At 41.2% G+C, this 72,089-nt stretch overlaps 3 protein-coding genes across 5 annotated transcripts; 1 reads left to right on the forward strand and 2 right to left on the reverse strand.

The window, feature by feature from the left end:
* Nucleotides 1-6,433: 6,433 nt before the first annotated feature.
* On the reverse strand, nt 6,434-21,981 carry LOC124122919 (cilia- and flagella-associated protein 45-like). Of its 2 annotated transcripts, XM_046486120.2 has the most exons (10): nt 21,842-21,981; nt 20,434-20,729; nt 17,244-17,388; nt 16,827-16,997; nt 15,326-15,673; nt 14,642-14,749; nt 13,504-13,811; nt 12,367-12,591; nt 11,156-11,246; nt 6,434-7,361 (listed from the first exon to the last, which is right to left on the reverse strand). In XM_046486120.2, exons 1-9 carry the CDS (start codon nt 21,842-21,844, stop codon nt 11,165-11,167), a joined length of 1,686 nt encoding a protein of 561 aa, XP_046342076.1. In that variant the 5' UTR covers nt 21,845-21,981; the 3' UTR covers nt 6,434-7,361; nt 11,156-11,164. The 2 variants fall into 2 exon arrangements, with proteins under 2 accessions (XP_046342076.1, XP_046342077.1); XM_046486121.2 differs by lacking the exon at nt 11,156-11,246 and having other exon boundaries at nt 21,842-21,980.
* A 12-nt stretch (nt 21,982-21,993) lies between these two features.
* LOC124122917 (39S ribosomal protein L39, mitochondrial-like) lies at nt 21,994-40,374 on the forward strand. Its single transcript, XM_046486114.2, has 9 exons — nt 21,994-22,123; nt 23,033-23,230; nt 25,080-25,219; nt 29,256-29,355; nt 31,259-31,320; nt 36,128-36,388; nt 36,861-36,935; nt 38,466-38,513; nt 39,578-40,374. Exons 1-9 carry the CDS (start codon nt 22,054-22,056, stop codon nt 39,647-39,649), a joined length of 1,026 nt encoding a protein of 341 aa, XP_046342070.2. The 5' UTR covers nt 21,994-22,053; the 3' UTR covers nt 39,650-40,374.
* Nucleotides 40,375-44,047: 3,673 nt separating this feature from the next.
* On the reverse strand, nt 44,048-57,091 carry LOC124122915. Of its 2 annotated transcripts, none has more exons than XM_046486110.2 (6): nt 57,019-57,091; nt 53,695-53,844; nt 51,962-52,091; nt 51,294-51,643; nt 48,698-48,976; nt 44,048-45,959 (listed from the first exon to the last, which is right to left on the reverse strand). In XM_046486110.2, the coding sequence occupies exons 2-6, from the start codon at nt 53,807-53,809 to the stop codon at nt 45,493-45,495; spliced, it is 1,341 nt and encodes a 446-aa protein (XP_046342066.2). In that variant the 5' UTR covers nt 53,810-53,844; nt 57,019-57,091; the 3' UTR covers nt 44,048-45,492. The 2 variants fall into 2 exon arrangements, with proteins under 2 accessions (XP_046342066.2, XP_046342067.2); XM_046486111.2 differs by having other exon boundaries at nt 53,695-53,847; nt 57,019-57,086.
* Nucleotides 57,092-72,089: the final 14,998 nt, after the last annotated feature.

A 72,089-nucleotide genomic window follows, 5' to 3' on the forward strand; every position in this document is an offset into this window, starting at 1 on the left:
AATCTACTATATTCCTAGGAGACTTTAACGCTCACCATCCTACATGGAGCATAGATGATAAAATAGATAATCATGGCAAATTAATCTCCGAATGGATAGAAACAAACGACCTAGTACTCCTTAATAGCAACCAACCCACGAGGTACGATAAGATAAACCAAAAAATGTCGGCTATCGACCTAACCATATGCACCGCAGATCTAGCCCAAAGTACTCAATGGGAAGTGCACGACGTCCCGCTAGGTAGTGACCACTTCCCCATAAACATAACCATAGGAAATACAAACGTACCAATCCAAACTGAAAACCAAGAACCAAAATTCCATTACAATAAAGCTAACTGGGACCAATTCCAAGATATCTGCAACGAAGCTAACTTAAACGAAATAGAAAATAATGATCCAGAAACCTATTGTAAAAACCTAACAGACTATATAATAAACGCAGCCAAAACCTCCATCCCCTTCAAAACATCTAAGACAGGCAAACCCACGGTACCATGGTGGAATGAGGAAATAGAACAGACTAGACAAACGTAAATCAGCCTTCAATAAAGCAAAACGCGACTACAAATATTTAAACATAGCCCACGAACTAAACCACCAGGTTCAAAAACTAGTCCAAATAGCCAAAAGTAGAGACTGGAAAAAATTCTGCGAAGGTATAAATAACCGTACAGATGCCAGAATGGTCTGGCGCAAAATCCACGCCATCAGAGGCTTAAAACGACATAAAAAAAACCCTAACATTGACAATTCAACCAACCCCGCCCAAAAAGCAAATAATCTCGCCAACCACTTTTCGGCCGTTAGCAGTAACACCAACTTCAGTAAAAAATTCCAAGATAAACTTAAAACAGAAAACAAACCCACAAAAGAACCAAACAATAACAATCTAGAAATAAATCAACCCTACACAATGGAGGAGCTCCTCTACGTAATCCAAAACAGGAAAAAGGGCACAGCCCCAGGATTAGACCTAACTTCTTACCAAATAATTAAAAAACTCCCCCTAAAACTACTCCAGGCACTACTCAAACTATACAATCTCATCTACCTAAACGGACAGGTTCCTACTCCCTGGAAACAGGCCCTAGTCATACCAATCCCTAAACCTAATAAACCAGCTAATCAAGCTAACTCATATAGACCAATATCCCTAACTTCAAACTTATGTAAAGTAATGGAATCAATGGCTAAAAATAGATTACAACATTACTTAACCCAAAATAACATCATAAACCCAGATCAAAGCGGTTTCACTCCTGGCCGCTCAACCCTAGATAACCTCGCCCGACTAGAACAAGATATTAAGACAGGACAACTAAATAAACAATATACCACAGGCATCTTCTTAGACTTCTCTAAAGCTTTCGACATGGTATGGCACGATGGGCTAATACAAAAACTTAAAAAAATAGGACTCAATGGTCAGATAATAAACTAAACAATCGTAAAATAACCGTGGGTATAGACCAAACTCTATCGGACCAATGTCCCCTAGAAAATGGTACTCCACAGGGCAGTATCCTCAGCCCCACCCTCTTCAATATAATGATAAACGATCTATTCGAGGGCCTATGCCCTAAAGTAAACACATCAAAATTCGCGGATGATGGAGCCATCTGGATCCGCACTAAAAGCATGAACATGGTCCAAAATCTACTCCAAAAATCTCTTAATAAAATACAACAATGGGCTGACAAATGGGGCTTCTCCCTTAACTCAGAAAAAACAACAGGAATAGTATTCAAACATAAAAACATGAAACCCGCCTCCCCAATCCTCCAGCTAACCAATCAAACATCAAATTTCAAAAACAAACCAAATTCTTAGGACTAATTTTCAATGAACATCTCACCTGGGATGCTCTCATCCAAAACCTAACAACTAAATGCAGTAAAGACCTAAACACCCTCAGATGCCTAACTGGCTCTAACTGGGGAGCATCCAAAGATACCCTCCTCTCTCTCTACATATCACTAATTAGATCAAAACTAGACTACGGCTGCGCCATATACAACACCCTAAACAACTCTCTATCTAAACAAGTATTTGTCACAGAGTGACGAAATATCCCCCGCCATATACACCATAGTACCAAATATGAAGACAATCCAGCGATTAGTTCTTGAGATATTGTGGCAACACTGTTTTCCAACTCCAAAAACAGATTTGCCTGCTGTGACCTTGAAAATGGGGTCAAGGTCACCAAATCTGACAGGTGTATGCGGTGTCTGTATATACACTATAGTTCCAAATATGAAGACAATCCAGCGATTAGTTCTTGAGATATCGCGGCAACACCGTTTTCTAACTCCAAAAGCAGATTTGCCTGCTGTGACCTTGAAAATGGGGTCAAGGTCACCAAAACCGACTGGTGTCTGCGGTGTCTGTATATACACCATAGTTCCAAATATGAAGACAATCGAGAGGTTTAGTTCTTGAGATATCGCGGCAACACCGTTTTCCAACTCTAAAAGCAGATTTGTCTGCTGTGACCTTGAAAATGGGATCAAGGTCACCAAAACCGACTGGTGTCTGCGGAGTCTGTATATACACCATAGTTCCAAATATGAAGACAATCCAGTGTTTAGTTCTTGAGATATCGCGGCAACACCGTTTTCCAACTCTAAAAGCAGATTTGTCTGCTGTGACCTTGAAAATGGGATCAAGGTCACCAAAACCGACTGGTGTCTGCGGAGTCTGTATATACACCATAGTTCCAAATATGAAGACAATCCAGTGTTTAGTTCTTGAGATATCGCGGCAACACCGTTTTCCAACTCTAAAAGCAGATTTGTCTGCTGTGACCTTGAAAATGGGATCAAGGTCACCAAAACCGACTGGTGTCTGCGGTGTCTGTATATACACCATAGTTCCAAATATGAAGACAATCGAGAGGTTTAGTTCTTGAGATATCGCGGCAACACCGTTTTCCAACTCTAAAAGTAGATTTGCCTGCTGTGACCTTGAAAATGGGATCAAGGTCACCAAAACCGACTGGTGTCTGCGGAGTCTGTATATACACTATAGTTCCAAATATGAAGACAATCCAGTGTTTAGTTCTTGAGATATCGCGGCAACAAACAGGTGGGACGTACGGACGGACGTACGGACGGACGGACGTACGGACGGACGGACGGTCGTGAATACTATATCCCCCGCTTCGCGCTTTCCCGCGGCGGGGGATAAAAACTTGACTCAATACAATATCAGGCTCTCAAACTAATTACACGCACCCAACATGGCACCTCCTACACCTCACTTCAGGCCTTAACAGGAGAAATGCCACTAAGTCTACGCAGGGAACAGCTAAGCTTAAATTTCTGGGCCGCGTCCCAATCAAACCCTCTCATCCAAAACTTAATAAACCAAAACATCAGCCCCAAAAACCAAGCTCTAGCTCGTAAACACCCCTTACTTACCCCAATATCCCAAAGAATAACAAACTACCTAAATGAACACCAAATTAAAAATCTTAAACAAAACTGCAAACAATCAAATATCTTCACCCCTAAACTTAAAATACCCAAAATAGACACAACACTAGCTAGCCAAATAAATAAACAAACCGACCCAAACATAGGTAAAACTACCACACTAGCATACATACACGAAAATTGGCCAAATTGGTGTCACATTTACACAGACGGATCCTCAGATCCGACCTCCAAACACACAGGTTTCGGAGTCCATACCACACAACCAACTAAAACCACACGATCCTTCCGACTCCCAAACAACCAATCAATATTCACGGCAGAACTAATGGGCATGGCCTCAGCCCTCCATAATCAAGAATCCAAAAAACACAAAAATATCCTAATACTTAGCGACTCCCTAAGTGGACTGCAAGCCCTTCAAAACAAAAATACCAAAAACCGACCTAAATTAATAAATCAAATACTTAAAAGCTCCAACGACCTAACTAAGGCAGGCAAACAAATAACCTTCTTGTGGATACCCGCCCACGTAGGAATATACGGTAACGAAAACGCCGATAAAGCAGCTAAACTATCCCTCAAAATCCCAGAAATAAGCTTAAACTTACCCATCTCAAAATCAGAAATTAAAAGTGTAAACAAGCAAAAACTCACAAAAAAATGACAACCTATATCTAAACTCAAATAGCCAAATCAAAAAAGTGCTCAGCAAACCACTAACCAAACCCAAAATTCTCAATCCATCGAAAAAAATCGACAGAGTAATCACTAAACTCCAAACAGGACACACCAACCTAAATAACCACCTCAAAAAATTTAAAAAACACACTACAGGTAACTGCCCACATTGCAAACAACCAGAAACCCCAGAACATGCACTCATCCACTGCACACACTACCTAACACATCGAACCGCATTACAAACCACCCTCAATCTAAACAAGGCTCTAACTCTAGAAGCAATACTAAACCCACAAAATAAACTAGAAAACTTCAAGGCCTTAGGCGTATTCTTAATAAAAATGGAACTAATAAAACGCATCTAAAAACACAATAACCTACCAAATCAAAATCACATAAACAAACAAACATCCACCATACCCAGCTCCCTTAGTTCTCCTCCCCAATCCCATCGGCATCTATTCCAAATCTCAAAATTCCCAAATTCTATATAAGCAACCCCTAAAACCCCCCTCTTGGGTTGCACAGACCACCTTCGCCCCTTTCGGAAACACATTAAATGGCTTGGCCGGGCCCGTGTGCGAAATACGCATCAGTCGGAAAGCGCACGTTAAATCTCCAAAGTAAGTAAGTAAGTAACTCATTCAAATATACAAAACTATCGGACCAAGGGCAACAGGTGGAGATGTGTTGGATCCCCTCTCACATAGATATTCAAGGAAATGAAAAAGCAGACTCACTGGCGAAGCTAGCTCTAGACAAAGCGGATATACAGCCTATTCCCTTTAGTAAACTAGAGATCAAAATCAAAATCAAAGCCTCTATAGACCAAGATGGCAAGCCCAGTGAGACGCAAGTAAGATCGGCAGAAGGCTATACAAAATTCAACCCAAGATCCAACAAAAGCCAAACTCATACTCAAATGAAAGGAAAGTTGAAATTGCTATCTCACGCCTCAGACTCAGTCACAAAAAGCACTATGACAAGGTTTGTCCGTCTTGCAATCAACCTGTATCCATTGCTCAATTGTTACTAGAGTGTCAAGACCACGCCCCAGCCCGGGCTAGGTTAAAACAAGAATTAGTTGGACCCACTATCTGTCATAGATCTCCTAAAGCCTAGAGATGCAATAGCAAAGGCCAAACTAACTCTATTTCTGAGAGATGGACAGCTACAAGAATGCATATAAACATTAAACGGCAGCCAAAATTAAAAATGAAATTATATCAATACAAAAACAGAAATTATGTGAATACCAAATTCGCAATATTTATGTTCACCCTACTCACACACAGGAGTCCAAAAGAGGGACAGGTCTGCCGAAATTGCTAAGACAGAAGGCGACCTCTTAAACACTCAATGCAACAACAACATCCCCATTCAGTCTTGCTTTACAACAGGATAAGGAACCACACCAAGCGTCGTCTCACAGTATTGAAGTTGTTATCCATAAATTGTGTCAACTTAGAGAGAGCGGGGCACGGGTGGCCCAGTCGTCTAAGGCGGCGAGATTCACTGTGCAGAGTTGCGTTACTTGCGCCCCTTGCGTACGCCAGAAACCTATGATTGTGGGTTCGAATCACGGTTCGCCCCGATTACGTTGCTAGGTTTGTCAGCACCATACCCGTGCTCGTGGGTTTCACCGAAGTGGTAAACGTCCAAGACCTGCATCACTTGCGTTCCTTGGGAACGCCAGAAACCTATGATTGTGGGTTCGAATCCCGGTTCGCCCCGATTATGTTTCTAGGTTTGTCAGCACCATACCCGTGCTCGTTGGTTTCACCGAAGTGGTAAACGTCCGAGACCTGCATCACTTGCGTTCCTTGCGCCCCTTGCGTACGCCAGAAACGTATGATTGTGGGTTCGAATCCCGGTTCACCCCGATTATGTTTCTAGGTTTGTCAGCACCATACCCGTGCTCTTGGGTTTCACCGAAGTGGTAAACGTCCAAGACCTGCATCACTTGCGTTCCTTGGGCACGCTAGAAACCTATGATTGTGGGTTCGAATCCCGGTTCGCCCCTATTATGTTTCTAGGTTTGTCAGCACCATACCCGTGCTCGTTGGTTTCACCGAAGTGATATAATTGTAATACTGTTAAAAGCGGCGTTAAAACCAACTCACTCACTCACTAGAGAGTGCCATGATTTGGCTGGCAGCCTCACGAGCTTCTGTCACAAAGCATCCCTGCTGTTGTTGTTGTTGACTGCACATTTGTAGGGTCAATTGTCAGGTCAGGATTTCTCAATGAACCAAAAACTCCATTACCAGCTTGATCAGCCACAAAGAGAGGCAACGAAAACACCGATGTAATGAAGAATTTTATTTCTTAGTGGTTTAACACAAGTCTAAATTTGTGTGTTTTCATCAATCAATACGCAGAGGAAAGTAGATGATATGTACAAGGATGTGATCACAGTAACTTAAAGTGCCATGATTCAACAGAATAATCCTAACGAAAGAGAAAATTTGGATATTTCTGTATTGAATAAATTTACCTAATGTAACGTGAAAATACTACTTGAAAAGCAAACAGCATTGAAAATTTGGATGGATGATGTATGCTACTCAAAAGAAGTTCGAGAACACCAGATTTCTTTCATATGATTATCGCTAACCAGTCATGGCCTGACATTAAGTATAGTCATGAAAAACATTTGGTGCTCTTTAACTTTTTGTAGTAGTATATATATATATATATATGTGTTTGCAGGACAACCATTATGTACAATAATATACTGGAAACAACACTATTTGCACAATAACATATAGAATACTGATGATTGTTTTACATATAACCATGACCTTGAGTTACCAAGGTCATCGAGGTCAGGTTCGCTTCTGCCATGCCAGACAGGACTATCAGATATTTCCAAAAACATTTTGACAAAATCCAGTTTAGACAATATATCCAACCACAAGCAATAGTTTTGTCATATTTTCACTCAAGCCAAATCTTAACCAATCTTTCGTGTTTTCAATAACAGAAAAGATCACATACCAAAATTAGCCTATTAAAATACCAACATTCAACAATAGTATCACAAGTACTTGTAGTACTGTGTTCTCATAAATATTGTGTTTATCATTACACAAATATTTCCAAAAGTATATCACAATTTTCTTTGGACGGAAGAGGTGTTTCCATGGTAACCAAAACTTAGGCCATGATTTTCGCTGGTTGGTTAACCTTTCTCTCGACTTGGGAAAGATACTTCTCGGGGATCCCAGCTTCCCTGTGAACACAAAGAAGAGAACATGTTAATATTATTTATTTCAAATTTCAAAAATATACTCAGCATCGTTATTGAGGGGTCATGCAGATATTTAGAGATAAAAGTATTTAAAAAAACCACTTTCAACTTCTTAGAGTTCAGTGGCGTCTGGAATGAACCATTTTCTACCCACATCAACTGTTACTTGATATGTATTGCACAAGCATGAGTTAAACCATTGCGTCCAGGCGTGTGTATTGGTTAGCTTTTTCCCTCACTTTAACCTTGCACTTTTCATTGTTCTTAATACTGTATTCAATGTAATACGCACCCCGCTCTAATAAGTGCCCACGGCGATATTTGCTAATATATTGGCTAGTGAACAATCCCAATAAGCACCCTTCCGATTGATCAAAAGACTTATTTATTCACGTATAATACGCTCTCGTGTGTTATATGCACCCTTAATTATGGGCAATTAAATTTTGGAAAAATATATCTGTCGTATATAAACATTTCAGGCTGTCAGCATAAACCATGAAATTTACAATCTTTCAACTCTGTTGTTTTCACCAAAATAATATTCTAATAAGCGCCCCTATTTCTAATTTTGAGAGCGCCCGGGGCGCTTATTATGTTGAATACGGTAGTTGGTTTCTTTTTTTCCAGTTTATAAAATCATCCACTCTGTGAGACATGGGCATAAACAACATGTTCTTGAACTTATAATCACATTGTCAACATACTCAGACCTGATAAAGCATGTTGGCAAATGTTCATATCATACATGGCACCCTCCATACCTAGGTGACCCTTTAATAATGATGCTGAGAATTCAATACCAATGAAGTCCAGAAAATTGGAACCTTACAATAAGATATTATTGTAAAAATAAACAATATTTTGTAAACATGAATTAATCCCGAGTGATTTTGATATCTGATGCCTTTCTTGAGATTAAATATCCAGTGTGTGTTCAGCTTGGTGGAAGCTAAATATTTATCACTTTTTAGAATCAATGATATTGATGATATTTTTATGTATATTTCAGCATCTTCGTCTTGACACCTAATGTGTGTTTGTGTTGGTGCATGCAGTGAAAAGAGTGATAAGTTCCATATCTATCAGTGTTCAAAGAGATGAAAGAATATAAAAAACACATAAGATAGTTAACAAATTAAATTAAAAAACTGCATCAGGTAATTATAAACAGCATCCAGTATATGATTATTCACAACAACAATCATGCTGTACACAATCGCCCGGGAACAACTAACATTTTACTAGTCGACTAGCCAAGGATCCTCATAACAATAGGCGCATAAATTTCTCATGGAGAGATTATCAGTGACTAGTTTTTTGCTTTGGTTTGTAGTTTAACGCCTCATTCAGCAATATTCAAGCTATATGACGGCGGTCTGTAAATAATCGAGTCAGGACCAGACAATCCAGTGATTGACATCATGAGCAACGATCCACACAATTGGGATACGATGACATGCATCAACCAAGTCAGCGAGCCTGACCACCCAATCCCGTTAGTTGCCTCTTACGACAAGCAGTCACCTTTAACAGCAAGAAGGTTGCTGAAGACCTATTCTACCCCGGATATCAGTGACTAGTAGGCTGGTTGACTAGTCGGCTAGTCGTTCAGGTGCTAGTGCCTCCATATAGCAGGAGAAACAAAAGAAGGGAGTCTAAGGTCTAGCACACAGCTAATACAGCGTACATACAGAGGACTAATGCTGAAAAACACAAACACATACTTGGCAAATAACTTGTTGTTTCCATAGCTAGTGCTGACATCATCAAAGTGTTTGGTTCACACCATTAAAGGAGGGCACGGGTGGCCCAGTCGTCTAAGGCGCCGCAATTCGCTGTCCAGAGTTGCGTCCCTTGGGCACACCAGAAACCTATGATTGTGGGTTCGAATCCCGGTTCGCCCCGATTATGTTTCTAGGTTTGTCAGCACCATACCCATGCTCGTGGGTTTCACCGAAGTGGTAAACGTCTGAGACCTGCATCTTTCGGGCTTTCCTCCCACATTAAGCTGACACGCCGCAATATAACTGGAATACTGTTAAAAGCGGCGTTAAACCCAACTCACTCACTCACACCATTAAAGGTAGTACCATTGGTAGAGTGAGTGAGTGAGTGAGTGAATCGAGTTTAACCCCACTGTGAAGAGTTTTTCAGTTAGATCACGGCATGCCAGCTTGACAGCCCAAAGTGATGCAGGTCTTAGAACTTTACCACTTTTGTAAAACCCATGAGCATGGGTATGGTGCTGACAAACCTAGAAACATTATCACGGCGAACCGGGATTCGAACCTATTATCAAGGTTTCTGGCACCTCTAAGGGTGCAACGCTTCACTATGAATTGCGGCACCTAAGGCAAGTGGGCCTCCCATGCGTCAATACGCAATCAAACTGGCGGAGCTCCAAGTATTATATATACAGGAAAACAATCTATTCATCTTCCCATCCAGTGGTATTTGCAGGGTTAGAAAGTGGCACTAGTCCTTTAGTCCTTGCCAAACTGCCCAATTGTAAAGGTATCATAAGAACTAGTAGAAAATTGCCATTTTTAAGGGTTTTGCTATATGTTATCATTATAAGGACTAGTGGACGAAAACTGTTAGTTTCTAAAGCTGCTTTGGATGCCAGCAATGTCAAGCACATGGAAACGACAGGTTCTAAACTAGGTCAAGGTCACGGCAAGGGTTACCGTCATCCAGACTCTGTGGCAACAATTCTCTCACTGTCCTAAGCGCATACAGGACAAGGTGGGGTGAGCTAAATCTCTGACATCCTCATAATCATCATCAACAGATGCAAATGCACTTTGAACCCTTGCATTGACCTCTACACACACTCAGTTAGGACATCGGCTATCACAGGCCTACCAACATACAAATCTAAGATGTTTTCATACAGATAGAATTGTGGCATATGTTGAATTCGTACACACACAGGTGGACAATTAGGCTTCCTTTTTGAGGACCTTAAGTTCTTGGCTGGCTTACTTAATAGCGTAGTTCAGCCTATGACAAATACTTGTATCTACTACCTCGAACTTGAATTTTGGCAGCAGTTTCAGTATATTTTATTCCTAGTATATGGACTTATATAAGCTGATCTAACAAGACCAGATGAAATTTTACTAGACACAGGCTTCAGACCAGTGGTTAAACCTCCAGACAGGTGTGCCAACTGGATGTATGTGCTGTTGGTCTGTTCAAATTCAACAAATAATGTTCACAATTCTATATTCAATATCATCTTAGGCATGTTTTTGTTGGTAGACCTAACACATCCTCGTTTATCATGGGTATTATATCTCCAATCCATTATGTTACGTCCCTGGACTCAATAATAGCCACAGTTCAGTGTGTGAGTCTATTTCATATGGCCTCAAGCGAAAATTATAATAAGCTACCCAATTAATTTACTCTCCTGACTGAGAGCATGTCTTCTCAGTAGGTGAGGACCCACGTCAGTTGGGACGTCATTCCAAAACGAAGTTACCCTGGCGATTAGGTCCAGTGAGTGAGTGAGTATGGTTTTACGCCGCTTTTAGCAATATTCCAGCAATATCACGGCAGGGAACACCAGAAATGGGGTCACACATTGTACCCATGTCGGGAATCGAACCCGGGTCTTCGGCGTGACGAGCGAACGCTTTAACCACTAGGCTACCCGACCGCCCCCGATTAGGTCCATGTATGTTTCAAAATAGGATGGAGACATAACACCCTGGATAAAGGAGGATGGCCTGTACAAGACAGAGCTGCACTGTGAAGATGGTTCCCACCGCTGGACGCTACACGGCCACCGACTCTGGGTTCTCCAGCTTCGCCTGGTGGACAACATGGCGCAGGTATTTCTCAGGGATGCCAATATCCCTGTATGCAGGGAGGAGGTTAGTAAAGAAACAAGGTGAAAGGTTAAAGGTCAGCTGTCTATGTAGGTCAAGGTTAATTCTCACGGGAAACATGTTAGTAGGGCAATATCCACTGTGGTAGGATTCATTAGTAAAGAAACAAGGTTAAAGGTCAGCTGTCTATGTAGGTCAAGGCTAATTCTCACGGGAAACATGTTAGTAGGGCAATATCAACTGTGGAAGGATTCATTAGTAAAGAAACAAGGTTAAAGGTTAGAGGTCAGCTGTCTATGTAGGTCAAGGTTAATTCTTATTCACCCGCGTTGATGCAATACATCCTTAATGTGTCACAATAATTGAAAAATGATACTAAATGGGAAACAAAAGTTGTAAAATGTGTTACTATATGTCAAATATTGTAGGAAAAAAAATATATTTGTGAACATTGTTGAACTGAAAGATAGTCCAAACATTTGAAAGATTTTCTGAATTGCCTGCAATTTCTCTGTCAAGTAGGTAAGATTTTCACAAGAAGAAAATGAACACTGGAAATACAATTTTGATGACAGTCAAGAATGTCAAAGATGTATCGCATCAGCAACCATGGGCACATAATACCAGTAACATTGCAGTCTGTAAAGATACTTCAAACGTCTGCAGGCCAGAACATGTTTTGAATTTGCAGTACATTTTAATGATATTATATGGGCTGTTATCAGATGAAGTTGTCAAAATCTGCTGGCATCACAGACTGCATTGTTACAGACACGTAGCAGAGATAGCTCCTTTAAGACTTTCTGTACTGTTTAGTACTGCCTGTTGTAAATTGACAACAATAAGTATTAAAGAAACAGATTTTTGGAGGATCTACAGACTGGATTTAACTGTTGGAAGGAAGTGGGCCCACTTGCACAAAGCGGTCTTGGCACTAAGATGATCATAAGCCCCAAACTTTAACATAGGCCTACATCAGTCTTAGCGCTAAGATCATTTTGTGCAAGTGAGCCCAGGTATGGAAGCATACATGTCGAAAACGGTCTTGCAATTATTCAGTCACATACTAGCTGCAACTTAGTATCCCAACCAGCACAAGCCCTTCCTTAACATCTGAGTTACAAAGACAGACTACTATTGGTACAGACCTGAGTTCTTGGAGCTTCTTCCTCTTCACTTCCTCCAGTCTGTTTCGACGGACACGTGCCTCTTCGTCAAGCTTCACACCTTCCTCAAAGAAGTTGTTTCGTTCTTTGACCTTCTCGTGCTCCTTCTGCCTAATCTGGCGACGCACTTCCTCCGCATGTGTCAGACGCTTCTTGCGCATCACATCGTCCTCTCGTTGTTCCTTCTCCACCAGCTCCTTCTGGGCCCTGGAGAAGAGAACCATACAATGAGACTTTAGCAGGGGTGGAATGTGGAGCCTATTGGAATACGGATCTCTGACATTTGGTGACCAAAGTCTCTGCCAAACACTGTCCTGGCTACATTATCATTAATGCCAACGTAAGCACTCTCTCAAATAATGTCCTATACACATAAGCGACACCTACCTAAGCACTCTCTCAAACACTGTCCTACCTAAGCACTACCTCAAACAATGTCCTATACACATAAGCAACACCTACCTAAGCACTACCTCAAAATCTATCCTACATACATAAGCACAGCCTACCTAAGCACTCTGTCAAACTCTGTCCTACACACATAAGCACAGCCTACCTAAGCACCCTCTCAAACACCGTCCTACATACAACAGCAACACCTACCTAAGCACTCTGTCAAACTCTATCCTACATACATAAGCACAGCCTACCTAAGCACTCTGTCAAACTCTGTCCTACATACAACAGCAACACCTACCTAAGCACTCTCTCAAACTCTATCCTACATACATAAGCACAGCCTACCTAAGCACTACCTAAAACTCTGTTCTATACACATAAGCATCACCTACCTAAGCACTCCCTCAACACTATCCTGTACACATAAGCAACATGTACCTAAGCACTCTCTCAAGCACTATCCTATACACAAAAGCAACACCTACCTAAGCACTCACTCAAACACTGTCCTACATACAAAAGCATCACCTACCTAAGCACTCACTCAAACTCTATCCTATATACATAAGCATCACCTACCAAAGCACTCTCTCAAGCACTCTCCTATACACAAAAGCAACACCTACCTAAGCACTCTCTCAAGCACTCTCCTATACACAAAAGCATCACCTACCTAAGCACTCTCTCAAGCACTCTCCTATACACAAAAGCAACACCTACCTAAGCACTCTCTCAAACTCGGATCTCTCTCTCTGTGCCTGCACTGCAAGGTAGTGCTCCTTCTGTGACATCTGCATACTGCGAGCGCCCTTGAGCATTGCTTCCATCTCCGACTTCTTGTATGCTTCGGCTGCCTCCTTCTTGCGCCACTCCCGCTCGGCTTGCTCCTGAGCACGCTTGGCCCGCAAAGCATCCCGCTCGGCCTGCTCGTCCCTTGCCCGCTCCTGCAAAGCTCGAAGTCTGGCAACCTCCCGCTCCTTCTCAATGCGGATCCTCTCCTGCTCCTTTTCAAATGCAGCTTCTCTCTCCTAAGGAACATATAACAGGGATAGAGTTGGTTTACATGTGTGCCTAGCGCACCCATACACATGCTCAGCTGTGCCCTCTGGAACTTAACTGTGTCAACAAGAACAATACTGTTAATCTGTCTTGAAAACTAGGGCGCGGTCGGGTAGCCTAGTGGTTAAAGCGTTGGCTAGTCACACCGAGGACCCGGGTTCAATTTCCCACATGGGTACAATGTGTGAAGCCCTTTTCTGGTGTCCCCCGCCGTGATATTGCTGGAATATTGCTAAAAGTGGCGTAAAACCAAACTCACTCACTGAAAACTAGGGAATCTCTTGTTAGATCGTCATTGATGTAACTTAGAGTGTATGAACCCTTCCTTTTCATTGAGATTGATAATACCATTTTTACTTTTTGAATCCCTAGGTTTATAGTGTAAGTCACACTGTACACCAAGCATGTTTATTTTCCATGTGTTCGTCGAGTTGTGGAAGTACATTCACAAGCTGGCTTCATACAAAAAACATTGTGAACAAATTTTTTTTTTCATTATTTCTACAGGTGCTCTTTAAGCACCAGTAAAGTATTTTAACTGTGTTATTTTGATTTTAAGCATGCCATTGGCACTTCACTCTAATACAAAGAATTAAAATCCTTGATATATTGATACATATTTTCTGTTTTCAGAGCCGATTTTGAAAGTTTCATGACGACGGGGCAATTTCACCCAATGCACAAATTACAAAGTCCAGATGTACATTGAGCATGCCCAGCAGACTGTTGAAAGCATCAAACTACAAATATTGTGCATCAAACAAGAATGTACAAATGGGATTTGATACTCGGAACTCACAGCTTTCTGTCTCTGGTATTCCAGCACTTTCATTTCTTCCGCTTGCTCTTGCAGTTTCTTGACATCTCGGCGACGGATGATGTCATCGTTAGCTTTGTTGAGCTCCTCCTGTGAAAGACACATGGTACATCACCACAACGCTCACACCGGGGAATTACTTCAGGTTTAAATAATCATTACTCGTAGCAAGTAAATCAAGGAGCACCTGAAGAGGGAAAATAGCTTCTAATCTGCACTACTCCTCCCTGCCACAACCCAACAACTCCCTCACCCTGAGGTCTGAAAGCTCCACCCTCCTCCACCCCTCCTACTCACTCTGATGTCTCTAACCTTCACCCTACCCATTCACTCACCCCGAGGTCAGTCTGCTCCACCCCTCCTACTCACCCCGAGGTCAGTCTGCTCCACCCCTCCTACTCACCCTGAGGACGGTCTGCTCCACCCCTCCTACTCACCCTGAGGACGGTCTACTCCACCCCTCCTACTCACCCTGAGGTCTGTCTACTCAACCCCCTACTCACCCTGAGGTCAGTCTACTCCACCCCTACTCACCCTGAGGTCCGTCTACTCAACCCCCTACTCACCCTGAGGTTGGACTACTCCACCCCTCCTACTCACCCTGAGGTCGGTCTACTCCATTCCTCCGACTCACCCTGAGGTCCGTCTACTCAACCCCCTACTCACCCTGAGGTCGGTCTGCTCTGCCTTCCTCTTGTCCTTCATGTCCTGATCTTCCTCCATCAGCTTCCCGATGTACTTCTGCATCTGGATGTTCTCCTGGTCCTTCCTCTCCAGCTCAAACAGACGCTCCTGCTCGTTCTCCTGGATCTGCTCCATCAGCTTGGCCGCCCCAATCAGCTGGTCGTCCTTCTTCTTTCTTTCAATCTCCTCCTGGATGCGTATGGCGTTCTGTCTATCGACCTCCATCATGATGTCAAGCCTCTTCTCCTCCTCCGTCATCTCCCTCTTCACGTGCCCCTTCTCCAGGATCTGCGCGTCCCGGATAGCATGGCACTTGGCGTTCAAGATAAGCTGGAACCACAGGACATCCCATTATACACACAAAACAACACAGGTGGGTGGGATGAAATGGGGTTTAACGTCATGCTCAAGATTTGTACGCTCGATTTGTACGCTCGATTTATTTCATAGGGGGGAATGAGGTCGTGTGAATGGATTAATCAAAGAATGATATATGTCAGTCATCTCGGTTGAATGACAACCAGCTGCCATTTTGTAATGTTATGTACACCAACATCTTTATTTGCTGATGAGGCAAATGGAATGGAGTGCATGAAAAGGGGTTTTAGGGATGAGGAGTTCTAAAACTTTCAGAGTCCTGCTAGTTGGCTACACGACCTCAGGTTTGGCCGATTAGCGGCATCCTCCATTTTCTTGTAGGTCAGTTAGTTTGGAGAAATGCCAGTAACTTTTTAAAGGAGCCATCCCTGCTGGCTTTTTGTAACATACAAATTTGTTGTTAAATTTACCCCTGCCATTCCATAGTTTAACATGGATACCCAACTTATAGATAGTATACCGACACCGAAAAGACCAGTTTTATCCCATTAATGCCAAGTGCCAGCCGGGATAACAACAAGTACCATCTTTTAATGTCTTTTGGCAGGATGAGGATGGGGATCAAACCACCGACCTTCCGAACTCCGAGATGTACCCTGTCTACTAGACCACAGAGATAGTCATACAATATTCTGCATTAATGATAGGGCTGGGACGGGTAACTCAGGTACCCGGCTCGGGTGGGTCTGAGTAGGACCCAGGTACCCAGGACTACCCGGACCCATGGTTAGTCACGTGATATATTGTTTAATGACAAAAATTATCTAGAACTCTATGGTTACACTACAAGTCACACATGTTCGCATTTCTTTCTGACTATGCACCCATTCCTTCTGACTTTTCATATGGTTGAATAAAACAAATTCCAAATCGGACATTCTGTATCTCTTGAGACCTACAGTGGGTACCCGGGTAGGGTCGGGTAATAGGGGGGTTGGTACCCAGGTAGTAAATTCGCCCCAGCCCTAATTAATGATACTGACCTGCCATTGTGCAAGTGTCCACTCCAAAATCTCACATTAACAATGCCAGACATTACTCTGAGAAAAACAAACAGCCATGACTTAAAGACAAGTAATCAGTCAGCATGACCTCAGCAACTGACCTCATTGAGATGCTTGATCTCATCCTCCTGTTCCTGCCTCATCTCATTGGCCTTGGATAGAAGATGCTCGGCCTTGTCCTTGGCCTCTTCCTCAAGGTCATTTAGCCTCTCATTCTTCTGGCGAGCCAGGTCCATGGCCTTCATGTAATTCTTCCTCTCTTGGGCTGCGTCCTGGAACACAAGACACAGGGAAGGTCACTAAAAGGAAGCTATCAAGCAACACCTAGAGACTGGCAGACCTAAATTAGCATGTGACCTCAACATGTCATATTGGAATTCTGTGTCTGCATAGGACACCAGTGTTAAAACTGCCAGTTAGAAAGTACACGAGTACAATATATTACCATGATAGCAAGCCTCATTGTGGGATTTAATAACTTGGATTGCGCACTTGATGATTTGTCTGAAATGAGTTACCATAGCAGCTTCCTTTGCCATCTTGATTGAATCACTGCGGGCCTCTTTTTCAGATTTGGAAAAAGTGCGAGCTCCTTGCAGTATTCTTTCAAAGTCGCGTCGGGAAAGAATCATGGTTTGGCCAGATGGATCTTCTGTGGGGACGCTGAAGTAGATAAAAAAACATGATGAAGGTGATGAAGACAGTGTTTACCTATTCAGGTGGTCACAAGCATGGAAATGAAAGTCCAAGGTTGGCCAATGGAACCTACTTCGCACCATTGTTTTGAGTTTGGTTTGATTTACACAGCACTAAAGACGTTCCATCCGGCGTTATTGCACAGTTTTTTCATTATTGAAACAAGTTGCAATAGCACCAGTACGCGACTGACCGTGTTTTTATGTCACAGCGTTAGAAACTGGCACTAGTCCTGTAGTCCTTGCCAAACTGCCCAATAGTAAAGGTATCATAAGGACCATTAGAAATTTGCCATTATTAAGGGTTTGGCTATATGTTATCATTATTATGACTAGTGGACTAAAACTGTTAGTTTCTACCGTTGATGTTGTCACAAAGTTTGTTTGTTTGTTACCCTTTCAGCCATGTGACAAAAGCCGGTAAACAATTGTGTCTGGACCAAATAATGCGGATCGATATTTTCAGCAATGACCCGTGCCGTTTGGGTACGATGAAACACAATCAACCAAGTCAGCGAACCTGACCCCCCAATCCATTTGGTTGCCTCCTACAACCAGCTTAGGCTCCTAATACTCCTAATACCCAGTAAAAACCTTTTCCAGCTACAAACTCATTCATAACATTCTTCTAACATGACTAAAAATATAACGGCTAGCTCTCCATGACCACAAGTTTGGATGTAGATTCATGCCGAAAACTTTGATTATTTGTTGATTCAAGCATAAGGGCTCAGTCACACATTCAGGATTCTTACTGACTTCCTTGAAAGGACCATTCCCGATTAATATTTGTCAAAAGTCTGATCAAGATCCTGTGATTCGTGGCGGGAAATTCACAAACAATCAGATAGTGTTCAGGAAGCGTACCGGTTCAGCCTTTTCCAGCCAAATTCATTCCAATTTCCCCCGTTTTCAATCTGAATCTGATCCGATTTGTGTCTTCCTCATGGTAAAAAATGACCGAATCTGTCCCGACAGCGTCCCACTTCTCCCTAATGCGATCTGACAGAGATCAGACAGTGACCGGACAGTGAACCGACAAAGACGGTTTGCATTCGTTAAGATCTGGACGCAATCTGGACTCAATCGACAAGAAACTTTAATGAACAATTCACGCCTGTTCATCACGACAGCATCCCGAACCACAGGACACCATCCAGACAACACAGGACATTGTTACCATTTTGATCCAATACAGCAGAATCTGTCACTACATTGACCACGATTGTAATCCCACTAGACAAAATCGTCTGAGTTTCCCGAAAGTCTGTGGGTCCTGATGGCAGTTTTTTATATTTCAAACACTGTATTAGCAAGAGAAATTATGCGCTATATATATTTATCGATAAGAGAAATAGATCTGGTCACGTCACTTCCAAACTAAAGTTATGGTGGGAAATGGGTCCTGGGTATTTATGATAATAGAGTGGAGGAACAACTATGATAATACACGGTAATTGGGGATGTTGCACCCCATCAGTACCCAACATCAGCGTTAGAAATTGGCACTAGTCCTGTAGTACTTGCCAAACTGGCCAATAGTTAAGGTATCATAAGGACTAGTAGAAATTTGACATTTCTCAGGGTTTTGCCATTTGTTATCATTGTAAGGACTAGTGGACAAACAACGTCAAATTCTATCGCTGAACATACAGGTAATTATCACTTCCTGTTTGAACTTAAACCTAAGCAAGATCCTGACACAAACCTTCATTCAGGAATTAACTTTCACTTTGTGTGAGCTGATTGGCGAATGGTTGGTTGGTTGGTTTGTTGTTTAACGCCGCACTCAGCAATATTCCAGCTATATGATGGCGGTCTGTAAATAATCGAGTCTGGACCAGACAATCCAGTGATTAATATCATGAGCATCGATCCACGCAATTGGGATCGATGACATGCATCAACCAAGTCAGCGAGCCTGACCACCCAATCCCATTAGTCGCCTTTTACGACAAGCATAGTCACCTTTTACAGCAAGCATGGGTTGCTGAAGACCTATTCTACCCTGGAATCATTGGCGTATGGACTTTCACAGTGTGAGGAGAAGCTGTACGAATATCCCAGTATGGAGGTGCATTACTTCGTTTTGTTCACTAGGATGGGTCGTAGTGAGAATATTCATGAATGGGTATGCAGTCAAACTCACTGACTATTCCCTCTGTATGCTGAAACGCTATGTTCAAGACTAAAGGGTCTAAATTCAGAAACAACGCTTCTGTATTTATAATGCAAGGGAATTCCCAAGTAATGTGGAAGTAGTCTGTCACTGTTTGTCATTCCAAGAATACAGTCTTGTTAAAAACATATGAAAGTCAAAATGTGTCGTTCCTACACTAATGAACATCAGTTTTGCGGTCATTTTATGTTGAAATTAATCAAGTATATTACAAACGTAAGTCCAGATATAAAATGAACATTTTTTAAAACCAGACAGTACAATTACATGATTAATTTGCGTACTTCAGTACGGATTTGTTGAGGATGTATTTCCGGTGTTACTCGCTCACAGTAGTGTTGGGTAAAAAACACTAAAACTCTTCAACCCTGTGTATAAGACGACCCCCCTTGAAAGCCTCCTAATTCTAGGTACAAAACACTCGCCTTATACACAGCGATATACGGTACTTTAAACAGAAAGGCACTAGTCACTTTGAAACCAGAACATTCTATGTGACTACTTCCTTGTAGGGAACCCGGTAACGCTTTGGGGAGTTTTATTACTTTTCAATTTTCACCACGAGACAAGATAAAACTTCTACAATAAGGAGAATAACTTCCTCCCTCCAAATGAATCTTCATTTATTGAATCTGAATATATTTAACAAATCGGCAGGATTGTTTTTAGAAACTGGAAACCTTTGTTTAGAAACATTTCCACTTATGATCGAAAGAAGAATTAGAAATGTGTCGTTCCTACATTTATGAACATCAGTTTTGCGGTCATGCAACCAGACTCTCGTCCAGTGGAAAAGCTATAACGTTTAATTTCACATTAAATAAAGATTCTTACATGAGGTTTCGGATGAGATCCTTAGTGATGACCTGTACTGTTTCTCGGTTACTGGATTTTCCTTTTCTACGTTTGTCGCTTCTCTGTTTGGCCAGCGTTTCCAGGGAAACATCCTGCGTCCTCTCGCCAGTCCACATGTCCTTCAGCATCTCGTTCCTCTTGGCCACCCGGTTGGGCTGACCAAACAGCGACTCATCGATCTGAGAGGTGTTACTGATCACCCGATACTGGCGTGTCTTGGCTCTCTTTGATGCGGAGGAGGTTGAACTATTGGAGGCTGAGATAGCGCTGCCAGGCTGGAAAACATCAACATGTAAACTGGGTTAAATATACCGACATGATTACACAGCGACAAAAGTAATCTTGTTTCAGACACAGACATTTTTTTATTTCTAAACAATATCCTACACCATCATCTTTTCATATTTATTTCCCACTGCAGCGCAAGAAAAAATTACATTTTAATTAAAGAATGATTCTTCAATAACTTTATCGTTTATTTATATAAAAATATGTTCAGCTTAATTTTTGTAAATGGTATTAACCTCTCAAATGAACCCAAAACATTTGTTTACATCTTTTTACTTCATTTTGCCTCCCGACAAATCGGCAAAGAAATCAAGAAAATACAAGTGCAGTGATAACATGCTATGATGTGGGAATTATTACCCCAATTCATACAGTGTTCACAAGAAAACATCAGACAATACAGGCAAATTTTACAGTACACAGAATTCTCTGCTACTAGTAGACGGCAATTTTTTGATTTTTTTTTAATCTCAGAAACAGAGAGGGTAAATCGCCACCACAGTCTGAATAGGATTCATGAAGGTGGCGTTCTCGGCCGTGATGTTGGGTCATGTCTTGACCATATGACCCCATCGCGGTTCTCGGCTACCTGGGAGGCTTTTTTCATGCCTGGTTCTCCGAAACTCCAATCTGAAATTCTGTCAGTCCTAAGACTCTATTGGAATTGGAATATTATGCATATTATGCTTTATGGATTCCGTATCTACTGGTTTGAGCACATACGTTTGGGGTTTGTGGTCATTTTTACTTTTTTTTGTGGCCGTTAGGACTTTGAGTCCTTTCTGATAGGAGGCCGTTTTGACTACAACACTTTGCGGGGAAATATAGTTGGTTCAAATGGATTAGAAACAGTGTGATATGTAATACTGATCGATTATAGCAAAAAAGAGTAATATTTGCGGTTAAGCGTAATATTAACGACAGTATTGCAGGGTCTAAATGATAAATTCAGATCAGAATAGCAAGTGAAACTTCACACATGCCGCTGAAAATGTCCAACCTAACAGTAACACAAGACTCATCAACATGAATAAATGTAAAACTCTTCAGTAAACCATCGTAAAATTAGATGTCATAGTATATATGAACATACACTTACCATGATTGTTCAATGTATAAGTATGATTCCGCCCCTAAAACCGTGTTTACACCCCGTTCTTTTTTCCAAATGTTCTCAGATTTACCATTCGTTGTCCTGCAAGTTATTTACATTGAACGTAACCATGGACACTGGGCATGCGCCAAGCTGCATTTCCGGCTAGGGACAAGAGTAGACAACTCTCATCTGACAGCCCAGTTCCGGCAACAAAAATGGCAACTAACACGTGCAGAACAGCTCCCTTGCTTCTACGGAATGCCTACCTAAGGAAACGATGGTCTAGTAAGCATTTACACGCACTTACCAAGATGCTTTTCGATTGCGTTTTTTGGCTTTATGATATGATTATCTGCAAATTTGGTATAGATTTGTATCAACAATAGTCACCGGTTAATTTGTCAGTCAAAACCAATTCCGTAGCTTCACAGCCTTCAGCATGTTTTAGCGTTGAACAATCAATACCCTTTGCCAATGTTCCAAGTTGTTTGAAGCAGACTATGACATCATGTACTCCGTGAAATCATACGTATTTCCACACACCCTTTATACGAGTGACAGCCATGGATTTCAAAACAAATGTCGAATTTTTTTTTTCTTCCCAAATATCCAATGACGAATACTTTCTAAAACAAATATCGAAGCTTGAATTCGAAGTTGGATGCATGTTAATTTGTGTGACTGACAGATTGTAAAGAAACAATCTGCATGAAGATACATTCATCAAGTTGATGAACATAGAGCATGTCTCAAATCATGAAATGCGTCCTGTGTCAAACATGTAACCTGAAGCATGCTAAACAAATGCTAAAGTTCCTGAGTGACAGTCACAGTCATCAGATTGAGCAGATGTGTCAGTGTATCCATTTGAGCCTTACTGACTACTTAGACACATTGACATATAACAACTTCTTTATTTACTGTATAGGTGACATTTCGGTATAGATCCTTATACCGTTGTCAAGCAAGACTTGCTTTACAACAGTATTAACTTCTTTACCGAAACGTCATCTTAACAGTAAATAAAGAAGTTGTTATCTATAAATTGTGTCTACTTTGTATTTGAAAATTGAAATTTTTCATCGATATTGGTTCCCAAGCAGCTCAAATTGTAATTGTTCTGTTCTTTTACACAATAAGCGGTTTATCAGGAGCCATGCTGAAGTCCCTCATCAGTTGTTTTCTTTGTTTCAGGATCCTTTTGTGCCCAGACAAAGTTATCAAATGTTGAAATCCGGAAAAAGAGAAATGCAATATTTGATGAAGAAAGGAAGAGACAACTGTCTCTCATCAGGCGGATTGAGAAGATTCAGGTGGAGCATGTTGGACCCCCAGAGGACTGCTCCCTCGTCATGAACCGCGGCCTCTCCACACCCTTCAACTGTGCCATGCGTACGTCACTGAGGACTTTATTCCTTGGTTTACAGATTAATTTGTTATAAATTCTGATCGGAATCTGGAGAAAATGTATATGAAAATATGTATATTTTTGTTTAAAAGTTCTGAATATGTTGTCATGTGTGTGAGGTATGGGGCTTCATTAATTGGCCATTTTGGTAGCAATATGTTGTTTATTACCGTAAGCTTCACAATATACCGATTAATAATGAATAGAGGGTATTTGAAGGGCTAGACACTTACATTAAAGGGAGACAATTTCAGGGGAAGTAACTCTGGTATGACACTAGTTCCATAAAAGTCTTATGTTCACTGCAGTGAAATATCAATTGTTAGTTCACTGCAATGAAAATATCACTTTCACACTGTTGTATATAATAAAGTGAATTTTTCTGTATGTAGATCAAGATAACATGCGGACCAGTAACTAATTAATTTATTGTTATATGAACTGGCTGATACATTTAATGTCTAAAAGTGAATGTTCTGCTACTGATTGTCCATCTTAACCATATTTATATTAATACCGTATTCAACGTAATAAGCGATATTTGCTAATATTTTGGCTAGTGAACAATCCCAATTAGCACCCTTTCCGATTGATCAATGTGCACAAGACTTATTTATTCGCGTATAATATGAAAACTCGTGTGTTATATGCAACCTTAATTATGGGCAATTAAATTCTGGAAAAATATATCTGTCGTACGTAAACATTTCAGGCTGTCACCACGAAATTTACGATCTTTCAACTCTGTTTTTTTTCCACCAAAATAATATTTTAATAAGAGCCCCCTATTTCTAATTTTGACAGCACCCTGGGCGCTTATTACGTCGAATACGGTTGTAGGCTACCACTTGTGAGGATAAGTCACTTTAGTTCTTTTATGAGTGCTTCATTTAATTCTCTACTTTCTTTGGTTTGTCCTGGTTAATCATCCGGGTTTTAGTCAGTGCATGGACAAGCACATGGATGTAAACAGAATATGACATGAACTTGTGTAGGGTGTAAAGGGCCCATAAAATTTGTAAGTATTAACAAAATATATAAAAAACAACATGTAAATCATAACTAGCAATGCTATAACAAATGTAAATGGTGTAAAAGGGTAAATTGCATGTTGAAAAGGTTGAAGTGTGAATCACAGATGTTTCGTTCAAAATCCGGAAAATAATGTTGGTAATAACGTGTACTAACTACCTTAGTTACAAGTTGTAATATTTCACATTTGTTTTTATTATAGCTTGTACCTGTCAACAATAGGCCTTACAATTAAAGGGCCAGTAAAAGAGTTTAATTTAGGAATGTCAGGAAAGACATAATACATAATATCAGTCACAATCAATCAAGACTTAATCAAGAATATATGCATCAATCTATGCAGAAGTTTAAAATAAACCATTCAAGACAGTGTACAGAATTGTTTGTCAATGGCCAAAGTGTATCACCTACAACGGTATATGTAAACATGTCTAGGGCAGTAAATGAATAATTTAAGATCGATAATCATAAATTTGTATCGCTACAGCATTGTCATTAAACCTTTACAGTAACATCAATTCCCAAGACATCCAAATTGTGATATAAGGATGTCTGCCTGTTTCACCTGTTGTAACCATGGTAACCATTTGCTTCCAAGTAGTGGAAGGTGCATGCTAAGAAGAATTAGTCATTGAAAGTTTTTATTTTTACCCCACTCCTCATTTTTAGGGTTTTCTGAACTTGTAAAACAAATATATAAAAGGTCTCGCCTTCAGTGTTTTGTGTGAAACTTATGTTTATATGAAAACATTTTGTGCATGTTAAACCTTCGCATGTTTGAAGAATTTTGTTAATATACAGATATACAAGAACTACTGATGACCCGTTCAGCCCTGGCGCTGGTCAACAGTCAGCCCTGGGATATGCATCGACCTCTTGAGGAGGACTGTGAGATCCAATTTCTCCACTTCCGCGACGAAGACCCCCGGACCCTCAACAATGTGAGTTATGATTATTGTTATTATTACTCCTTAATATAGGACTGAGAGATATCCCGGGACACCGATGCATCGCGATTCACTCAATACGATACGGTGCGCGATTTGTGAGGTGCTGTATCTTGAATTTTCACGATACATTTTTTAAAATAAACTCTCATCACAGATACGTTTTAAATGTGTTTTAAATTAATTTCAAATTCGACCGAGTCATAAAAAGTAGGGAAAATATAATTTTCGCTACACACACGTACGTCTTTGAAAATACAGCGGCTATGCTAACTTTGTATATCAGCTGCAGTTCATGATTTCTGATTGACTGAGCGGTCTCTAACTCAAACATGTCGGAAAAAGCAGACGCTCATCCTTTGCTGGAGACTCACAAATCAGTAGTTTGGGAACATTTCGGTTCTAGTAACATTTGAAGATGGAATCAAACACGTGTGCAAAGATCAAACGTGCTGTCGCATGTGTCACGCAAGGTTGAAATACACGGGCAGCACGACAAACATGACAACACACATACGCCGCCATCACCCAATTATATACATTACTACAGTCATGTCCCGCTTATACAGACTTCAGATATCCGGAAACCTCGGTTCGGACGATTTTCATTCGAAACGAAATAATTACTCTATAAATTTACCCGTATATTCAGTTCCCGGAACCGGACGGTCATTTTCATACACAAAACACTGAAATGCACACAAAATTGTCTCACTTACCCGGACAATACACTTCCGCTGGTGGTAATCCTTTGATTCGTGAGAAGTCAATTAACCGAGTGACACTGAGTTACGTTTGAGACGAGCTTGTTTATTGTACATGTAATCCCATTTAATAAATATTGCGTCTGTGGAGGTCAGAGACAGATTTTTTTAAACGTGTATGTCTTGAATAAAGATTGAGTGGATGTATCTGTTTGCTCTGTCATCTGTCATGAGTTGCATAATTGAAGGGAAGTAACTCTTCCAGAAATTTGTTTATACGGACGAATTGTGAAATGACGCAAGTGTCCGTATAAACGAGGCACGACACAACTCACAAATATGTAAGACTGTTACTTTTGTGTTTGCTAACCATTACATGGAAATGGCAGATGATTCTTTAAGTTAAAATACTCATTACAGTATATATTTTATGACTCATGAGCATTCATTCACTTTCATTTATTTAATTCATTTTAATAAACTAAGTTTAATTCATTTATCTTGTCTTCTCTTGTCACTATGTGTATCGTAGCGTATCGAGATACGTATCGAATCGTGATGTAAGTATCGAGATACGTATCATATCGTGATCAAGGTTTATCGTTGCAGCCCTACCTTAAAACATCTACTGCTAACCTGCAAAGTAATACACATTAATATGAAAACATATACCGTATTCGACGTAATAAGCGCCCTGGGCGCTCTCAAAATTAGAAATAGGGGGCTCTTATTAGAATGTTATTTTGGTGAAAAAAACAGAGTTGAAACATAAATTTCGTGGTTTATGCTGACAGCCTGAAATGTTTATGTACGACAGATATATTTTTCCCGAATTTGATTCCCCAAAATTAAGGGTGTATATAACACACGAGTGCGTATTATACGTGAATAAATAAGTCTTTTGTACATTGATCAATCGGAAGGGGTGCTAATTGGGATTGTTCACTAGCCATTAGTAGCCAATATATTAGCAAATATCGCCGTGGGCGCTTATTAGAGCGGGGCGCTTATAAAGTCGAATACGGTAATATGAAAAGATATACATCATCTGTCACTGGGCACTCCATAAAAGACCGTCCTCATCACTACCTCTCTAAACTCACTAGGGGCGGTCGGGTAGCCTAGCAGTTAAAGCATTCGCTCGACACGCCGAAGACCCAGGTTCGATTCCCAACATTGGTACAATGCGTGAAGCCTATTTCTGGTGTCCCCTGCCGTGATGTTGCTGGAATATTGCTAAAAGTGGCGTAAAACCATACTCACTCACTCTAAGCTCACTAACGCGATGAAACTGGAGAACTGTTCCATGCGGCGTTAAACTCACTCACTCACTATACTTCACATACCGTATTCGACATATTAAGCGCCCCGCTCTAATAAGTGCCCATGGTCGACATTTGCTAATATATTGGCCAGTGAACAGTCCTAATTAGCAGCCCTTCCGATTGATCAATGTACACAAGACTTATTTATTCACGTATAATACGCACTCATGTGATATATGCACACTTAATTATCAGCAATTAATTTCTGGAAAAATATATCTGTCGTACATAAACATTTCAGGCTGTCAGCATAAACCACAAAATTTATCTTTTAACTCTGTTTTTTTCCCCACTTAAATAATATTCTAATAAGACCCCCCTATTTCTAATTTTGACAGCGCCCTGGGCGCTTTTTACGTCGAATACAGTCCTTGAAATGGAGTTACATGATGATTTCTCAGCTTTATATGGAAACTGGCGTTACCCTTATATTGAAGCAGCTCACTATCAAACGTAGCTGCACAGATAATTTAAATATAGAGAGCAGCTATGTCAATGGGCAAAATGCAGTTTTTACACAAACCCCATCAGACCACTAACACACCACCCTGCCACACCCCACCCCTCCCCCCATCGTCAAGGTCCGGGTAGAGAATAGGTCTTCAGCTACCCATGCTTGTCGTAAGAGGCAATCGTCATCGGGTGGTCAGGTTCCCTGACATGGTTGATGCTTGAAATCGTATCCCAAATGCATCCCCTGTTGCAATTGACGCTCATAATGTCAATCACTGGATTGTCTGGTCCAGACTCGATTATTTACAGACCGATTTCATCCAGCTGGAATATTGCTGAGTGCGGCATTAAACAACAGACACACAACTGGAGCGGCGATGTTGGCGCGTGCTGCATCAAAATTATGTTACAGTATTGTTTAGGCAGTCAATTCCCAAAGCTCTCAGTGTGCTAAGATTGTCTTCAAGGGTTATAGCGAAAACACACCTACAAGGCTTGTATTCTCTGTGTGACAAACAAACACTGATCGCCACTGTTCACAGTGATAGTGTGAGAAATAGAGGTTGTTACCATGGTTACGGTTAATACGAGATAAGATAAAGTTAGAATCTTGTTTTAACTCACATTTATCTTTTGTCATGCAGTTAGTGATAAAATACCGGTATATCTCTGCAAACGGAAAATCAATATTTCAAGAGAAATAACACTGTCACTTTCCATATAACACTTTTGGTCTGTCACCATGGTAACAAGATACGTACATATACTCATGCCCTCAATAAAAGCGACAGACTTTGTCACATGATGAGCCAGGACAGATTAATGAAATTACAGTTAGTGGTTAGCATCTTCGTCAATCTTCTGTGTTAACATTCTTACAGAATGGATTAAACATCATTTCGTTAGAAACTGCTGGACCAATAAAGCTGCAAAAACTTCAGGCTTGTTCCTGCCAATGATGACACCCCAGATTGTTCAAATCCGATTTTCAATATGGCCACTACAGCATTTGTCTTCAGTATTCATTCAGAAAGTATTTAAATGTTGTGAACATCAGAGCTGACATCAACTTTTGTTTAGTGGCTATCTTTGTTGACATTTTAAACGGTTGATTACACGATCAGGTGAGCTACAGTGCTGTAGTAAATGTATTATACATATAGGACACAAGATAGGTGAGGATGGCGAGGGAGCCTTGTGGTTTATGCATCCATTCACCATCCAGGTCCAGGTTCGATTCCCAATATGCATACAATGTGTGAAGCCCCATTGGGCCCCCCCCCCACACCCCCATCCCCTTGGTGATATTGCTGGAATATGGCTAAAATCAACATAAAACCATACTCAGAATAGCATGTAATAGTTTGCTTCTGATAAAACCCTGGAGACTGGTTATTGACATATTTGTGTCTTGTTCTTATTACAGTTGTCTCCCTTTGTTGTACCAGGATCTGATGATTGTGGTTTGAATACCAGATCTGCCCTGATTATGATATCCATGCTCCCAGCTGCTAAACTCTCTTACTCTTTCACCCACTCTGTCTGCAGGCGTTCTGGCGTACCTGTTCCTTCGTCCTGGGTCATGTGATGGAAACTGCGTTCAAAGACGATGTAACGGTGGATTTGGTCAGCTTTCCCAAACCATCCGGTAAGTTGTGTCAGCTGTTGTGGCAGCTTTAGAACAAAATGACAGTCTATAAAAGCCATCACCTTCCCGAGACAAGGGAGTCAACTGACTGTGAAAGTCCAGTTTCTACCCTTACCGAACTAGGCTGGAATTATGGAGTTATATTTTGAATGGACTGACGTCTATGCATAGTCAAAATCAAACTCGCGTAACGAAATTGACAACTGGTTTGTAAACAACATGGATTCAAACCTGCAGATTTTCGTCGAGTGTAGGACTGCAAAGCATGTGTACCGTCAACTGGTTGTTGACAGATATTTTCTAAATCTCTTCATCTTTTTAATCAAGGTACTGCACAAGTCCTGTTTTATTACAATATAGATCTTGATCATCGATCAGATCGTCTTGACAGGGTGCCGCCATTTTGTTCGAAGCAAATGCATGTGATGTGAGAGGTGGAATCTGATTGGTCCATAGGAGAGACATAGAAGGGACATAACTCATAGTAGCCACTGGTGGCGCTACGATGGAGCCCAGGAATTCCAGCCTAGTTCGGCAAGGGTGGAAACTGGACTTTTGAGTCTGTTAACTCCCTTCTCGGGAAGATGATCAACCATTGAAAAACTTCTTTTTAGTAAGTGGACAATGACTCAGTTTTGATGGTTGTGAAAGCTGCACTCACGTTTTGTAATGAAAAGACAAGAAACACTGTGAAATATGTGCTCTTGTTACAGTCTGCGACTTAAGCCACTAGTCCAAAGCCTGGGTCTAGTAAAATTCTGTTTTGGGCTAGTCAGTTCAGTCAGTAATGTCCACATAACACCAAGTTCTACATAAGATGATGCTGAGAGCCAGGTTCAGATAGTCTCCAAAGTGTATGTCTCCGGCTGTTGTTATTTTACCTGACATGTTACGAGAACAACCAACGATGTAATCACACTTGTCAATGTAGACTATTCTTTGCCGTTAATATGAAATGAAAAAATATTAATTGCAATTTTTTCTATCTGTAAAAGCTCTATACTCACTCACTGGTCAGGGGCGGTTGTCTTAGGTTCCATGTGGAGAGTTCTGTCCCTTAGGTATGACAGGAACTTATGATCAAGGGTTTGAATCCCTGATCTGCCCTGATTGTGTTTCTAGGTTTGTCAGAACCATACCTTGTTTGTTTGTTGGTTGTTTAACTCCACACTCAGCAATATTCCAGCTATATGACGCCGGTCTGTAAATAATCAAGTCTGGACCTGACAATCCAGTGATTGACATCATGAGCATCGATCAACGCAACTAGAATACGATGACAAGTCAGCGAGTCTGACCACCGATCCCGTTAGTCACCTCTTACGACAAGCATAGTCGCCTTTTACGGCAAGCATGGGTTGCTGAAGACCTGTTCTAACCCGGATCTTCACGGGTTTACCACCATGCCTGTGTGGGAGGGTTTCACTGAAGTGGTAACGTGTAAGACCTGTATAACTTCAGGAGTTCCTCCCACGTCAAGCTGACATCCAGTCCTGTTATTGTAATAGTGTTCAATAGAACGTCATGAATTATAAGAGACTGGATGGCATTGAAAGTGATGAGGTTCATGATGATTGTTTGTCATGGTTTTGGTGATTGACAATATTGTCATGTGTGTCATGTTTGTAGAGATTGTCATGTTTGTCAATATTGTCATGTGTGTCATGTTTGTAAAGATTGTCAATATTGCCATGTTTGTAAAGATTGTCATGTTTGTAAACATTGTCAATATTGCAATGTTTGTAAAGATTGTCAATATTGCCATGTTTGTAAAGATTGTCATGTTTGTAAGATTGTCAATATTGTCATGTGTGTCAATATAGTCACATGTGTCCGAGTCAATATTATCGTCATTGTCATGTGTGTCAATATTATCATAATTGTCATGTTTCTCATGATTCAGTGTCAAGTGGGAGCTTCGTACATGACGTCAATCTCAGCTTGCATAACTGGAAACCCACCACAGTAAGTTGTTGTTGACCCACCATAGTAAGTTGTTGTTGACCCACCACAGTAAGTTGTTGTTGACCCACCACAGTAAGTTGTTGTTGATCCACCATAGTAAGTTGTTGTTGACCTACCACAGTAAGTTGTTGTTGACCTACCACAGTAAGTTGTTGTTGATCCACCACAGTAAGTTGTTGTTGACCTACCACAGTAAGTTGTTGTTGACCTACCACAGTAAGTTGTTGTTGACCCACCACAGTAAGTTGTTGTTGACCTACCACAGTAAGTTGTTGTTGACCTACCACAGTAAGTTGTTGTTGATCCACCACAGTAAGTTGTTGTTGACCCACCACAGTAAGTTGTTGTTGACCCACCACAGTAAGTTGTTGTTGACCTACCACAGTAAGTTGTTGTTGACCCACCACAGTAAGTTGTTGTTGACCTACCACAGTAAGTTGTTGTTGACCCACCACAGTAAGTTGTTGTTGACCTACCACAGTAAGTTGTTGACCCACCACAGTAAGTTGTTGTTGACCTACCACAGTAAGTTGTTGTTGACCCACCACAGTAAGTTGTTGTTGACCTACCACAGTAAGTTGTTGTTGATCCACCACAGTAAGTTGTTGTTGACCTACCACAGTAAGTTGTTGTTGACCCACCACAGTAAGTTGTTGTTGACCTACCACAGTAAGTTGTTGTTGACCAACCACAGTAAGTTGTTGTTGATCAACCACAGTAAGTTGTTGTTGACCCACCACAGTAAGTTGTTGTTGACCCACCACAGTAAGTTGTTGTTGACCTACCACAGTAAGTTGTTGTTGACCTACCACAGTAAGTTGTTGTTGACCCACCACAGTAAGTTGTTGTTGACCCACCACAGTAAGTTGTTGTTGACCCACCACAGTAAGTTGTTGTTGACCCACCACAGTAAGTTGTTGTTGACCCACCACAGTAAGTTGTTGTTGACCCACCACAGTAAGTTGTTGTTGACCTACCACAGTAAGTTGTTGTTGACCCACCACAGTAAGTTGTTGTTGACCTACCACAGTAAGTTGTTGTTGACCCACCACAGTAAGTTGTTGACCTACCACAGTAAGTTGTTGTTGACCCACCACAGTAAGTTGTTGTTGACCCACCACAGTAAGTTGTTGTTGACCCACCATAGTAAGTTGTTGTTGACCCACCACAGTAAGTTGTTGTTGACCCACCACAGTAAATTGTTGTTGACCTACCTAAGTAAGTTGTTGTTGACCTACCACAGTAAGTTGTTGTTGACCTACCACAGTAAATTGTTGTTGACCCACCACAGTAAGTTGTTGTTGACCTACCACAGTAAGTTGTTGTTGACCTACCACAGTAAGGTGTTGTTGACCTACCACAGTAAGTTGTTGTTGACCTACCACAGTAAGTTGTTGTTGACCTTCCACAGTAAATTGTTGTTGACCCTCACAGTAAGTTGTTGTTGACCTACCACAGTAAGTTGTTGTTGACCTACCACAGTAAGTTGTTGTTGACCTACCACAGTAAGTTGTTGTTGACCCACCACAGTAAGTTGTTGACCTACCACAGTAAGTTGTTGTTAAGTACCACAGTAAGTTGTTGTTGACCCACCACAGTAAGTTGTTGTTGACCCACCATAGTAAGTTGTTGTTGACCCACCACAGTAAGTTGTTGTTGACCTACCACAGTAAGTTGTTGACCCACCACAGTAAGTTGTTGTTAACCCACCACAGTAAGTTGTTGTTGACCCACCACAGTAAGTTGTTGACCTACCACAGTAAGTTGTTGTTGACCTACCACAGTAAGTTGTTGTTGACCCACCACAGTAAGTTGTTGTTGACCCACCATAGTAAGTTGTTGTTGACCCACCACAGTAAGTTGTTGTTGACCTACCACAGTAAGTTGTTGTTGACCTACCACAGTAAGTTGTTGTTGACCTACCACAGTAAGTTGTTGTTGACCTACCACAGTAAGTTGTTGTTGACCTACCACAGTAAGTTGTTGTTGACCTACCACAGTAAGTTGTTGTTGACCTACCACAGTAAGTTGTTGTTGACCCACCACAGTAAGTTGTTGTTGATCCACCATAGTAAGTTGTTGTTGACCCACCACAGTAAGTTGTTGTTGACCCACCATAGTAAGTTGTTGTTGACCCACCATAGTAAGTTGTTGTTGATCCACCATAGTAAGTTGTTGTTGATCCACCATAGTAAGTTGTTGTTGACCTACCATAGTAAGTTGTTGTTGACCCACCATAGAAAGTTGTTGTTGACCCACCACAGTAAGGTGTTGTTGACCTACCACAGTAAGTTGTTGTTGACCCACCACAGTAAGTTGTTGTTGACCCACCACAGTAAGTTGTTGTTGACCTACCACAGTAAGTTATTGTTGACCTACCACAGTAAGTTGTTGTTGACCTACCACAGTAAGTTGTTGTTGACCTACCACAGTAAGTTGTTGTTGACCCACCACAGTAAGTTGTTGTTGATCCACCATAGTAAGTTGTTGTTGACCCACCATAGTAAGTTGTTGTTGACCCACCACAGTAAGTTGTTGTTGACCCACCATAGTAAGTTGTTGTTGACCCACCATAGTAAGTTGTTGTTGATCCACCATAGTAAGTTGTTGTTGACCTACCATAGTAAGTTGTTGTTGACCCACCATAGTAAGTTGTTGTTGACCCACCACAGTAAGTTGTTGTTGATCCACCACAGTAAGTTGTTGTTGACCCACCATAGAAAGTTGTTGTTGACCCACCACAGTAAGGTGTTGTTGACCTACCACAGTAAGGTGTTGTTGACCTACCACAGTAAGTTGTTGTTGACCTACCACAGTAAGTTGTTGTTGACCTACCACAGTAAGTTGTTGTTGACCCACCACAGTAAGTTGTTGTTGACCCACCACAGTAAGTTGTTGTTGACCCACCACAGTAAGTTGTTGTTGACCCACCACAGTAAGTTGTTGTTGACCTACCACAGTAAGTTGTTGTTGACCTACCACAGTAAGTTGTTGTTGACCCACCACAGTAAGTTGTTGTTGACCCACCACAGTAAGTTGTTGTTGACCTACCACAGTAAGTTGTTGTTGACCTACCATAGTAAGTTGTTGTTGACCTACCACAGTAAGTTGTTGTTGACCCACCACAGTAAGTTGTTGACCTACCACAGTAAGTTGTTGTTGACCTACCACAGTAAGTTGTTGTTGACCCACCAAAGTAAGTTGTTGTTGATCCACCATAGTAAATTGTTGTTGACCCACCATAGTAAATTGTTGTTGACCTACCACAGTAAGTTGTTGTTGACCCACCATAGTAAGTTGTTGTTGATCCACCATAGTAAATTGTTGTTGACCCACCATAGTAAATTGTTGTTGACCTACCACAGTAAGTTGTTGTTGACCCACCATAGTAAATTGTTGTTGACCCACCATAGTAAATTGTTGTTGACCTACCACAGTAAGTTGTTGTTGATCCACCATAGTAAATTGTTGTTGACCCACCAAAGTAAGTTGTTGTTGCGAAACCCATCCCTGTAAGCTGCTGTTAAAATACCCAATGCATAAAGTTGTTTCGGAACCTATGATAGTCAATTGTTGTTGATCCACCAAAGTAAGTTGTTGTTTTGGAACCCATCCCTGTAAGCTGCTTTTAAAATACCCAATGCATAAAGTTGTTGTTTCGGAACCCACCATAGTAAATTGTTGTTGATCCACCACAGTATGTTGTTGTTAAGAAACAGTAACTTGTTAGGTCAACTGCAGCATGAATTCCAGTTGAAGAAAGAATGTACATGACAGGAGCTGAATCGGGAGAAACCATCCCCTGTATCTCCAGGTCACATTTCAGTAAACCTACACAATCCCCTGGATCCATTCCCATGGTTCTCGCAGTCTCAAGTTACCCGCCCTTGATTGTCATCAGCCAATTAAATTTGTTACGCTACTTAGACTAACGGGCCAATCAGAATGCAAGTTACAAACCATCTCAATGTTGGGCTGGCAATATCAACAACATGGCGGCCTGACAATTCAACAGGAATTAAACACTGAAAAACTGACGGCCACGCACACAAAAGAAAACCCTCAAAGATCTTTGGGATGGAAAGGATGTCTTCATGTCCTCCCTAACACATTTTTCCTCTTTTCCTTTTCTCAGCGTTTGATTGGTCGAAACAGTGTTGATGAAAATCAAGGGCGGGTAATTTGTAGGGCTGGGACGATACACCAACTGCGCGATCCGATACGTATTACAATACTTGCATGTGCTCTTATCTGTGGTGCGTAAGCAATCATTTCATAGACAGGATGGCCAAATACCAGGCACACTGATGATAACAGTTGGCCGTGACAAGTATGAAGATATTTACGGTTTCACTACTCGTTTTCACTAGTTATTTGTGTTTGGTGTAACATTTATTGAAGAATACAGTTAAGGAAAGAATCGATACTTTTTACTTTATGTGAGATTGTGATTGATACTTGTTTTGAGAAGTAAAGAATCGCGATCCACCAATGCATCGGTGTATCATCCCACTACTAGTAATTTGATATCGTGAGAATCACAGATATGGATTCAGAGGTCAATGTACGCTTTCCGAGTCCTGGAGATATGGTGGATGGGAAAGGAGCGTTTTGGTTTTGTAGAAACATTTTTGTTAAACAAATCTTGTTGCATATGTGTTACAATGAAGGAAAATGCACAAATTTAGAACTGATAAGTTAAGTATGGAATTGTACATTTGGGGGTAGCCCCTTCAGCGTGACAAATGTTATTGCTGTTCTGGTAAATTTATTTGTGGATATCCCATCATCTCTCTATATGTTTCAGGTCGAACTGAACTGTCTCAGCCGAATCGCGTACAAACTTCGACTAGATGACCTCAAGTTTGAACGTCTCGAGGTTGACGCCTCGGTGGCTGAGAGGCTGTTTGAGGACAATCTATTCAAGAAAAGTCAAGTACCACAAATTGCAGCCAAATCCAACACAGGGTCGAAGGTCACCTTGTACAAGATGGGCGAACACATTGACATGTCCCGGGGACCACTTATAGCCAGTACCAGCCAGATCGGGCGGTTCAATGTCACAGCGGTGAGTTCAATGTCACAGCAGTGAGTTCAATGTCACAGCGGTGAGTTCAATGTCACAGCAGTATTCAGTAAGCAATAAGTTCAATGTCACAGCAGTAAGTTCAATGTCACAGCTGTGAGTTCAATGTCACAATGTCCGGTTCCATTAGATGTTGAGCATTCCTAGGAAAGAGAGAGAAAAACTTTGTGAATCTGTATAATTGTTGTGATGTTATTTCAGATTCGGGGGGGGCACAGGTAGACCAGTGGTCTTAAGGCGCTGCGATTCGCTGTGCAGAGTTGCGGCCCTTGGGCCACCAGAAACCTAAGATTGTGGGTTCAAATCCCGGTTCGCCCCGATTATGTTTCTAGGTTTGTCAGCACCACACCTGTGCCCGTGGATGTCTCTTCTGGCTTTCCTCCCACATTAAGCTGACACGCCATGATATAACTGGAATACTGTTAAACCCAACTCACTCACTCACTCATTTCAGATTCACCCGGTAGAGTGTCCAGAGCACGGACAGCTCCAGCGTGTCCAGGGCGTGGCACTCCCCACCCAGGTCAAGGTAACCCAAATTCTGCCTCTTCCATCATTTCAAAAAAGGTCAGGGTGTCGGGTAGCCTAGTGGCTAAAGCATTCACCCTTCACGCCGAAGACTCAGGTTCAATTCCCGACATGGGTACAATGTGCGAAGCCCATTTCTGTTGTTCCCCGCCGTGAAATTGCTGGAATATTGCGTGACGTAAAACAATATTCACTCACTCGAACTAAATGTCCATGGTACGCAAACTGTGAAAAGAATGTTTTATCACAATTTTACATTTATTGATGATAGTGGGGCACGGGTGGCCCAGTTGTCTTAGGTGCCGCAATTACCCGTGCTCGTGGGTTTCACCGAAGTGGTAAACGTCTGAGACCTGCATCACTTTGGGCTTTCCTCCCACATTAAGCTGACACGCCGTGATATAACTGGAATAATGTTAAAAGTGGTGTGAAACCCAACTCACTCACTCATTGAATCTATATATACTTTTCTAGGACACTAGATCATTACACGTCATGATAATTTGGCTTTTAAAACACCAGTATTTTTTTTCAAGAGTGCAGCTAATCTGGGATAAATGTAACAAATTTTCAGATTTTGGCCTGTTCGTTTTTTTCATAATTTCCAAATCGCTCCATTATAATCATCCAGCATCAACGCAGTGGAAGGCTGCAATTTATACAATACATTTTTCCCAGGTCTTGTGATGCCATTCTGCCTTAGTTACATCTATAACTATTGAAGATATTAATCTTAAGACATGACTTAATGGTCATAAAGGTCTGCAATCTCATAAAATCAGATCTTAGTCGTCACTACCATTAAACAAAGGTCTTAGGACATCCCATTACGGGTGTCATCAGAACGACCTTTCGCAAACTGAGCCGACCAATATAATGACTAACAAGAAGTCGACATTAACCAATCAGAAAGCAGCTTCCTCGAGCTTTACTGCACTAGCTTCGAACTCGCGACTTCCGTTTCAAAAATTTGTTGACAAAGTTCTCGATTACAAATTTGAAAACTGAACAAAAGAACATTCTGGAATGTCTAATATATTGGCCGAGATTGTATGCCAGTGCTTTCTACGGGCTATGCAAAGTCTCTTCCGTTTCAAATGTTTATCCCATTGAAGCGAGAGATAGACAATGATTTTCACGGAATGAATCTTACTGGGCCTAATTGTCGTTTGGAATACCCTGTACAATGTATTAACCTCTTCGAGGTTGCACGATTAAAAAAACACATTGTGACTGTCACTTTCTTGATCTGGACCCCGTTCCACAAAGCGATCTTAGCACTAAAGTGATCGTAAGTCCCATACTTTAACATAGGTATAGATCATCGTAGTGCTAAGATCGCTTTGAGGAACAGGGCCCTGGTAACCAACGCTCTGATTGGTCGTATGAAAGGTTGTTCTGATGTGACTAACGATGGGATATCTCCTAATCTTTGTTTCACAGTAGTGAGAACTGATTGAGATTGTACTGTCTGGAGCTTCTAGGAGGAAAAGGATCCACCATTTTCGTTGATTATATTCTGTTCTTACAGATGCACCACTGGGCTTATGAGTTTGTAGTGAAACGAGCAGCACGACTGGTGAGTGTTTTGGTACCTTGTACTTTTGAGTTTTCTCCCTTTGTCATACCAGGACCCGCTGGTCCTTGGTTTCAATAACTACAAGTATGATTGTTGATCTGTGATTTGAAAACATGCACGACTTTTTGGATTTTCCCACATTAAGCTGATATGCCATTATAACTGGTGAGACCTGTGGCGATCCAGGTCAGCCATGCTTGCCATTACTGGCAACAGTATTTGTCGTAAGAGGCGACTAACATGATCGGGTGGTCAGGCTCGCTGACTTGGTTGATGTATGTCATTGTATCCCAGTTGCGTGGATCGATGCTCATATTACCAATCACAAGATTGTCTGATCCCGAAACGGTTGTTTACATGTTAGGTATATTGCTGGTTTGTTTGTTTGTTTGTTTTATTGACACTGCACACAGCAATATTCCAGCTTTATGGGGTGGTCGGGTAGCCTAGTGGTTAAAGTGTTCACTCGTCACGCCGAGGACCCAGGTTCGATTCCCAACATGGGTACAATGTGTGAAGCCCATTTCTGGTGTCCCCCGCCGTGATATTGCTGGAATATTGCTAAAAGCGGCGTAAAACCACACTCACTCACTCCAGCTATATGACGGCGGTCTGTAAATAATTGAATCTGGACCAGACAATCCAGTGATTGACATCATGAGCATCGATCCAAACAATTGGGATACGATGACATGCATCAACCAAGTCAGTGAGCATGACAAGATCCGGGGTAGAATAGGTCTTCAGCAACCCATGCTTGCCTTATGCTTGCCATAAAAGGTTACTATGCTTGTCGTAAAAGGCGACTAACGGGATCGGGTGGTCGGGCTCGCTGACTTGGTTGATGCATGTCATCGTATCCCAATTGCGTGGATTGATGCTCATGATGTAAATCACTGGATTGTCTGGTCCAGACTCGATTATTTACAGACTGCCGTCATATAGCTGGAATATTGCTGAGTGCGACGTAAAACAACCAACCAACCAACCAGCCAGTGAGTCTGACCCCTCGATCCCGTTTTGAATGAATTGATTCTAATTTATGATTTGTTTCGTATTTTCAGAACGATGCTCCCTTGCTTTCCTCATATTCCCAGCAGGAACAAGACATAAGGGAAGATACAGCCGACGTGTAGATGATGTTATGGATGAATCCTGTATGATGGATGCAACTAGGGCTGTGATTGGCTGCAGCCATAAAAATGATGCTACATTGAATTGGACTTCTTGATGGAGATGATTGTGACTGTGTGTTGTAGAATGCTGAGATGATAGTGTCACGATATACCGACCTCAAGTATTGATACATCGCAACCAGAGACCTAAAATCCTGGGTTCGAATCCCAGTTTGACGTCACCATGTTTCTAGGTTTGTCGGCACCGTCTAAGACCTGCATCACCAGGTCCTGCTTCCTCATCAAGCAGACACGTTGTGATGGAACTGAAATACTGGAACTCACTCAACCATACAGCTGAAATGAAAGAGCAGAGATGATCCAAATGCAGAGATGCCAACTGTCTTGGTTGGTATTGTGGACCAAATTCAGTAAAATATATCACAGATTTAGCTTCTGATGGGGAGGGTGACAGATTTTGAGGTTTTGCTTAAATATAATGCTGATTATGTTATTTTAAAATAATTAATTTTCGCGATGCCAGTTGGTCCAGATATTCCAACCATGGTTGTTGGCACCTCTGCACATGAGCCCAGGATATTGATGTAGACTTGATACAAAGCTACAAGGTATATATATAGCGACATTGTACCGAGTATTGTGACAGACACGTCATAGATGTTTGTAAATACATGGACCTTGCAAGAAGGAACATCGTGGTAATAAATGTTTGTGTTTGTTGCACAGTCGTTGTCTGAAGTGTTCATTTTCAACATGGTGGTCTCAGTAAGTACCTACAGGGGGTGATGGGAGCACTGACTGGATAGCCTGTCTCAGGCTTACTACCACACCTTGTTTCTTTGTCTGATGCATGTTCCGAGGCGTGTTTAATGCATGTTTCCAGGCTTGTTTAATGCATGTTCCAAGGCGTGTTTAATGCATGTTCCAAGGCTTGTTTAATGCATGTTCCCAGGCTTATCTAATGCATGTTCCGAGGCTTGTCTAATGCATGTTCCCAGGCTTGTTTAATGCATGTTCCAAGGCTTGTTTAATGCATGTTCCCAGGCTTATCTAATGCATGTTCCGAGGCTTGTCTAATGCATGTTCCCAGGCTTGTTTAATGCATGTTCCCAGGCTTGTTTAATGCATGTTCCCAGGCGTGTTTAATGCATGTTCCCAGGCTTGTTTAATGCATGTTCCCAGGCTTGTCTAATGCATGTTCCCAGGCGTGTTTAATGCATGTTTCCAGGCTTGTTTAATGCATGTTCCCAGGCTTTTTTAATGCATGTTCCCAGGCTTATTTAATGCATGTTCCCAGGCGTGTTTAATGCATGTTCCCAGGCTTGTTTAATGCATGTTCCCAGGCTTGTTTAATGCATGTTCCCAGGCTTGTCTAATGCATGTTCCCAGGCTTGTCTAATGCATGTTCCCAGGCGTGTTTAATGCATGTTCCCAGGCTTGTTTAATGCATGTTCCCAGGCTTGTTTAATGCATGTTCCCAGGCTTGTTTAATGCATGTACCCAGGCAGGTTTAATGCATGTTCCCAGGCAGGTTTAATGCATGTTCCCAGGCTTGTCTAATGCATGTTCCCAGGCTTGTTTAATGCATGTTCCCAGGCTTGTTTAATGCATGTTCCCAGGCTTGTTTAATGCATGTTCCCAGGCTTGTTTAATGCATGTTCCCAGACGTGTTTAATGCATGTTCCCAGGCTTGTTTAATGCATGTTCCCAGGCTTGTTTAATGCATGTTCCATAGGCTTGTTTAATGCATGTTCCCAGGCGTGTTTAATGCATGTTCCCAGGCTTGTTTAATGCATGTTCCCAGGCTTGTTTAATGCATGTTCCCAGGCTTGTTTAATGCATGTTCCCAGGCTTGTTTAATGCATGTTCCCAGGCTTGTCTAATGCATGTTCCCAGGCTTTGTTTAATGCATGTTCCCAGGCTTGTTTAATGCATGTTCCCAGGCTTGTTTAATGCATGTTCCCAGGCTTGTTTAATGCATGTTCCCAGGCTTGTTTAATGCATGTTCCCAGGCGTGTTTAATGCATGTTCCCAGGCTTGTTTAATGCATGTTCCCAGGCTTGTTTAATGCATGTTCCCAGGCTTGTTTAATGCATGTTCCCAGGCTTGTCTAATGCATGTTCCCAGGCTTTGTTTAATGCATGTTCCCAGGCGTGTTTAATGCATGTTCCCAGGCTTGTTTAATGCATGTTCCCAGGCATGTTTAATGCATGTTCCCAGGCGTGTTTAATGCATGTTCCCAGGCTTGTTTAATGCATGTTCCCAGGCTTGTTTAATGCATGTTCCCAGGCTTGTCTAATGCATGTTCCCAGGCTTGTCTAATGCATGTTCCGAGGCGTGTTTAATGCATGTTCCCAGGCTTGTTTAATGCATGTTCCCAGGCTTGTTTAATGCATGTTCCCAGGCTTGTCTAATGCATGTTCCCAGGCTTGTCTAATGCATGCTCCCAGGCTTGTTTAATGCATGCTCCCAGGCGTGTTTAATGCATGTTCCCAGGCTTGTTTAATGCATGTTCCCAGGCTTGTCTAATGCATGTTCCCAGGCGTGTTTAATGCATGTTCCCAGGCTTGTTTAATGCATGTTCCCAGGCTTGTTTAATGCATGTTCCCAGGCGTGTTTAATGCATGTTCCCAGGCTTGTTTAATGCATGTTCCCAGGCTTGTTTAATGCATGTTCCCAGGCTTGTTTAATGACTTTGTTTTAGTAGTATATACAGTTACATGCCTTTAGAGGTAATGAGGGGGCGGTCGGGTAGCCTAGTGGTTAAAGCGTTCAATCGGATTCGATTCCCAACATGGGTACAATGTGTGAAGCGAAAAAAAAAACGAACGCTGTTCTTTGACCTTTGACTATCTTATCAAAACCTATTCAGAAAACAGGGTTTTGGTTTGGTTTGTTGTTGAACGCCTTTTACGGCAAGCATGGGTTGCTGAAGACCTATTCTACCCCGGATCTTCACAGGGACACATTCTAAATAAGGTATATACTAAGCTTAATGATATGTGCTGTAATAGTTCTTGAGAAAGTGCAAGCATTAACTTTGTCGGGATATTTTCCTCTATCTCGTGGCCGTGACCTTTGACATTCTGGTAGGTGACAAAGGCATTCCTAGGGCAGAGTGGAGGAGTGAGTGAGGGAGTGAGTTGGGTTTAATGCCGCTTTTAACAGTATTCCAGTTATAACACGGCGTGTCAGCTCAATGTGGGAGGAAAGCCCGAAGTGATGCAGGTCTCAGACGTTTACCACTTCGGTGAAAACCCACGGGTATGGTGCTGACAAATCTAGAAACATAATCGGGGCTAACCGGGATTCGAACCCACAATCATATGTTTCTGGCATTCCCAAGGGACGCAACTCTGCACAGCGAATCGCGGCGCCTATGACGACTGGGCCACCCGTGCCCCCCAAAATGGAGGAAGTATGTGGAAGAAGAATATCTTATGTCTATCCTCCTGCAGTAGGTTTAAGAAAATCACTGTTGGTGGCAGTCAAAGCCGTCCCAGTCGCTAGTCAGTGTGAAGAAAACTGAGTGAGTGAGTACGGTTTTACGCCACTTTTAGCAATATTCCAGCACTTTCATGGGGGGGGGGGGGACACCAGAAATGGGCTTCACACATTGTACTCATGTCGGGAATCGAACCCGGGTCTTCGGCATGACGAGCGAACACTTTAACCACTAGGCTAACCGACCGCCCCTGAAGAATACTGAACTTGTGTGAAGTATTTGCACTCCAGGCAAGCGGGAAACGATGACATGCATCAACCAAGTCAGCAAGCCTGACCACCAATCCCGTAAGTTGCCTCTAACGACATGCATGGGTTGTTGAAGACCTATTCTGACCTGGGTCTTCTTCATGGGGCAACTCAAGAAAAAATAAATGGTTTGTGGTCGGACCTGGGATTATTATGGGAGCTTGAATCAACACATGGTGTTTATGTTTTTATTGATTTCTCCCATAACAGGGCTTGATCTTCAATCGCCAGCAGTGGTTTATTTTTTTTCACTCAATCTGATTTGCTGGCTGAGAGTGGAGAGTTGTGTCATCGTGTTTTGATTGGCTGGCTAAAAATAATTGACAGCACTATTTTCGGATCGGGATACCCGAGGTCGTCTAGTACAGGAAATCCCTAGCTGGCAAAACATTACCGTAGTGACGATGTTTACATCTCTGAAAGTTGGTGACCGAGAGAAAGTTTGTGGGGGAAGAAGGGGTGTGATATGTGGAGATATATCAGAGAATTTCGGCTTCCCAATGTACCAGATTCAGTTGCAGAATGAGAAGACAGTAACGCCTCGTTCTAATCGAGACAGATTAATCACTCATGTGTAGACTTTTCGGTAACAACCGAACACAGTGGTTAATCCTCTATCTGCAATAAATAAATAACTACAATAAATAAGCAAAAAAATTTATTTTATTGTCGGGACTGTCACCTGGAGAACATTTCATTTCACAACATTATTGTAGCTCACCTGGACCATCTCCCCAAGGCAAGCCTGTCCACTAGCCTATATCAAAGCCTAGTTTTCTATCCTTGCCACATCAAGGCCACTTTTCTTGGCGTGACGATGGCGCCACCCCGTGTAGATCATAAGTTGTGCCCCTTATAAGGAACACATGATATCCAATCAGATCGCTGTTCTTATCTCGTATAGCTTCACAAAGATGGTGACCTCGTCGATCAGATAACGAAAACATTCACAATTTTTTCCCTGACACAAAAACAAGCAATCGTTGGAGGGGTTCAAAAGATGAAAAAGACAGGAAGTGGTCTTTCATATGTGGATGTTGACTTTGTGAAACGTTCTCTGATAGTCCAATCATATGAAGCACAGGAAAGTGGGCTTGATTTGGCAAGGGTGGAACAAGACTTTGATGAAAAGGCTAGCGGACGCTCTTGCCTCGGGGAGATGGACTAGGTTTTGTGGTCAACAGTTCCAGATGTTAACACAGACAACCACCCAACAAAATGTCGGCAAAGGTTTTGTGCAGAAATACTAAAGTATTAACAGGTAGGATACAAGTATCTAAGTTTCCCCAATGTTTTAAAAATTTCCAGGGGCGGTCGGGTAGCCTCGTGGTTAAAGCGTTCGCTCGTCACGCCGAAGACCCGGGTTCGGTTCCAACATGGGTACACCATGTGAAGCCCATTTCTGGTGTCCCCTGCCGTGATATTGCTGGAATATTGCTAAAAGCAGTGTAAAAAACATACTCACTAACTCACTCACTCCAAATTTGCAAGAATGAATGTAATATTTTATTTCATTGTTGCAATGCACAACAGTTGCTCACATTTCACCAAAATATCAAATGGTCGGTTCCAAGAGCACATACCAAATACTCAAATATTACATTAAGAATAAAAAGGTTCGAGTAATAGCTTTTTGAAGTTTCTTCTTTCAGTATGGTCGCTGTGCAGAGGTCAAATCAAGGTCAAAATTTAAGATATCGCAAAAACTGAACACACATGTTCATCGTTACATTCATTTTTTGGGGGAAAACAATTGTCATGACAACCATATTGAAAATCAGATCTAAACCTCTTCCGTGGTTTCTTGAAGGTATATGGACGACGGAGGAGGGACACGGATGCAGGAGGGACACAGGTACACCATTTTATGACCACTTGACCTTCAAACCGATTAGCTAAATATGAAATTTATTGAAAATTGTCCAAGAGTAATGCCTACAGTCATGGCAATTCACAGAATCAGACAAAAAAATTAAAATTTACTTTAACTAAACACGAACCTATGTAGAATATTTCAACATTAATCAGAAAATGGTTGTGGAATCTCAAGATATCCGTCCTGCAAACATTTCTACATCCATGACCGGCAACTATGTATCGATCTGTATTTGCTGAAGTTGTTCATAGCCATACTTGACGCCAAATCGGATCCCGACGAAGGCGAGAGCAGTGAGAAACATGAAGAACCCACTGTAATTGCTCCCGAGGTTGTCGCAGATGTCCCGCATCGTGGCTGCCTCGATGCTCTGGTCGTGCGTCTTCATGTAGTTACACGCTCCTTGTAACTTGCCCATGTCCACGGGCGGCCTCATCAGGAACATCAGGATGACGGCCAGAAGGACAGCCTCGATGGCCACCATGATGTAGAAGGCCTGATCGTGGGACACGCCCAGCTCGTCCAGGATGCTGCCTCCACCTCTTTCTGGTGATCTGTTTGCTCTTCCTCTCGCCCATCTTCCTGCTCTGCTGTGTGTTCTGGTCGATGGTTTCGACTGATCGTTAGCGGAAGGTGTCTGACGTCGACGCAAAATTTCACTCTCAGCTTTATTTTCATGAGCTGTAGAGAAGGAAGGTTAAGCATTAAAATCAATTTTCATAGAAGAAAAATTCAACACAAAGCTAAAGGAATGACATTGATATATATTAATTCACATAGAAACACAAGCTACACAAAGAACTGGGAAGGGTGCATTTCTTTCTGACCATGATAGGGGCGGTCGGGTAGCCTAGTGGTTAAAGCGTTCGCTCGTCACGCCGAAGACCCGGGTTCGAATCCCGACATGGGTACAATGTGTGAAGCCCATTTCTGGTGTCCCCCGCCGTGATATTGCTGGAATATTGCTAAAAGCAGCGTAAAACCACACTCACTCACTCACTCTGACCATGATATTTACTATTATATTGACCCCTCCATGGTCTAGTGGTAGAGTGTCCGCCTGGAGAGCGGAAGGTTGGGGGTTTGATCTCTGGCTGTGTCCTAGCAAAAGATGGTACTTTTTGTTACTTTGCCTGGCACTCAGCATTAAGGGGCTAAAACGAGGACTGGTCTGCTCGGAGTCAGTATTCTGTGTCTGAGTGGGGTTTTCATGTTTCTCAGTATTGGTACACTTCGATCATATGATGTTTGTTAGTTTGTTTGTTGTTTAACGCCGCACTCGGCAATATTCCAGCTACATGACGACGTCTGTAAATAATCGAGTCTGGACAAGACAATCCAGTGATTGATATCATGAGCATCGATCCACGCAATTGGGATCAATGACATGTATCAACCAAGTCCGCAAGTCTGACCACCTGATCCAGTTAGTTGCCTCTTACAACAAGCATGGGTTGCTGAAGACCTATTGTACTTCTGATCTTCACGGGTCTGCGCCATGGTATCTCAGTGGGCTAGGACTATAAAATCAGCATTGCTTGTGGGACGATACACCAACTATGCGATACGTATCATGATACCATGCTCTTGATCCGACACGTATCATGATACCATGCTCGTGATCCGAGACGTATAATGACACCATGCTTGTTTACCGATACGTATCATGATACTATGCTCATGATCCAATACGTATCATGATACCATGCTCGTGATCTGACACGTATCATGATACCATGCTCGTGATCCAATACGTATCATGATACCATGCTCGTGATCCGATACATATCATGATACCATGCTCGTGATCCGATACGTATCATGATACCATGCTCGTGATCTGACATGTATCATGATACCATGCTCGTGATCCAATACGTATCCAGATACCATGCTCGTGATCCGATACGTATCATGATACCATGCTTGTGATCCGATACGTATCATGATACCATGCTCGTGATCCGATACGTATCATGATACCATGCTCGTGATCCGACATGTATCATGATACCATGCTCATGATCCGACATGTATCATGATACCATGCTCGTGATCCGACACGTATCATGATACCATGCTCGTGATCCGATACGTATCAGGATACGATGCTCGTGATCCGATACGTATCAGGATACCATGCTCAGGATCCGACACGTATCATGATACAGTGATCCCTCGATATACTGCTGTCATCGGGGTCCAAGAAACTGACCCAGCGGTGTAGGAAAGAGCGTTGTACAGATATTCCTTGCTGAGGTTTACATTACGTAATGATGGTAGTGAATGGAACAGTGGCGCAATTATTTCACAGTGGCATGGGACATGTAGATCTATGTAACACTGATCGTGGACGATGATTCAAACTGCATGCGTAAAAAAATAACAATACTTTGTGTAAATTAATCAAAGTAGTCTGTATTATTTTACGACTGGATGTTATACATGTAGAATCTAAATAAGTGTTGTTATATTTTAAGTTTTTCGGAAGAAAATTGGTCCGATCGCCGACCTTCTCACTTTATCGATCGATGACAGTACATTACTAATGTGCGACCAAGGCTGTGATTGGTTAATAAATAATGATTTGTCAAAGTTATGAAAAACCCGGACACAGCCGGCTCCCTGTATGCACTTTATGTACAGTTGTCGTAACTACACGGTTATTTGAGCGATTTATGAAAATGGTAAAGATTAATGAACTAAGATTTATTTTATACCCTCGTAATTACGCTATTTAAACAATGAAGTTCCAATGTTTTATCATGGTATCATGATACCATGCTCGTGATCCGATACGTATCATGATACCATGCTCATGATCCGATATGTATCATGATACCATGCTCGTGATCCGATACGTATCATGATACCATGCTCATGATCCGATATGTATCATGATACATAGCTCGTGATCCGATATGTACCATGATACCATGCTCATGATCCAATACGTATCATGATACATAGCTCGTGATCCGATATGTACCATGATACCATGCTCAGGATCTGACACGTATCATGATACATAGCTCGTGATCCGATATGTACCATGATACCATGCTCAGGATCCGACACGTATCATGATACATAGCTCGTGATCCGATATGTACCATGATACCATGCTCGTGATCGGATTCATATCATAGACAAGATGGCCAAATTGGCAGCGTCAAGTATGATGCAGTGGATGAAAATATTTATATTTGAAAATATATTTATATTTTCACCACAGATTTTGACAACTAATTAGTGTTTGGTGTAACACTTATTAAAGTAAACAGATAAGCATCGATATTTTTTACTTAGTGTGCAACTGTAATCGATACTTGTATCAAGAAGTAAAAACATCTCTCGATCCTCCAATTCGTCGGTGTATTGTCCCATTGCTAGCATGCACCATGGTTTAGATGTCTTACCAGCATAGGACTCCCGTTCATTGATGACATCGAAGACTGGGTCGGAGACCTGGGTCATGAACTTCAAGGCTGGAAGGTCAAGTTCAGGCAGGACTGTGTCGGTACGTTGGCCGTGGTCCACATCGTCGCAGTAGTTGCGGCACCGCAGCAGTCGGTGGAGCGACCCAGCAAGCCCCAGTGCATCGATGAACTGTTTTTCTCGTTTGTCGTAATCCTCCTTGGTGAGCACCCCACTTCCCACCTTGTCCTGCTTCGTGAGAACACCGTACACAGGGATTGCTGAAACAGTAACACCGTACACAGGGATTGCTGAAACAGTAACACTGTACACAGGGATTGCTGAAACAGTAACATCGAACACAGGGATTGCTGAAACAGTAACACAGTACACTGGGATTGCTTAAACAGTAACATTGAACACGGGGATTGCTGAAACAGTAACACCTAACACAGGGATTGCTGAAACAGTAACACCATACACAGGGATTGCTGAAACAGTAACACCGTACACAGGGATTGCTGAAACAGTAACACCATACACAGGGATTGCTGAAACAGTAACACAGAACACAGGGATTGCTGAAACAGTAACACCGTACACCGGGATTGCTGAAACAGTAACACCATACACAGGAATTGCTGGAACAGTAATACTGAACACTGGGATTGCTGAAACAGTAACACAGTACACTGGGATTGCTTAAACAGTAACATCGAACACAGGGATTGCTGAAACAGTAACACCATACACAGGGATTGCTGAAACAGTAACAACGAACACAGGGATTGCTGAAACAGTAACACCGTACACCGGGATTGCTGAAACAGTAACACCATACACAGGAATTGCTGGAACAGTAATACTGAACGCTGGGATTGCTGAAACAGTAACACCGAACACAGGGATTGCTGAAACAGTAACACAGTACACAGGGATTGCTGAAACAGTAACACCGTACACCGGGATTGCTGAAACAGTAACACTGTACACAGGGATTGCTGAAACAGTAACACCGTACACAGGGATTGCTGAAACAGTAACACCGAACACAGGGATGCTGAAACAGTAACACTACACAGGAATTGCTGAAACAGTAACACCGAACACAGGGATTGCTGAAACAGTAACACCGAACACAGGGATTGCTGAAACAGTAACACAGTACACAGGGATTGCTGAAACAGTCACACCGTACACAGGAATTGCTAAAACAGTAACACAGTACACAGGGATTGCTGAAACAGTAACACCGTACACAGGGATTGCGGAAACAGTAACACCGTACACCGGGATTGCTGAAACAGTAACAACGTACACCGGGATTGCTGAAACAGTAACACCGTACACCGGGATTGCTGAAACAGTAACACTGTACACAGGGATTGCTGAAACAGTAACACAGTACACAGGGATTGCTGAAACAGTAACACCGTACACAGGGATTGCGGAAACAGTCACACCGTACACAGGAATTGCTAAAACAGTAACACCGAACACAGGGATTGCTAAAACTTTAACCCATTGCCAAGCCTGACTGAGGTCTTCAACAAAGTTTCTCAAATTCTCACTTTGGAATGAGATATGTCATAATGTTCTCGCTACAACTGTTATTCTACCATGACTTTTGAAATGACCTGATTCTGATTCAGTGGTCAATCAGAGGTATCAAACGACAATAACCACATGATTCTGATTCAATGGTCAATCAGAGGTATCAAATCACAGTAACCACTTCTGATTCAATGGTCAATCAGAGGTATCAAACGACAATAACCACATGATTCTGATTCAATGGTCAATCAGAGGTATCAAACGACAATAACCACATGATTCTGATTCAATGGTCAATCAGAGGTATCAAATCACAATAACCACTTCTGATTCAATGGTCAATCAGAGGTATCAAACGACAATAACCACATGATTCTGATTCACTGGCCAATCAGACTGCAGTACTTAATGTAACCTGATAACTGTAAATACAAGATTTGATTCCACTAAATAACATTAAGGAGAGGTAGTAAAAAGACCACTTTTGATCAAACTAGAAATGAGAAATGATTGTTCGACCAGATTGACTACAAGGACTTTAGTTTAAATTCCCCGATAATCCCTGGTACAGTACAGGAAAATGTGCTAGGCAGAGATTCTGTGACATGTTGCTTTGATTATTTAAAGTTAGTATTTTCATATACCGCATACGACGTAATAAGCGCCCCACCCCAATAAGCGCCCACGACGATATTTGTTAATATATTGGCTAATGAACAGTCCCAATTAGCACCCCTTCCGATTGATCAATCTACACAAGACTTATTTATTTGTGTATAATACGCACTCGTCATGCACCCTTATTTATAGGAAATTAAATTCTGGAAAAATATATCAGTCGTATATAAACATTTCAGGCTGTCAGCATAAACCAAGAAATTTATCTTTCAACTCTGTTTTCTTTTCATTAAAATACCATTCAAATACGAGCCCCCTATTTCTAATATTGAGAGCGCCCTGGGCGCTTATTACGTCGAATACGGTATATGACAGGTTAAGACATTGTCCTGTTTTCAGCAAGGCAAGGACCTTGTGTTGACCTACTTCTCTTTCTGCTGTCAATGACCCCCGAGGGTCGGGCAGCTCGCAGGACACAGCCGATCAGGTTCTGCGGGACCTCCTGTGTCGCCGACGACACAAAAATAATTCGATCAACCTTCAGCTTTTCATCATTTTCGGCATATTTCTGTCGCAGGTCTTCTATTCCGTGTTTCTTGTAGAATTCATCTGCCTCTGCGAGAGATTCCTCTTCTGGGAGACGGCCATAGAAGACAATACGGAGCAACTCAACATACCGCTCTCTCTCTTCATCTGTTAGCCCCGCGATGTCGATCAGTGTGGGGAGGTTCACGTTGCTGTACTTGGCATTTAAGCCATGACAGCACTTTGGAAAACTGGAATAAAGACTTGAGATAGTTTGTCGGGGTCAAAGGTTTCAATTTTCATCATTTAATTTTATCTTTCATACAGTGGGTAGGTCTGTCAGCAGAATAAGTCAACAGACAATACTGGTATCTGTTTATCATTACAGACAGATATACAATAAAAGACCGGAATAAGTACAACTTTGGTAAACTTCAAACATTCCCAGCAGTCTTCATGCCTGAGGCTTGGAGTTTTCCCCGAATATAAAACAGTAAGATTTGGCCAAAATGTCCAATAGTTGACTTAGTTTCATTTTGTCACATCACAGAACAGAAGCAGATTCCTACCTCTTGGTGAACACTGTGATCTGACTAGCATCTCCATGGCAACCAGAATATGCATATTCTCTCCATGTGTCATCAGAAAATGAGGCAGCGATCGTGTTCACCAGCGATGATTTCCCCACTCCCGGGGGCCCTACAAACACAAATGATACAACCTGGAAACCTGTTGCTGAGTGCGGCGTTGAACAACACACAAACAAACAAACAAATGTTAGGCTTCTAAGCATTTCCAATAGTGGCCTGTGCCACATCAAAACATTTCCAATAGTGGCCTGTGGCACATCAAAACATTTCCAAGAGTGGCCTGTGGCACATTGAATCATTTCCAATAGTGGCCTGTGGCACATCAAAACATTTCCAATAGTGGCCTGTGGCACATCAAAACATTTCCAATAGTGGCCTGTGGCACATCAAAACATTTCAATAGTGGCCTGTGGCACATCTAAATATTTCCAATAGTGGCCTGTGGCACATCAAAACATTTCCAATAGTGGCCTGTGGCACATCTTAATATTTCCAATTGTGTCCTGTGGCACATCAAAACATTTCCAATTGTGGCCTGTGGCACATCAAAACATTTCCAATAGTGGCCTGTGGCACATCAAAACATTTCCAATTGTGGCCTGTGGCACATCAAAACATTTCCAATTGTGGCCTGTGGCACATCAAAACATTTCCAATAGTGGCCTGTGGCACATCAAAACATTTCCAATTGTGGCCTGTGGCACATCAAAACATTTCCAATAGTGGCCTGTGGCACATCTAAATATTTCCAATTGTGGCCTGTGGCACATCAAAACATTACCAATTGTGGCCTGTGGCACATCAAAACATTTCCAATAGTGGCCTGTGGCACATCAAAACATTTCTAATTGTGGCCTGTGACACATCAAAACATTTCCAATAGTGGCCTGTGGCACATCTAAATATTTCCAATTATGGCCTGTGGCACATCAAAACATTTCCAATTGTGGCCTGTGGCACATCAAAACATTTCCAATTGTGGCCTGTGGCACATCAAAACATTTCCAATAGTGGCCTGTGGCACATCAAAACATTTCCAATAGTGCCCTTTGGCACATCAAAACATTTCCAATTGTGGCCTGTGGCACATCAAAACATTTCCAATAGTGGCCTGTGGCACATCAAAACATTTCCAATTGTGGCCTGTGGCACATCAAAACATTTCCAATAGTGGCCTGTGGCACATCAAAACATTTCCAATAGTGGCCTGTGGCACATCAAAACATTTCCAATAGTGGCCTGTGGCACATCTAAATATTTCCAATTATGGCCAGTGGCACATCAAAACATTTCCAATTGTGGCCTGTGGCACATCAAAACATTTCCAATAGTGGCCTGTGGCACATCAAAACATTTCCAATTGTGGCCTGTGGCACATCAAAACATTTCCAATAGTGGCCTGTGGCACATCAAAACATTTCCAATAGTGGCCTGTGGCACATCAAAACATTTCCAATAGTGGCCTGTGGCACATCTAAATATTTCCAATTATGGCCAGTGGCACATCAAAACATTTCCAATTGTGGCCTGTGGCACATCAAAACATTTCCAATAGTGGCCTGTGGCACATCAAAACATTTCCAATAGTGGCCTGTGGCACATCTAAACATTTCCAATAGTGGCCTGTGGCACATTTCTCTGAGTGGCACACCTAAACATCGCAAAACACATGATGTCATTTACATTGTGATGGCCTTCACATTCAGTCTTACCAATAATGGCGACATTCAAGGGGCGTGTCTTGTTGTGATCTTGGCAGTTCCGTATTATTCTCTGCTGGTATTTCTGCTTCTCCTGTGCTAGTCTCACATCCGACACCATGTCCATCTCAAGTTCCAGGTCAGCCAGGGATTTTCTGCAGCCTGCTAACAACACTCAGGCTTTGAAATTGATGGTACCTTTCATCACAGTAGGGGCGGTCGGGTAGCCTTGTGGTTAAAGCGTTTGCACATCACGCCGAAGGCCTGGGTTTGATTCCCGACATGGGTACAATGTGTGAAGCCCATTTCTGGTGTCCCCCGCCGTGATATTGCTGGAATTTTGCTAAAAGCGGCGTAAAACCATACTCACTCACTTCAGGGCATGGTAAAAACTAATGTCACTATTAAAAAACATTACCTGGCTTGAAGGGCACTTTCACATCATATTTTTTACCAACAGTGTTTTGTGACAATGCTTAAGTGATGTATTCACCCCGATTATTTTTCGAGGTTTGTCAGCACCATACCCCTGCTCGTGGGTTTCACCGAAGTGGTAAACGTCTAAGACCTGCATCACTTCGGGCTTTCCTCCCACATTAAGCTGACACGCCGCGATATAACTGGAATACTGTTAAAAGTGGCGTTAAACCAAACTCACTCACTTACTCACTTGAGTGATGTATGGACAGTACAGCACATAATCTTGAAGTACCCACAGTTTGATGATGTCAAGCACAAGAAAGCGTGACAAACTACACATAACACAGCGATTCGGCGATCGAGTCAGAATTAACCATCGGGAATCTGGATAAACTACAGGGATAATTGCTATCATTTTCAAAAGAACAGTCTAAAATACTGAAAATCAGTGTCTAACTGTGACATAACTAAGGCATTTTATAAGTTTTGGCAAGTTTGGAGATATAAATTTTGAAACAATTTTGCGAGGGCACGAGGCCTAGCCAAGCGGGATCAGTAGCCATATCTGTGCTTGTAGACCTCTGCGGCTTGAAACCTTCTCCACAAATTAAAATAGTTGGATTTGGCCGAAATATGTTTGAATTATTACCTTGTTTCGTTTTGTCCCTGTGTGTACATCTGACTACACTTCTTACATTATGACAGGACAGACCTACTGTCAACAAGGTCTGACCGTGGCCGTAACGTCTCATAGACTAGGGTTAGAGTAGCTTCCCTTGGACAAAGGGCAGTTACTCTAGCGGAAAGACCGATGGATTGCCACGAAAGGCAATTAAAAACAATTGTTGTTTTGCGTATATGTTGCTTCGCCACTGTATAAGAAACATATTTCAGTTGGAACTATATTGGCTACTGTCACTGTCCGACTGACACATCACTTACCCTGTGACGTAATAAATAATAATGTGCGCATTCCAGGAAAACTCGCAATGTTTCGGTAATGTTTGTGAGAGAGGGAAAGCGATTTTCAAGCACAGAATTAAAGAATGACATTATATGATAAAGAGGTTATCACGCTTGTGTGTTTGGGGATGGTAAATATCCTGTATTAGGAATAAACACTATGCATTTAGCTCGCCAAGGCTCGCTAAATACAATGTTTATTCCTAATGCAGGATATTTACCATCCTCAAACACACTCGCGCGATAACCTCTATATCTGGTCATTCATACACTGAAGTTGAATTAAGTTACATCTTTATTCAACCATATGAAAAATCAGAAGGAATGGGTGCATAGTCAGAAAGAAATGTGAACATTAGTGACTTGTAGTGTAACCATTATTTTTGTCATTAAACATAATATCATGTGACTAAACACTAACCCGAGTTACCCGTCCCAGTCCTAAACCTGACATAAATGTCAGGTTGCATTTTTCAATAAAAGGTTGCATCTGTGCATATTATGTTTTGCTAAATCGTGATATCAAAATATGAAGCCAAAAATAAAAAGTGAAACACCTAATGTTCAATTTGATTAATAAACATAAGTAATATCTTTTATATTTAAAAAAATAATTAATTATTAGATTTTAAAAAATATAATGAGGCCAACCTGTGTTTTCCACTTTCTTAACTTCCTGGCTTGCACCATATACATAGTGCAATACAAGCCCCCTATACAAAGACATAATATTATTCATAACTATATCTACAGGATAAACATGAATAGGAAAATCCTAATTCCATATTGGGAATTTTTACTGACTTTTGCAGCAGAATATTAGTGAACTGTTAAGTACGTTCTATTCATGATATTTTCCACTTCACACTCCACCAATAATTTACACACACACACACACACACACACACACACACACACACACTGTCATGTTTGGTCTTCATGAGTATGATTGAATTACCGGTATTATCATATCCACCATGATACTTTATTTTATTGATGAAAATGTCCTTTAATTTATAACTCATTTGATTGTGTCATAATACTAAACCTAGCTGTAGGATAATTAAAACTTTGTAAAATGGTTGTGGGCTCTATAATATAAGGGTAACGCTATTTTTCAGGGCATTATCATTTGCAGAAGCGCAAGGTCTTCCATTAACTGCCCGAAGAAGGAGGGCAGTTGAAAAGACCGAGGGCTTCTGCAAATGATAATGCCCAAAAAAATAGCGTTACCGTTATTATAGCTAAAATGGATGGAATTTTTTATCAAATAAAAAGAAACAACAATATCGGGTTTGAAACATTTACTGCAATCAACACGAATGTCACTGACCCACTTTCACAAATATGGAAAAGTCATAGAACAAACCAGATGACGTCACTATTGAAAGTAACGTCACCTATCCTATCCTATGACGTCACCTAACAACGGGCGTGATAATGGCCCGTCGTCAAACAATATGAGGGCATTATCAAGTTACAGTGGCCCGCTCATTTCTGATAACATGCAGGCAGTTTAATGATAATTCTACCCATTTTAGCTATAAGCAATAATAAATTCCAAGACTGGGATGAATGGCACTGATCGTACCTTCACCCACCCAACCACCCCACCCCCACACTAAACATACAGGGACAGACCCGAGTCTGCATACTCCACCCAACCCCCACCCCACCCCCAAATTCAGGGACAGACCCGTACCTCTGTGTCTCTTAATATTAAAGATATATTGTCACACTGACCACTTTCTATGGCATTGTGGATTTATACATGAAAGAATGTCAATATGGTTGACTAAGTTTATGAAGCGAAAGTAGGATTTATGTGCTGTTCCTCAAACATGCAAAGGAGGTTTGAAAACAGATGCACGCATGCTATAGTTTGGATAAGTCGAATGTCAAACTAACGTTAAGCAATAAATACACGTTTTTGACAGAATGCCAGTTGTTTACCTTGTGTTTACTTCCTTTTCCGTTGGAGACGTAAACGACACACGCCTCGGATGTCTTTAATACTATTTTTAACTTTTCAATATCCTTCCGCCTGCCAACTCAAATTCATCTGTGGGACAGACTGTACGTTGGCTTTATGGTGACAGGGTATATTATTTAGGCTTTGTAGGTTTATCGATATATTTCAGTTTGTTTGTGATGAGAACGAGGTAAAGTGTTCAACATACATGTGCACTATGTTTTAGGGCGCATTCATAATAATATAGTTTGTGTCTAAGGGGAATCCCCATGACGTAATCACGTTGTTGATAACATAACTCGGCCTTTTCCGTAACCGACCGACATGTGTCGGAATGTCACGAGTGACAGGAACGGCTTATAACACGACGTAGGCCAACAGCATGTTTACACGGCGAGGTCTCGATCAAGATTTGAAAGTGAAACGAAAGTTATATAGTGGTGAGGTGAATTTGGGTTTAAGTCATGTGTGTGTGTGTGTGTGTGTGTGTGTGTGTGTGTGTGTGTGTGTTGTTTTTTTTTACAGACCAGTGATTGGTTGATTGTTTTACGCCGCACTCAGCAATACTCCAGCTATATGAAGTCGGTCTGTAAATAACCGAGTCTGGACCAGACAATCCAGTGATGGATATCGTGAGCATCGATCCACGCAATTGGAATCGATGACATGCTTTAACCAAGTCAGCGAGCCTGACCACCCGATCCCGTTAGTCGCCTCTTACAACAAGCATAGTCGCCTTTTACAACAAGCATAGTCGCCTTTTACAACAAGCATAGTCGCCTTTTACGGCAAGCACGGGTGAAGACCTATTCTACCCCGATCTTCACGGGTCAACAGACCACTGCTTAAAGCTGGAATATTGTTTATTGCAATATAAAACAATAAATCTTACTATCACATTCAAAGTAATCGCCTCTTCCATTTAGATTTCGGGGTAGAATATATATATAGGTCTTCAGAAACCCATACTTGCCGTAAAAGGTGACTATGCTTGTCGTAAAAGGCGACTAACGGGATCGGGTGGTCAGGCTCGCTGACTTGGTTGATACATGTCATCGATCCCAATTGCGTGGATCGATGCTCATGCTGTCAATCACTGGATTGTCTGGTCCAGACTCGATTATTTACAGACCGCCGTCATATAGCTGGAACATTGCTGAGTGCGGCGAAACAACAAACCAGCCTCTTCCATGAAGCAATAATGAGTCAATTGAATATCCAGTCTTTCTATTTCACTGACGTCACACTTTCCTCGGATTTAAAGCTCCCACGACTATCTTTTGATATCAAATATATCAACACGAGTTGATTAAAGTCGAAAAACTCTTTTTCCACTTTATGCAACATCATACTTCCAACTTTTTCAGTCTGTAGTCAGTAATAAGCAGTGTCTTAAAAAGTGCTGCTTCAGTAGCAGAGCCATTTGTGATGTCATTTGATGTCATCATGTAACAATGACGTCACAATGGTCTGAAAAGCATTGTGATGCAATTTCATTGCAGAGATATGTACAATGTAGATATCGCTTGATCTCACCCAAGCGATATCTCCTGCCTGTGGGAGCCAGTTTTGGATAAATATACATTATAGCTAAAATGGATAGAATCGTCATTAAACCACCCGCATGTTATCAGAAATGAGAGGGCCACTGTAACTTGATAATGCCCTCAGATTGCTTGACGACGGGCCTTTATCATCCGTTGTAAGTCGACGTCATATTGATGTTCAATAGTGACGTCATCTGGTTTGTTCTATGACATTTCCAGTCGCAGAAAATGGTTTTGAAGAAAGAAAGAAATCAATTGAATGCAATTCTATTAGAAAGACAAACAAATAAGTCAGTCCGGCCATTTAGAGTGCTATCTTCCAAAGATTGTGTGTTAAGGTCACAGCTGTATAGAAGAAACAAAATGTTGTTAACTGAGTGTAAACAATCGTTAGAATTCATGGGTAGATATGAGATGGAGGCATTGTCTGTTCAAGTTAAAAAGTCGGATGGCAGTCAGATATCTTTGTCTTTAAAAGATAGTACTCCAAAGGAAGATGGTCTCATTGTTGATTTGGATGGGTTAATATTTGTAAAGGATTCTGAGAATATTTCTGACAAGGCCTATCATGAGTTGTCTATGATTGTACCCACTTTACCAAGATCACACACAGTAACAAAGAGAATGAAAGAGCACAATGCCAACATAAACATAGTCAGTACCCCCAATGATGTGTTAGGAGTACAGCAGCCGGAAGGATGGACTTACAAGTCGTATCTCTCAATTTATCACATCAGGGAAAGGTAGCTTAATCTTGGATACCGAAAATGTCAATGTGAAACTCACAGGTGATGGCACTGATCTTGGTAGGCGCAAGAAACTTGTCAACTTTGGCTTCACTATACTAGATGAAGAGCAGTGTGTCTCAGTGAAGGGTAATTACTTGCAATGTTTTCAGCAAATAAAAGTTATGAAAATGTACAAAAGGCTCTTGAAGATGTAATCACCGAGACCAAGGCATTAGAGTACATTTATGTACAAGAGTGAGTGAGTATGGTTTTACGCCGCTTTTAGCAATATTCCAGCAATATCACGGCGGGGGACACCAGAAATTGGCTTCACACATTGTACCCATGTCGGGAATCGAACCCAGGTCTTCGGCGTGACGAGCGAACGCTTTAACCACTAGGCTACCCGACCGCCCCCTTATGTACAAGATGTTAGGATTCACGTCACATACTACTTGGGTGGAGATCTGAAGTTTTTGAATATGGTCTCTGGTATAGCCTCTTGTGCTTCAAGATTCTCCTGTGTTTGGTCTAAATGCCTGCTGCAGACAGGTATGATATGAAAAAAGGGCTGGTCAGTTACTGATGTAAGTCAGGGGACAAGGACTGTGGAAGAAAGTTCATCTGTGGTTAACAGGAAGGGTAAGAGGTACAACTGTGTTAAACCTCCGTTGTTTGACTTCGTGCCACTTGTAAGAATAGTGCCGGATATATTGCACTTGCGTCTGAAGCTGTCGGATCAGCTTGTCAAACATTTGATCTCATACCTCAGAGTTCTTGATAATATTGACAGGTGTACAAGCAGGTATGAAAAAGAGAAGTGTAAAAATGTTTTCAAGTTTGAAACATTTGTTCGCAGCTGTGGAATTGACTTCCGCTTTAGAAATGACAAGGAGTCTGGTAGATTTCTCTTCAGAGGTTTCACAGGACCTGAACACAAAAGAATTTCTGAAAGAATTAATCTTTCCGAGTTTATTCCAAATCACCAAAAACGTTACAAGATCATTCATTTGTGGGGTGAATTATCCAATATATGCACTGTCCTTGGTAAAGAAAGGTTTGAACCTTCTGAGTATATCACCCTTGACAAAAGATTCAAGGGTTGGGTACAAAGTTTTGGACAGGTGTATCAGAGTAAGGACATCACACCTTATATGCACGTTCTGGCTTTTCATGCTATAGTGAGATGATCAGGCTACATGGTAGTTTATGTAAATTCTCTCAACAAGGATTTGAAAAATTAAAGGATAATGCAACGTCATGGTTTTTCCGGTCTACGTCCCATAGAGGTCAGGAGGCCTTGAGGCAAGTCATGCTAAAGCAGAATAGGCTCGAAATGTTGGAGAATTCTAAAAGAATTCCCAGGGAGAATAGTTGTAGGCTGTGTCATGGACAAGGGCACAACACGAGGTCATGTGAAACAAGCAATCCGCTGTAGTTCTGAAATCAGTCTTCCCATAAAGAGATAAAGTTATTGAATACAGTTCAAATATAGTAATAGTAAGATGTGACAGGCTCAACTCCATCGGACATTAATATGGCAGAAGTGGGGAAATTGATAGGTCAATGTTCCAGGTGTACCGACAGCATCATTTGTCCTTTTATTGCTGCTAATATATCAGTTACTGTTGACAATGATTGACAGTCGTTTCTGTTCAGTTCATAATGTAAATATGTTTTTTGTCCTACCCTCTCAAGTAGCAGGGATATAAGTTTTGTTTGAGTGAGTGTGTGAGTTAGGTTTAACGCCGCTTTTACAATACTATAGTTATATCACGGCGTGTCAGCTTAATTTGGGAGGAAAGCCCGAAGTGATGCAGGTCTCAGACGTTTACCACTTCTGTGAAACCCACGAGCACGGGTATGGTGCTGACAAACCTGGAAACATAATCGGGGCGAACCGGGATTCGAACCCACAATCATAGGTTTCTGGCGTGCCCAAGGGGCGCAACTCTGCACAGCGCCTAAGACGACTGGGCCACTCATTTATGACAGGTATATACTCAATTATTTGCCCCAATGTGTGAGGTGAGGTGAGGTGAAATTGGGTTTAACGTCGCGTCCAAGATTATTGCACTTATCTAGCATCGTGCATATACGTGTGTGTTTGTGTGGCTGCTTGTACTAGCCCGGACTGATGCCGATTTATAGTGCTAGCTCACTGAGATACCATGCCGCAGTTTAACATGAATACCCCACTCAGACACAGTATACTGACTCCGAGCCGACCAGTCCTTGTTTTAGCCACTTAATGCCGAGCGCCAGACAGCGTAAGAACAAGTACCATCTTTTAACGTCTTTTGGTATGATGCGACCGGGGATCGAACCCCGGACCTTCCGCTCTCCGGGCGGACGCTCCACCACTAGACCACGGAGGCGGTCCCAATGTGTGAGGGGGATATGTGATTGTTATCTTTCTCTTGCTAGTGTGGGGTGGTCGGGTAGCCTAGTGGTTAAAGCGTTCGCTCGTCACGCCGAACACCCGGGTTCGAATCCCGGCATGGGTACAATGTGTGAAGCCCATTTCTGGTGTCCCCCGCCGTGATATTGCTGGAATATTGCTAAAAGCGGCGTAAAACCAAACTCACTCACTCACTCATTCTTGCTAGTGTACTGTTTGGAAACATTTTTCATCAGTGATGAGGATACACAAATTGATCTTATTGTACCAAAGTATGTCACATGACACACTATGACCTGAATGAAGGGAACATGTTTAAACCTGATTACTTTACTTATTCAAAGCAGGTTAATAATTTGCGGTTAGTTTAAATGCCGTGAAAGGAGTCTCAAGATGCAGAATAGTGTTTTGTTAGATTTGAGTTTTATGAAACTCTGCATTTATTTAACCGTTTTTGTTTGTGTCAAACGGGGCATAGCTGCAAAGACGTTCCAGTAGTAATGGACACTGAATATTGAACCATGCAGTTGATAACACCTTAAATAATAGAGGTCTATATAAATGCCAACAAGTATGATTATATTGTTGTGATCCTTTCTGTGAGTAACCCTAATTCTAACAGTAATATGTAGTTTTTTTAACATGTTGTGAATAAACAACACTCATATCACATACTATATTTTTTGGTGAGATGGGCTGAGTGAGTGAGTGAGTATGGTTTTACGCCGCTTTTAGCAATATTCCAGCAATATCACGTCGGGGGACACCAGAAATGGGCTTCACACATTGTACCCATGTCGCGAATCCAACCCGGGTCTTCGGCGTGACGAGCTACGCTTTAGCCACTAGGCTACCCGACCGCCCCTGAGATGGGCGGAAGCTCTCCGAGTGGTGGGACCTTCAAATACTTATTAACCGAAACTGGTGATTTTAAGACATTGTCAGTGTTTGGGTAACAAGTCCCAGTTTTGTGTTGGTAAAATACTGCTTTATTTTCTGTTGTTTTTGCACATTTGAAAAATAAATGAGTTGTGAACAGTGTTCCTTTATCTGTTCACCCTTGTAGTTTATTCCTCAGATAGACATCTAAGTATCCTCAAAGATACCGGCGCTAGCACAATGCGTGTGTATACACAGAAAATGTGCTGGTTTTGTTTAAACCAGTCACACCACTTGTTTCTGAGGCTTAACAGTCGTTATGTAAGATGGTTCCGTTAGTATATCCTCATTACAACGACGTTAACCTCACACCCCTCCTTATCAAAATAGACTCGTCCAGTAAGGAAGGCGACAGGTACATGGCTGATGTTTTGACTTGTCGCTCTTTTCAACTGCACTCCTTCGTCGGGCAGTTAAAGGAAGACCGAGGGCTTCTGCAATTGATAATGCCCTGAAAATAGCGTTACCTTCATAATAGTACGGGTTTTTTTTCTCAAAATAATAGCAGTTATTTGTTATAACATTTATAAATATAATACACTATTAGTGTTCAAGACGTCATTTAACTCTACCTATGTACGTGGATGGATTTACTACCTGCCCGTGAAGAGATCACCCGTTAATAAGCATACATCAGTATTACATATTGTGTAATACCAAAGCGCGTGCTTATGTTTTGGTTTGGTTTGATTTGTTGTTTTACGCCGCACTCAGCAATATTCCAGCTATATGACGGCGGTCTGTAAATTATCGAGTCTGGACCAGACAATCCAGTGATTGACATCATGAACATCGATCCACGCAATTGGGAAACGATGACACGCATGAACCAAGTCAGCGAGTCTGACCACCCGATCCCGTCACTTGCCTATTATGACAAGCATAGTCGCCTTTCACGGCAAGCATGGGTTACTGAAAACCTATTTTATCATCCAAAACTGGTATGGCTCCCACAGGAGATATCGCTTGGGTGAGATCAAGCGATATCTACACTGTAGATATCGCTGCAATGAAATTACATCACAATGTTTTGCAGACCATTGTGACGTCAGTGGTTACCATGACGTCACAATCAAATGACATCACTAATGGCTCTGCTGCTGAAGCTGTTGGCAGTACTTTTTACACTTAAAGGGGAAGTGTACACGCAAAAATTACTTTCTTTCTTTTTCTAAACAAAACGCAATTTTAGAATTAATTAGTATCTGTGTTTGAAAATATACACTCATTTTTTTCACAGTGAAAGTAGGAAGCTCACAATAGTGTGAAAATGATATGCCGTTATGAGGCCTTCGTTTTTCGAGCTAAACAGGCCTGAGTTATCCCCCTTAGATTATGACGTAATTGGTGCCAATTCAACTGGGTCCCTGTCTATTCTCAACGCAAAAGATATCAAGTACCAGTTTGCGGTAAAACAACATGGCCTACGACACACTCCGGCGCAGTAGTGACTCAGCATAACACTATGCTGGCTGGCATCTGAGACGCTAGAATCACACACCTGTACCTACACCACGTGAAGCGGCTCTAACAAAGCATGATGACGTCATAATGTTTATCAATTGGCACCAATGACGTCATATTGCAAGGGGCATAAGCCATGGTGTTTTTGTTGTGGAAATAGAACACTTGGTAAATGTGAAAAATATAAATCGTTTTAATGCGAAAAATATGTTAATTAATTGTGATATTTTTATATTTTTGTCTATGACACTTCTAGGTTAACACTTTTAATGTGGAAAAAGTACAAGAAAAATAGGTTAATTTCCGTGTGAACTTGCCCTTTAAGACACTGCTTATTGCTGTCTACAAACTGAAAAAGTTGGAAGAATGATGTTGGATGATAAATAAAATCTCACCCTCGGCAAGCCTCGGAATTTTTCCACTTTTATCAACTCGTGTTGATATATTTGATATCAAAAGACACTCGGGTGAGATTCTCTATCTATACCCCGGATCTTCACGGGTCGCGGCGCCTAAGACGCCTGGGTCAACCCTGACCCCCGTCGTTTTCGGATCTTCTTGAGGACCAATATTAGGCTTCTGTCGACCTGCCTTCCTTGGTGTACTGATGAATCCGAGGACCTTAAAATATTCTAATATTTCCCCCCCGAAAACCTGGGAAAAGGATTTTCCAAAAGTTTTAACGCTATTAGTAAATATTACAAAGGATGTTTCTATATAAAATTTGTCGTGTGTCGTGTATATATCCTTTTCAAAGTTGGAAATTTTATATTTTGAAGCATTCCGAGAAAAATATCCCGTCTATAACAAATTCCAGGAGAATTCCAATCTGATTTAGCCATGTTGAATTTATGATCTGCATCAACAATCGGTCACCAAACATACCCTGTTATTTATACACCCATACGCAAAAATAATCACCATGCACAGATGTTGCGATCGTGTGAACATTTTGCATAAAACTCTTGTGAAGACTTTCACTCCGGCAACAAACATGTAAATGACGTCAACAGTATTCATACATATACATATCCTACACCAAAACATTTTTGCATGTGGCATTGCTACCCCATAACTGTCATACACCTGGAGTTGTTTCGCCCCCATTCACCCTACCACTCTCAACGCCCCGTGGGTTTCCGGGTTCGAATAGGTCCCCAGTTACCTATAATGGTCGTACAGTCGACTTAGTGGATCGGGTGGTCAGACTCGAACTCCGACGGCGTGATCACAACTTCGATCACTGGATTGTCTGGTTCAGACTCGATTTTGTCAAGGCAATCCAAACAATCAGTCAGCAATCAATAAAGTCTCAACGGAAGGCCAACATCACCTAACAATATATCTGTAAACGTCTTTTAGCCTTTACGTATCTATAATAGATAAAAGCGACAAAACCCTTTCGATATTCATAAGAATTCTCTGCTAAAAGCAGACGTACGATTCCGACTATATCATGATCATGTGTTCATAAATCACTATAAAATATTACTGATACCCGGTGTTCGTGAAAAGGTGATAGAACCCTGCCCCACCCGTAGCACCCGTAACAAACACACGCAAAGGCAAGTTAATTGTTCACACGGGAACGGACATCCATATGAAGCAATATTCCCACGCGATGAACGTTTACTGCATGAAGACAGTGACTTTGATCGATCATTCCAGCACTGGTGTCGCAAGGATTTACCGAAGCCTGTGTAATTGGGAGTCCTGGGGACTCGGTCATGAATTTTGGGGGCCCCGGGAAAATATTCGGGGACCAGCTTAGTGACCACTGTACCAACAGCGAAAAAAATGTACAAATTATGTCTGGGGCCTTTTCCTTCTTTCGTAAACGGATTTTCTTGTTTGAAACGGAATTTAATGACTGAATCAAGAAATCTGACATGGAATGTCCGAACATTGATGCAGAAATATCATACAAATCAAACTTATAGTTTCAATTTAATCATCCAAGCATCCATATGCCTGAGGCGTCCTATGGATATTATTCATTTATAATTGTTATGCGTACAGGGCGCAATATTTTGCCCCCGGTAAAACCCTGGTGTCTCTACAAATTTGGATACCTGAATTCTGATCCGATTCTAAACATCGTTGCCATGTAAACCATACAGAACATGACATTATTTACAATTACTTAATTACGATTTTTTATTACATTTTTTTTACTGCATCAACATGACCTCAGAGTTTGTGCTTATAATACCAGTATGGGTTTCTCTGGAATATGTATGTTGTTTTGTTGATTTGAAACTTCTGTTGATTTAGGTTTGGCATGTTCGTGGTAATATTGTTTATAAATAGTTTTATTATATATTCCAGAAAAATCAGGTGAGCTACACAGCTTTGTGCATGTCGCAGTATATTTGCATATATCATTATAATTAATTGATTATTCTACCATGAATTTGGAATTTACTCGATTCTGATTGGTCAATCAGAGGCTATTAAATCACAATAAACCCCCTCTGATTGAAACAGCTGGTTTGACGGCCGCTTCACCGCGGAAGCTAATATTCGTAGAATGGTACTATTTTCAGTCATTGTCAGTAGGCGTATTTAAATAATTATATCTGCAATTACAGGTTACAAAATGCACAGATGCGGTTAATACAATATACAAAGGATGTGTGGCAATACATTTTGTGCAGAAAAACACGACAGAAATCAACAAAGGGAATGTATTTACGTTTTGGAGACAACAGAGAGCTTGGAATTTTGGCGCTTTTCTATATATGACTGTGACGTCATATCTTTTGCGTCACAATGAGCGGCATGACGTCATAATGGTGACGTGCGATGTAGAGCGAAAGCCTTGCAAAGCTTGCTTTGTTTTCTTTACGGATGCCCACCTCACGTTTGCTTACCAAGTTGCCGTGCTCATATGCTTCCAATGCCTGTCATATGTTCGATTGGAGTATTACGGTATAAACAAACTGCTTGAGGATATACAGCACCATATTTTATTTTCGGTGATTCCGTAATTCAGATCGATAACGCACTCAAAACACTGAACTCAACCCATGACGCTTCACTCAGTATATTTGCTAACACCAAAGAGTTCGCATTTTATTTAGTCATGGTAGAATGGAGATAAACATACTGTGTTTTCATAAACATACGCTGCGCGTTCGGTTCCAAATTCAATTTAGCGGGGTTTAATCTACAGGTAACCTAGCTCTACATTGAAAACACAGTATGTTTATCTCCTAATTAATCCTAGCTCATTTCTGTAACACCTTTCTGTTTCCCCTTTTCGACATATCTTCTGAGTGAGTTCGGTTTTACGCCGCTTTTAGCAATGTGATGAATACCGCTAAAAATTACCATTTCTTATTACAAAATCATTTCCGAAATTTGGAACAAAATCAAAGCCATATTACGGAGAGGGGCGTCAAAATCGGCTCTACATGGTGTACCCATGTTGTGAATTGGTGTAACGAGTCAACGCTTTAACCTCACTAGACAAACCCAATCGCCAATGGCTTTGTCGGTTAAGATTATTAATATAAACAAATGTCAATTCAGGTTAGAAGTGTTGTATATTTCACGCAGGTGCAGGTGACCCTTTGTGTTACGGAAATTCGCGAGTGGTGACGAATGATGCAGGTGTTCGCCAGACTAGTCACGTGATGTTATGGTTACGAGTTTAGCCAATCGGGGAACACTTCCGGTGCACGAGTTTTTCCTGCGCGTAATCCAGACTCTTTGAATCGAAGCAGACGACGCTTACTCTATCAAATGCACCGGTGCATGTTAAATTAATTTCAACAAGCTGTTTAGAATTCATTTAAAATTGAGATTACAATGGGCTTAGACCCCTATTTCTCATGTTTATATTATTCACGCGCTACTTGAATTATGAAGACTTTTCACGAAGAAACATTTTTCAGCGTGATTTCCTGCCGTGCCGTATGTTTTCACTCTGGAGAGGACGTTGAAACAAAGCGACATGGTAAGTGCAGCAATATGTAATTAAACAATCTGTTAGTGAACATATAATTATGCATGGGCGGATACAGCTTTTTTAAAAAGGGGGGGGGGGGGGGGGGGTGCACATTTAAGATCTATTTATTGTCTTTGGTGGTAATTTATACAGAAATAAAGATTTTTTTCGAAATAAAAAAAAAAGGGGGGGGGGGGGGGGGGGTAGGTGCGCGTCGCCCCTCTGTATCCGCCCATGTTATGTAAACGAATAATCGCTGTGGCTGTAACGATTCGCATATGATATGATGTTATATTCGATACAAAACAGGGCACCAGGCCAGGAATAGCGTTTCTCTGTCACTGTCTCTGTGTCTCTGTCTGTGAATGAAGCATATTATTTACTGTAAGAATACACCATGTACCTAAAACATATTCTAACTTCTGTTTATGTTTTTACATCTATGTCGTTGGTGTTTTCTACTTAACCAACTACACAGTTATAATTATATTTCAACCGCATTACGACGGAAAGGCCAAGGATGGTTTTCACAAATTGTAACCAATTTGGGTACAAGACCCGGATTTTCGTCACAGGAGCGAACGTTTTAATATGGTTTCTCCATACAACACCAGTGAGGTAAACAAGAGAAAACAGTTTCGTTGCCGTCATAACGGCTTCCTCAACACAATTTTGCAATGTTAATATATCATTTCTAAATTCAGCCCGTACGAACAAGTGGTATATCATTTATCAGGGTTTTTTTTAGATAATGAACGAATGAATGAATGAGTATGTTTTTTACGCCTCTTTTAGCACTATTCCAGCAGTTTCACGGCGGGGGACACCAGAAATAGGCTTCACACATTGTACCCATGTCGGATTCGAACCCGCGCGTGCACACTATACACACACCGAATTATTTTTATCAATAAATTTTCACAAGGAGAATTCTGTCCAACGCCTCCACACATTGGCCACAACATATGCATACATACAGAGTATTTGCTGCGAAATGACCGTTTAACCATTCATTGCAGCACTATCTTGTCCAGCTCCGCCATGAAAGGTGTAGTAATATCAATACATGCTGTTTTCTTTGTGAAAACGGAAAACTGTTGGTTTCAATATCAATAAAACTTAGTATTAATTGCAATAAAAACGAGTTTACCTCCGCCGATTCAGCAGTCTTACTCCGACGAGGGTAGTTGTTTGAACAGCTGTAGTACCAGTGTCTAAATAGGGAGGGGTGCGGTTAGGTGTCACTTTTTCCTTCGGAATTTTTATCAACAAATCTTCACAAGGTAAGACCCCTGCACCCATTGACCGACATTTACATGCATAGAAAGAAACAACGAATTTAGATTCAATATATATGGCAATTGGTTTGTTTGGAATTTTGTTTTTTCAAAGATTAATCTAAAATATTTGCTGTATATTATAATGAAACTTCACATTGCCGGAAAAAAACATTAATCCGTGCATTAAATGGCCTGAAGAGTAAAGCTAGATTGTTTTTATATTTTGACCTATAGAGCTCGAACAGATGTTTGTTAGTGATGGTGATATAAAGATGAGTGTCAAGGTCATCGGTTGTTTTGCAGCTTGGACATGATCACTGTTGTGTTTAGTTCTGCAATGGCTCTGAGAATTCTTGAACTTATTTTGTCTAAACGGGTGGAGAGATGTGTCAATTAGTAATACTTTTAGTGTGAAGGGATTTATGTCCATATAGATTTACAATTTGGAATATAGAGTTTGAAATTTTGTTCAATTAAGTGTTAAACACTTAAAAAAATATTTGAAACTTACCAAGAAAATTGAAGATTGCTGGAGGTATCCGGATGCAAATGTTCTTCATGACTTGTGTCTAGTAAATAATGTTAGCCTGGGCATATCAGATAGCTGTAGTAATATTCTGTTTTATTTTAGTTGTAAATATACTCTTAAAACTGAGATCTCTGGGCATGATCTTTTGGAGAAAATATTTTTTCAATTTCATATATATTTCTTTTCTTATTGTTAAGGTATTAAATGAACAACTATCAGTCCTGGTATGATGATATCCATAAATATCCTTTTCATATTCCCAGTTTGTTCTAGCCTAGTGGTTGAAGTGTTCGATTCGCCACATGGGTACAATGTGTTAAGACTATTGCTTGGTGTCACCCATCATAATATTGTTGGAATATTGCTAAAAGTGGCATAACACCATACTCACTCTGACAAAAAAAAGTCATTGGCTATGTGCTCACTTGGGCCTTTGTTCCTGGTGAGATTAAAAGATTACATGTATTTTGGAACGGTAGCAGTACTTGTTACATCTAGACAGACGAGTTTCATTGAAGTTCGAAACAGAATATAATTCCCCCAAAAAAGGTGCATAAGACTTATGGCATCCACAGAAAACACCTTAATAGAGTACCGGTACATACAAATACAGTGAGCTGTATTAATTTTAAGAAAACATTCAGGGCATTAGTATAGTTGATATAAGATCAGCACCTATGGTATGGCTAATTAAATTTATATTTCTTTATGCTAAAGAAGCAAAACAAAGAATTTAAAAAAGAAAATCATATTTATTGATTTTATGACATTGCACTGGTACAGTAACCAGGTGTTTATAAGAACTTGTAAAAACAGAAACAGGAGCTTCAATACCAATTCTAAACATACAAATTAGTCAAATCTCAGAAGAATATCAAGGAAGAAGAATATCTAAAGTCAATTATGTTTGTGTAGTAAACCACAAAAAACATTCAGATTTGTATAGTCAGCGTCAGTGTACACCACATAAACATAGTCACACTGCTGTGGTATTAATTCCTTCAGACTTGATTAGTGTCATAATAAAACCACCCACAGAATCACACTGATGTGACATTATTCATTCCGAATCATCACTTTCTGAGGTGAATCTGTTGGTTGTTCTTGGGAGGATTATTCATCATCCAGTGAGTCCCTTGTCTGACATGTCTTAGCAGGATCTTCTTAAATGTAGCTCATGTCACTGTGAAATGCAGCTACCTGAAACAATATATAACATCTTAGGAAACTTGTTATTCCAAAAAGGAAACACACATATATTGACAAAGGGTAAAAAGTTGTTTTCTCGAACAGTAAGGTAATGACAATTTATCAAGCAACTGATATTTAACAATGTTAACCAACCGTATAAATCTCCAGTAATGTCATCCTATTGTTCTCTGGTCATGTTAAATCTCATAAACAGGGGCACTGTAATGTCCTTGGGATTTTATATAATATCCCCTGGATTTTATAAGATAATTAAGTCATGTTTGCTATATAATGTGTAGAATATGGATTTTATATAATGTCCTGGGTATTTTATTTAGACAACATCGGTTCAGATTCTAACATGTAATAAAATGTAAAATCAAATGACAAATATTTTCTTTATAATCCCGAGGATCGAACTCGCAACCTTCGTATCTGTAGCCCAGTGAGTGTACTACAAAGTGTCAGAGGCGCTGATAAATCACAATGTTTTTAGAATGTCCTTTTCAAGATCTGTATGCCACAACAGATATTTTACGTCTGTTTCCTAATGTTCATGGAAAGTATGTTCATAAAAATGTTGATAAATGTTGTTTTAAGTTTCTTTTTGCAGTTCATAAGTTAGATAAGACACTTTCCCTCGGTTGTTAGCGATATTTAAAACCCTTTCCCTTGGAAAATCCCTCGGGATGCAGGTTTTAAATATCATAACAACCCTCGGACGTGTTTTATCCTATACTTAAAACATGTAAATAAGCCATAGCAAACCGTAAACTGTACAGAAAATACAAAATTGTATCCAATCTCCTAGAAACAATACCAGTAGTGCCACAAGGCTCACCTGAATTTTTCCCGAATGTTTGCATTACATCAAAATATAAGGAAGGGTAAACAAGGCAATGCAAAAATAAGTAAAGTAGGTTCTTATACATAAAACAACACTATTCATAATTATCAATACTTTCAATCACACAAGTCATGTAAGTGATCTCAAAATACTTTATTATGACTGAGCAAGCTA

This window comes from Haliotis rufescens, unplaced genomic scaffold (genome assembly GCF_023055435.1).
Source record: "Haliotis rufescens isolate VD_foot unplaced genomic scaffold, xgHalRufe1.0.p SCAF_24, whole genome shotgun sequence".
Classification (NCBI taxonomy): Eukaryota; Metazoa; Mollusca; class Gastropoda; order Lepetellida; family Haliotidae; genus Haliotis; species Haliotis rufescens.

Bases quoted from the DNA above. Each gene is read 5' to 3' on its own strand.
- LOC124122919 (XM_046486120.2), bottom strand. The intron at 17,389-20,433 runs GTAAGAATCTTT...TATCTACTTCAG, and splicing joins GATCTCATCCGAAACCTCAT to CGTCCCCACAGAAGATCCAT. The intron at 14,750-15,325 runs GTGAGTAGGGGG...TGTCTTTCACAG, and splicing joins CAGAGCAGACCGACCTCAGG to GAGGAGCTCAACAAAGCTAA.
- LOC124122917 (XM_046486114.2), top strand. From the start codon at position 22,054: ATGGCAACTAACACGTGCAGAACAGCTCCCTTGCTTCTACGGAATGCC. The intron at 22,124-23,032 runs GTAAGCATTTAC...TCTTTGTTTCAG, and splicing joins CCTAAGGAAACGATGGTCTA to GATCCTTTTGTGCCCAGACA. The intron at 31,321-36,127 runs GTAAGTTGTTGT...TATATGTTTCAG, and splicing joins ATAACTGGAAACCCACCACA to GTCGAACTGAACTGTCTCAG.
- LOC124122915 (XM_046486110.2), bottom strand. From the start codon at position 53,809: ATGGACATGGTGTCGGATGTGAGACTAGCACAGGAGAAGCAGAAATAC. The intron at 51,644-51,961 runs GTAGGAATCTGC...TCTTTATTCCAG, and splicing joins ATCACAGTGTTCACCAAGAG to TTTTCCAAAGTGCTGTCATG. The intron at 48,977-51,293 runs GTAGGTCAACAC...TTACTGTTTCAG, and splicing joins CATTGACAGCAGAAAGAGAA to CAATCCCTGTGTACGGTGTT.